The sequence below is a fragment of the Dreissena polymorpha genome, chromosome 4 (assembly GCF_020536995.1).
Source record: "Dreissena polymorpha isolate Duluth1 chromosome 4, UMN_Dpol_1.0, whole genome shotgun sequence".
Taxonomy (NCBI): domain Eukaryota; kingdom Metazoa; phylum Mollusca; class Bivalvia; order Myida; family Dreissenidae; genus Dreissena; species Dreissena polymorpha.
Genome location: NC_068358.1, coordinates 33,260,637 through 33,332,725, shown reverse-complemented (window position 1 = coordinate 33,332,725; position 72,089 = coordinate 33,260,637). Strand labels below are relative to the sequence as shown.

General features: G+C 36.5%; 2 protein-coding genes across 5 annotated transcripts; both read left to right on the top strand.

The window, feature by feature from the left end:
• The first annotated feature begins 27,292 nt into the window (after nucleotides 1-27,292).
• On the top strand, nucleotides 27,293-29,655 carry LOC127876726 (piggyBac transposable element-derived protein 4-like). The gene is made up of 2 exons (XM_052422154.1): nucleotides 27,293-28,179; nucleotides 28,477-29,655. The coding sequence occupies exons 1-2, from the start codon at nucleotides 27,559-27,561 to the stop codon at nucleotides 29,626-29,628; spliced, it is 1,773 nt and encodes a 590-aa protein (XP_052278114.1). The 5' UTR covers nucleotides 27,293-27,558; the 3' UTR covers nucleotides 29,629-29,655.
• Nucleotides 29,656-45,017: 15,362 nt separating this feature from the next.
• Nucleotides 45,018-71,571, top strand: LOC127876727 (uncharacterized). 4 transcript variants are annotated; one of them, XM_052422156.1, is made up of 12 exons: nucleotides 45,018-46,019; nucleotides 46,857-47,221; nucleotides 47,838-47,895; nucleotides 53,957-54,086; nucleotides 54,658-54,756; nucleotides 59,194-59,353; nucleotides 60,246-62,260; nucleotides 66,433-66,728; nucleotides 67,730-67,882; nucleotides 68,372-68,459; nucleotides 69,884-70,128; nucleotides 71,410-71,571. In XM_052422156.1, the coding sequence occupies exons 1-2, from the start codon at nucleotides 45,053-45,055 to the stop codon at nucleotides 47,210-47,212; spliced, it is 1,323 nt and encodes a 440-aa protein (XP_052278116.1). In that variant the 5' UTR covers nucleotides 45,018-45,052; the 3' UTR covers nucleotides 47,213-47,221; nucleotides 47,838-47,895; nucleotides 53,957-54,086; nucleotides 54,658-54,756; nucleotides 59,194-59,353; nucleotides 60,246-62,260; nucleotides 66,433-66,728; nucleotides 67,730-67,882; nucleotides 68,372-68,459; nucleotides 69,884-70,128; nucleotides 71,410-71,571. The 4 variants fall into 4 exon arrangements, with proteins under 4 accessions (XP_052278116.1, XP_052278118.1, XP_052278115.1 ...); XM_052422158.1 differs by lacking the exons at nucleotides 67,730-67,882; nucleotides 68,372-68,459; nucleotides 69,884-70,128; nucleotides 71,410-71,571 and having other exon boundaries at nucleotides 60,249-62,260; nucleotides 66,433-67,723; XM_052422155.1 differs by lacking the exons at nucleotides 67,730-67,882; nucleotides 68,372-68,459; nucleotides 69,884-70,128; nucleotides 71,410-71,571 and having other exon boundaries at nucleotides 66,433-67,723.
• Nucleotides 71,572-72,089: the final 518 nt, after the last annotated feature.

Below are 72,089 nucleotides of genomic sequence, written 5' to 3'. Positions count from 1 at the left end.
TTCCCGATATTCTCATGGTTTTCCATAGTGGCACTTTCATTCTTACTACTCGATACTGATTCCCGATATTCTCATGGTTTTCCAGTGTGGTTTGTTCATGCTTACTACTCAGTACTGATTCCCGAAATTCTCATGGTTTTCCAATGTGTCTCTTTCATGCTTACTACTCATTCTGCTTCCCAGCTTACATCTCAGTACTTATTCCCGACTCTTTTATGCTTGCTACTCAGTACTGATTCCCAAATGAAAAGTTATGCTGGTCCGAAAGTGCAAGTTTTTAAAATTGTACATGTTGAATATACATATATATTTATAATAAATAAAATGAACAAATATAATTGCTTAAAACATCAGCCAATAATACAGACACTAAATTAATCTGATAGATTATTAAAATATTATTAATATTATTTAATATATTATAACATTGATTGCAAAATGCATTAGAATTGGAATACCTGATTTCTGTGCGTGTCCCTTGTTTGTATTGTTATTGTTTTTTAGCTCGACTATTATATATGCAATATATATAGTGGAGCTATCCTACTCACCCCAGCGTAGGCTATAGTGTTTGCGTTGGCGTTTGCGTGCAAATGTTAAAGTTTGCGTACTTCCCCAAATATTTTCATTGTCCCTTGACATATTGCTTTCATATTTTGCATACTTATTTACCAACATGACCCCAACCTATAAACAAGAGCAGACCACTGTATCAAGCATTTTGACATAATTATTTCCCCTTTTATACTTAGAATATGCATATTATTGACAAATCTATGTTAAAGTTTGCGTACTACCCCGAATATTTCCTATGTCCCTTGACATATTCCTTTCATATTTTGCATACTTGTTTACCAACATGACCCCAACCTATAAACAAGAGCAGACAACTGTTTCAAGCTTTTTTACAGAATTATGGCCCCTTTTATACTTTGATAATTAAATATTTTGCTTAAATTAATTGCCATAACTTCTTTATTTATGATCAAATTTTAATAATACTTTGACAAAACAACACTTACCTGAATACCACAATGGATTCCACCCAAACAATACCCCACGCCCCAACCCAGAATCCCTGCCTCCCTCCCCCCACCTTCCCCCCGCCCATTTTTTTTTCCTTTTTTTATTTTTGAAAGATTTATAAATGACCACACCCCACATTATACCCCCTTCTCAACCCCCCTACCCCCCCCTGCCAAAAAATTTTTTTTTTTTCCTTTTTAAATTTTTGAAAGATCGTCTAATAAATGACCACACCCCACATTATACCCCCCTACCCCCCCCCCCCCCAAAAAAAATGTTTTTCCTTTTTTTATTTTTGAAAGATCTTCCATTATAAATTATTGAATATAAATAATTTCTCCATGATGGCTTACGTTAAACTGTCAAGCACTCGAATAGTCGAGTGCGCTGTCATCTGACAGGTCTTGTTTATAATTCTGATATGTATAATTTGTGCATAATGTTTTCTTAAAAAAAAGTTATACTCTACACAAATATCTCAGAAACTTGATCATGATCCCTATATGGTGAAACTGATCACAGTGTCCTGTTAGGGTGGACTTGTGCATATTCTCAGGTTTTTCCTTTACAATTTTTCTCAATGCAGATATCACTTATAGTTCTGGCTCATGGATTTGCACATATATTGCCTTTTTCTGGAACTCATTCTTAAAATAAACCCATATATTAACTTAGCGCATTATTGGGGAGCATTGATAAGTTGTACTTATATTCCAGTTTTTCTTATATGATAAGGACTGTAAGCAACACTTAATTAAGAGTATTGTAGAATCAATATAATGAATCTATTTTGTTAAATATTATCATTGTTGTGCTTTTACTTTCATTTTCCACATTTGCATTAAAATAAATACAGTGACCCCGCGTTTATCCGGATTTTGATAATCCAGAAATCTCGTGATGCAGACGAAAGTCAAGGGGAACGGATTTATTATGCAGTATTTTGCCCCGTTAAGTCCGGAATCTTGGGACTTCACGACACTGATCTGTGTATTTAGCTGTTATTATGTCTTGTTAATAGGGATGCTTCCCAACATGGGGGCGTAATGGCCCACCCACCGTATAAACAAAAGCGCAATCACCGAGGCTTGAAGTATTGTCGTTTTAGGCTTAATTGCTATTAGAGCTGCAACGATTCACCAACAGCTCGATTCGATTCGATTTCGATTTCAGACACTCCGATACCGATTTTTTCGATTCGATTCATCTTTAAACCTAGTTTTATCATATATTCACTCTTATGCCTCAAAATTAAAATTTCTGTTCAAATGTGAATTCAATAAAACACATTAAAAAGAAAAGCAAATTAGGAATTTTAATATAAAAACTTCTGACTAGAAGATTGTGTTAATTACACAATAATATAAAAAATAAATAAATAATCATAAGAACGTATCTGGAATCAGTTGAATGGTAGTACTATCACATAATACTTTTACCCAAAACCGCAATAAGCATGTCTGCCATTGTGACATGACAGCATCACCTGTTACCTGTAGGACAAATCACATTCTCTGATAAACTTAACAAAATTCCAACAGAAATAGAACTACTTTTCTGGCTCGCGACTTCAGAAGTTGCACTTGTGCGACCTCTTAGTCCTGCTAAATCAACGTTATGTTTTTGTTTGACATGTTGCATTAGATTAGTGGTTAAGCCGGACTTTGCGTACGCCACATCCGTGAAGTACAGTTTACACTTTGCTTTATCGGTAGGGCTACCAAACCCAAAATATTGCCACACTTAGGCGCATCTGATAATTTCAATTTGTCGGAAACAACTTGTTCAGCCATTTTGACGCTTTTTCCGAAAGTAGACCGTAACGCGCTTATTGATTGGATGACTAAAGTAATAAGCAACCAATCGCGCGGGTCCTAATTACAGGTAAACATAAAACCTTCACCTTCCCGTATCAACAGTCAGAATACAGCGTTCTTTACGTATTTATGTATATATGTATATATTTTAAAGAATCGAATCGAATTTGGTAGGTTTGGTATCGTAATCGAATCGAAGCATTTCGAATCGATTTTCGATGAATCGGATCGAATCGTTGCAGCTCTAATTGCTATCCCATCGTTTAAACAAAAGCGCGCTCACCAAGGCGTGAAATATAATTGTGTTTAGGCGCTAAAGCTAAAAGGCGTGACTAAACATGATTCGACTCAGACTTAAAACTTAGATTGATGTCGGCATTACACAATGCATCTTAAATGATACAATGATATTCTTAAAGGTCTTTAATGAGCTGAACACGCGACCAATTAAGACGCTGATTACAATCGGACCGTCATCGTGCGTGAAAAGTTGTGCTAGGATTATTTAAGCAATCCGTTTAAAACGCATCGAACATTACGCGTCGCTATTTTAATCATTTCGCAGTTTTATATTTTATTGTCAATTGCCTTCAACACCCTTGATGTGTGTACATGTACATGTTCTAAATGTCGGTTACACGTTTTTGTATATATTGTTTAACAAACATTATATTATACGCCAATTACCATTGGTAATGGGGGCTATATAGGAGTCACTTTGTCGGTCTGTCCGTCCGTCGGTCGGTCTGTCGGTCTGTCCTGAAATTTCATCCGATCTTCACCAAACTTGGTCAGAAGTTGTATCTAGATGATGTGAAGGTCAAGTTTGAATATGGGTCATGCCAGGTAAAAAACTAGGTCACGGGGTCACTTAGTGTGTTTTAAACTGAAAGTTTGTCCGGACCATAACTATGTTATTTATCGTTAAATTTTAAAATGCCTTGGTACTTGTAGCGTGTGAAAAAAGTATGTTGATATCTCAAAGGTCATCTCACACTTGGAGTTGAAAGGTCAAATGCTTGTCCAGGCCATAACTCTTATGTCATTCATTGTGAGATTTTAAAATCATTTGATAGATTTGTTCACCATCATTGGACGGTGTGTTGCGCAAAAGAAATACGTCGATATCTCCAAGGTCAAGGTCACACTTAAAGTTCAAAAGTCAAAAATGGCAATAAATGAGCTTGTCCGGGCCATAACTATGTTGTTCATTTTGAGAATTTAAAATCATTTGGCACATTTGTTCACCATCATTGTATGGTGTATCGAGCGACAGAATTACGTCGATATCTCCAAGGATAAGGTCACATTTTGAGTTCAAAGGTAAAAAATGGCCTTAAATAAGCTTGTCAGGGCCATTAAACTATGTTGTTCATAATGAGATTTTAAAATCTTTTGGCACATTTGCTCACCATCATTGGACGGTGTGTCGCGCAAAAGAATTATGTTGATATCTCCAAGGTCAAGGTCACACTTTGAGTTCAAAGGTAAAAAATGGCCATAAATGAGCTTGTTGGGTCCATAACTATGTTGTTTCTTGTGAGTTTTTAAAATCATTTGGCTCTTTTGCTCACCATCATTGGACGGTGTGTCTAGCGAAGGAATTACGTCGATATCTCCAAGGTGTAGGTCATACTTTGAGTTCAATGGTAACAAATGGCCAAAAATGAGCTTGTCTGCCATAACTATATAATGTCATTCATTGTGAGATTTTAAAATGCCTCTGTTCATTAATTTTGTTCACAGTCATTGGACTGTGTGTCATGTGAAAGAATTCAAGAGTTCAAAGGTCAAAATGGCTATAAATGATAATGGCATAATAAAATTCTTAAAAATCGCCATAAATTAGTTTCTCTTTTTTTTGTGAAGACAGCATGCCAAATAGTCTGTGTCAATGCGGCAAGTGGGGGAATACGTCAAGTCTGTGACAAAGCTCTAGTTTTCAACAAAACAAAATAATGTCTGCGTAACAAGAAAATATCATTTTTGATGCAAAATAAGTATGTAAATGTACATAAACATAAGGTTTATATCATAAGGTAAATATTTAACTCTTGAAACGGCACTGGTTCGATAATCCGGAAGATTTGTTTATTAGAATATTTCTACCAGAACGGTCCCGTGTCTGGATAAACGCGGGGTCACTGTACTACATTATTAAGTGTGTGATGTTTTCTCAGACTTAACAACACCATTTCGAAGTTTAAAGTACAGACGATGCAAATGCTATTGGAAGTTTTAATTGAACAATTTGTATGGTCATATTACATTCTTGTAATTTAATATTCGCCCTCTAAGTACTGCAGAAGGAAGTTTTTAATACCAAGTCATAGCCACACACTTCAATCACTGGCTGAGAATAGTGAGTGTTCCTCTTAACACGGAAGATTATAGACAGATGGTCTATTGATAGTGAAAAGTGTTTGTTGTTTTGAGATATAACTTTTCAGGGCTATATCTCAGATAATTATGCTACAAGATTTAAACATGAAACTTCATGGTTGTGAAGAAATTAATGGGAAGAAGTGCAATGCACAAGAACTATAACCCTGCACTATTTTAAGAGTCATTGCCCTTTGTTGTTGTTATGTCCCCGGATCGAATGATCGGGGTATATTGTTAATGGCCTGTCTGTCTGTCATTCTGTCACTCTGTCATTATGTCACTCTGTCATCCCAAAACTTTAATAATTTGGTCGTAACTTTTGCAATATTGAAGAAAGCAACTTGATATTGTTTGTCATACATATTTTCACATTAATCTGCTATAGCTTTATTTAATAATTCACTTTTAATTTTACTCAGAATAAAACTATTCACATTTACTTAAATGAGCCATGCTCTGTGAAAAGGGGTTTTATTGCGTGTGCGTAAAGTGTAACACAGATAAGCCTGTGCAGTCTGCACAGGCTAATCAAAGATGAAACTTGTCATGTTATGGTATGTTTCGTTTACAGAGAGTATCTTCTTTGCAAAAATCTAGTTTAGGCGGAAAGTGTCTTCCCTGATTAGCCTGTGGGGACTGCACAGGCTAATCTGGAATGACACTTTACGCACATGCATTAAACCCAATTTTCACATAGCGGGGCTCATTTAAATTAATAAACAACAATCTGAGTTAAATATATCAAGCGGTTAATTCCATTAAAAGCAATACTTGTTTCTGCAAATGCATACCTATCTCACAGAATTGTCCCAGCCACACATCCGTAAAAATACTAATCTTTGCCGTGGAACCAGTACACTCTCCTCTGTTCTGACATGTGCTATTGTAACATGGATCTTTAACTGAAAAACTTATATAGAAATAATCCCCTAAAATTTGGTGATCTGCAAACAAAAATGCCAATGAAAGAAACTGTTTATGCCCCGGATCGAATGATTGGGGATATATTGTTTTTGACCTGTCTGTCTGTCTGTCATTGTATGTGTCTGTCTATAATTTAGTATATGTCTGTCTGTCATTGTATGTGTGTGTCTATCCTAAAACTTTAATCTTGGCCATAACTTTTGCGATTTTGATGATGGCAACTTGATATTAGGCATGCACGTGTATCTCACGGAGCTGCACATTTTGTGTTGTGAAAGGTCAACGTCATCCTTTAAGGTCAAATGTCAAATATATGGCTTCAAAGCCGCGCAATAGGGGCATTGTGTTTCACAAACACAGCTCTTGTTAAGGCTATATCTCATATTAATAAGGCTATAAGATTTGAATATGAAACGTTATGGGTGTGTTGATATCAATGAGGAGAATTGCACTTATTACTACCTTTTAATTATTCCCCTACACTTATTTATTATACTGTATATCAAGGATTTGCACTGATCCATGAACAAAGTTTATCAAATCAACAACTGTGGTTGTTTTGGAAAGATTCCGAGTGAATGTGTCAGTGTTTTTTTTAATTCAAAATCGAGTCCTGTAATCTGACTTATTCAACATAGAAAAACGTATAATCAAAGGTTTCCAAAAAAAAAAGAATATTTTTTAGATTTAAATTAAATCAACATGCAGGTAAATATAATAATGGACACACTTGTATCCTCGATGTTGAAGCATTTTATAGCAAAACAACATCAACACTATTTTCCCAACTTTAGTCTAAATGCCGCTAATTTTCCCAATCCAAAGGAACCTGCCCATTCCCAAAATGGTGAAAAAGCACTGTGTGAATCAATCCCCACAAAATGCTATGCAAAGTAATTTATGTTGACTAAATGTATATTCAAGCCACATGCTTCATGGCTGTGCTGTGTTTCCTCCCCCACCTTCATGCCAAAAAGTACTTGTATATACCTGCATACAAATTTGTGAGCATCATATGTCAATATATGTGATATCTCGATCTAAGAGTGAATTTTCTCTTTTTCTTATTGAACTGGCTTAAACATTATGTTTGGTCCAAATTATAGCAGCATTTTAGTTGCTATAAAAGGTGCAGCATTGTCCTGCATATTGCTATATTATTCAAAGACATGCATTTAGCAGTTATAAGCATAGTAAATAATTTGCACAGCTCTGGTTCAATCAAATAACAAGAGCTACTGATAAAAGTTTTCACTATTCAGACGGTGACGCCCTACACCATTTGTATAAGCAGCTGAAATGTGGTCAGTTAAGGATAAAGATTTGTATATGGCGTTTGGAAACAGGGCATACTTTCAGACTGGTATATGGCATTTGGAAACAGGGCATAGTATCAGGCTGGTATATGGCGTTTGCAAAACAGGGCATAGTATCAGGCTGGTATATGGTGTTTGGAAACAGAGCATAGTATCGGGCTGGTATATGGCGTTTGGAAACAGGGCATAGTATCAGGCTGGTATATGGCGTTTGGAAACAGGGCATAGTATCAAGCTGGTATATGGTGTTTGGAAACAGGGCATAGTATCAGGCTGGTATATGGTGTTTGGAAACAGGGCATAGTATCAGGCTGGTATATGGTGTTTGGAAACAGGGCATAGTATCGGGCTGGTATATGGTGTTTGGAAACAGGGCATAGTATCAGGCTGGTATATGGTGTTTGGAAACAGGGCATAGTATCAGGCTGGTATATGGTGTTTGGAAACAGGGCATAGTATCAGGCTGGTATATGGTGTTTGGAAACAGGGCATAGTATCGGGCTGGTATATGGTGTTTGGAATCAGGGCATAGTATCAGGCTGGTATATGGCGTTTGGAAACAGGGCATAGTATCAGGCTGGTATATGGTGTTTGGAAACAGGGCATAGTATCAGGCTGGTATATGGTGTTTGGAAACAGGGCATAGTATCGGGCTGGTATATGGTGTTTGGAAACAGGGCATAGTATCAGGCTGGTATATGGTGTTTGGAAACAGGGCATAGTATCAGGCTGGTATATGGTGTTTGGAAACAGGGCATAGTATCAGGCTGGTATATGGTGTTTGGAAACAGGGCATAGTATCGGGCTGGTATATGGTGTTTGGAATCAGGGCATAGTATCAGGCTGGTATATGGCGTTTGGAAACAGGGCATAGTATCAGGCTGGTATATGGTGTTTGGAAACAGGGCATATTATCAGGCTGGTATATGGCGTTTGGAAACAGGGCATAGTATCAGGCTGGTATATGGTGTTTGGAAACAGGGCATAGTATCAGGCTGGTATATGGTGTTTGGAAACAGGGCATAGTATCAGGCTGGTATATGGTGTTAGGAAACAGGGCATAGTATCAGGCTGGTATATGGTGTTTGGAAACAGGGCATAGTATCAGGCTGGTATATGGCGTTTGGAAACAGGGCATAGTATCAGGCTGGTATATGGTGTTTGGAAACAGGGCATAGTATCAGGCTGGTATATGGTGTTTGGAAACAGGGCATAGTATCAGGCTACTCTGGCTAAAATATTATGAATGGGCGCGTGGACTGTTGGATAAGTGTTTGTTATATTTTATCAAGCATGAATGTATCTAAAAATATCTGTGTGACTTGCAAATAACAGGTCCCTATGTCCAAGACCAAAGTTCAAGGTCAAAGGTCAAATGCATTTAATCTACACATATCACTTTGTTTGCAGCAACAGTTTATGCAGCCTTAATACATGTATATTCTCAAATTAGTTTGCATGATTTACCAGTGTTGTTAGACAGAGCGACTTGCACATAAACCAATGCCCTTTGAAAGGTTGAAGTCAAGGTATTGTCTGGATTATAACCTTGTTATTGAAGCATGGATGCATTTAAAAATGACAGAAATAAGACTTATACAGAGTGGAAAACCAAAGAACAATGTCCATCAATAAAGTCAAGTTTTTTTTAATGAGAAGTCAATAAGTGTTCAAAATTATTAAAAGCAATATGCTTCTCTGCATATGAAGGTCACTAAAGCGTAGTATTGAAATAAATAGCAAAAACATTTAATACATCTCCCTTTACAAATGCAAGGGTTAAGATTTAATATGTTTATGTTTCCTGATAAAAATGAAGTTAAATAAATTAAAAATAAGACTAAACTACATATCTTTCCCAGAATTTTCAGAACACCAACCAACATTGTTATCTTAACAAACCCAGTCACTATCAAACATCAATGTATGGGAATCTGAAGGGCTCCCCCCAGAATAAAATAATTAATAGCCAGCCATCTTTGGATGGAGGGGCATAGAGCCCTATTTGGAGAGGTACATTTTGTTGATTTCGCTTGTGAAAAGCTCTGTACATAGCTGTTACAATGGTGGCTTTCATTTTTCTGCACGTGTTACAACCAAGTCGTTTGAACTGTATGAAGATAAGATTGGGTACCACTTCAAACCACTTCTATTATCGCTATAACTACATATCAAAACAAAAGCATATCAAACACACGGCAGTGAGTATATAGTAACCTAACATATCAAACACACAGCAATGTGCATATAGTAACCTAACATATCAAACGTACAGCAGTGTGTATATAGTAACCTAACTTATCAAACGCACGGCAGTGTTTATATAGTAACTTAACATATCAAATGCACGGCAGTGTGTATATAGTAACCTAACATATCAAACACACTGCAGTGTGTATATAGTAACCTAACATATGAAATGCGCGGCAGTGTGTATATAGTAATCTAACATATCAAACGCACGGCAGTGTGTATATAGTGACCTAACATATGAAACGCACGGCAGTGTGTATATAGTAATCTAACATATCAAACGCACTGCAGTGTGTATATAGTAACCTAACATATGAAACGCGCGGCAGTGTGTATAAAGTAATCTAACATATCAAACGCACGGCAGTGTGTATATAGTGACCTAACATATCAAACGCGCGGCAGTGTGTATATAGTAACCTTACATATCAAACGCGCGGCAGTGTGTATACACTGTAACTCCAATATAGCGCGGTCAATGGGGTCCAAGCCGCGAAACAGCGTTATAACGGATCCGCGTTATAGGTTTTGAGCTCATTTACTGCAGGGCGCTATAAACAAAACAGGTATAGAATAACCTATAATATAGGTCATGTATATATATTGCCATGCTGTGTTGACGCAAATACATGCATATAAACCGAATTGTATCGATAACAGTATACATACCGCTTTTCTTATGTGCACATTTATCCGATAATCCAATAAAATTGCAACATCACTTAAAAATAATAATCTTGAACATTAATGACGATATGTGTTTAAGAAATTCGTAAACACAACCGTACGCATATATGCCATTTTCAGAAGTGTTAAGAGTACAGTGCATTATGGGGCAGAGCTTTCATTGGACGAGCAACTTTAAATTTAGATTAAATGCAATACGATTCATGTACAAAAAATGTTTTATTGCGTCATACGCATGCAAAAAACGTGTTTCCCGGGGACTTTCTGATACCGCGCGAAAATGAAAATGAAAGTCTGTTAACAATTGCCGGTACACTGCGTTCGCATGTAAATAAATCGTCTGCATTATTTAATTTCTTATACACGAACTGAAAGAGATTAAATGACATAATACTAGAATGATGATAAAATGACAGAAAAATTTGTTTTATACAGTAGGCAGTATATTTCACAGCCGCTCATTTAATATAGTCAAACTGCAACCATATCAAAGAAAGAATGTTTCAATCGTTTTGAATTACTTGAATTGTATAACTATCCCACTTGCACTTAACTTATGGAAATTATCGCACTGAACCGCTCTGATGGGGTATACATGTAATAAACACTGACACGCGAGTTTTTCACACCTTTATTGACATTACACAACAGATTAACACCAATTAGCTGTCGGTGTTGTTTAACCTCGAGGCGATTATAATCGGTTCAACGGACGGTTGAATAAAGCAATCAACATAACTGTGATTGCCGCCATCTTTGAATTGTCTGAAAATACATGAAGTTGCATTATACGGATTTGAATCAGAAATAAAATGGAAGGTTGGAGAAAAAATGGGATCCAAGCACCCTCCGCGTTATATTGGATTCAGCGTTATAACGGAGCGCTTTATATTGGAGTTACAGTGTATAGTAACCTTATATATCAAACACACGGCAGTGTGTATATAGTAACCTAACATATCAAACACACAGCAGTGTGTATATAGTACCCTAACATATCAAACGCGCGGCAGTGTGTATATAGTTATCAAACATATCAAACGCGCGGCAGTGTGTATATAGTAACCTAACATATCAAACGCACGGCAGTGTGTATATAGTAATCTAACATATCAAACGCGCCGCAGTGTGTATATAGTAACCTAACATATCAAACGCGTGGCAGTGTGTATATAGTAACCTAACATATCAAACGCACGGCAGTGTGTATATAGTAACCTAACATATCAAACGCACGGAAGTGTGTGTATAGTAATCAAACATATCAAACGCACGGAAGTGTGTGTATAGTAATCAAACATATCAAACGCACGGAAGTGTGTATATAGTAATCAAACATATCAAACTCGCGGCAGTGTGTATATAGTAACCTAACATATCAAACACACGACAGTGTGTATACCTAAGTTTTGGTCAAAATCTGGTTTACACCAAAGTGAGATCTTAGGGTAACAACACACCGAAATGTTAATCAACATAGCCGTCTGTATGGCTAATTAATTAATGAGTTCAATATTTCCCTGCTATTTATGCCCCCCTTCGATGAACGGGGGTTATATTGTTTTGCACATGTTGGTCGGTCGGTTGGCCTGTCCGTCCGTCCACCAAATGATTTCCGGATGATAACTCAAGAACGCTTAGGCCTAGGATCATGAAACTTCATAGGTACATTGATCATCACTGGCAGATGACCCCTTTTGATTTTCAGGTGACTAGGTCAAACGTCAAACTCACAGTGACTTGAAACAGTAAAATGGTTTCCGGATGATAATTCAAGAATGCTTAGGCCTAGGATCATGAAACTTTATAGGTACATTGATCATGACTCAGGGTTTTTTTTTACTAAGAAAGTGACGCCAATATTCGGCATCTTCCCCTACCAGAATTTTTCCCCTAAAACTACCATTTCCCCTTCAAAAATATAATTTTCACCAAAATATAATATTTTACCCTCAAAGAAATGTTTTTTTTCTTTTGGGAAGTCGACACTTATCCAATTTGTACCATGTACAACGATCTCGCTCTCTCTCTTTCTCTCTCCCGACAAACGCTCAAATCTGGGAATCCCAGTGATTCTATATATAGCTCTTAAATTACGTCATGGAAACCGGGCAACTAATCGTATTAATCATGTGACTATTTTACTGGATTCCGGTCTTGCGCGAGAAGGGTGTTTCGTCAATTAATTACCGGAAACCAGTGGAATTTTCATCCGGTTATGTGAAAGCCAAGATATAAACGTTAAAACAGAAAAAAGTCTCACAATTGGCGTTCATACACAAACAAAATAATACGTTCGGACTCGGAAAATATTAATTGCGTTGACGCATTTTTTAAGAATGAATCATCAAAAACCATTTAAACCCAGCAGGATTCGGAGGTACGTGTAATCAACATCGATTAATACTGACGGATTATTTTGAAAGTGAAAGTAGACAATCGGCAGCTGCCGCACCTTTCCCTTCCAATACTGTAGCTGATCTAGATCGTCAACCCATTCATCATGAAATTGAAATCGCAATATTGACATCTTTCCCCGGCCCCAGTTGAAAACATTTCCCATTATTAGATCTACCCCTGCAACTTTATTTAGGACTTTGACTTTAATATCATACTTGTTCATGTGTATAAGAACAAAAAGGTCAGAGACATGCCTCTTTTTTAAAAAAAAACCTGAAGTCTGTAGACGAGTTATAGACATTAAAATGAACAGTTTTTATTTTTTCCCCAAATATGTCTCTTTTACGCTCGATTTTCCCCTTTTACCCAGCGTCCAGCGTCTTCCCCTTTTTCTAAAAAAAACCCTGTGACTGGCAGATGACCCCTTTTGATTTTCAGGTGACTAGGTCAAAGGTCAAGGTCACTGATCTGAAGCATTTAATTGTTTCTAAAGTATTCACACAATGGCTGCCACTACAACTGACAGCCCATTTGGGGGGCATGCTTGTTTTACAAACAGCCCTTGTTATTTTTTTAGATCTATTAATCAATTATCAAACTGTGTATTTTAGAATGTTTATATGATATTAATATTTAATTGTTTTGTAAATTAAATTTGTATCAGGATATTGTATTCCTTGCCTAATAAGAATTTGATAGTCTGACGGCATATTCATGTGTTGATGATTGCATATAATTTAAATTTATTTTTAATGGTTCAAATAAAGCAATTGTCATCATACTTGCTATACTTTCAACAAGTCTAAAAAGAGAGCAGACCTGTTTACTTCTACGGATTCGCCGTAGTTACTACGGATTATTTGGCTAAACTACGCACTACGGATTTGTACTAAAAAACTACGGACCCATCGATCAAAATGTTCAAATTTCAGTTTTTAATCGTACTTTCGCTTATTTTCGGTCTTAACGGGTAATTTATCAATCATAATCATTTTGGCCCTTGCGTAGTAAAAAACGTTGGAATTCAAGCCTCCCGGGGAACGAGTGCTGAAAGAGCTTGTCGAGTCGTCACCGAACGACAACTGACTTGCGTATTGGTTCGCAAATTTAGCCAAATATATACGATTTTACGTTGCTATCAAGTATACACATCTCTCTATTGCGGAGAATACCGACGATAGTCGATGTATTGGGATTGAGCACGCCTGTTTTTACACACGTCCAAGATGGCGGCAAGCAGACGAGAAATTGCGATTAACGGCGAAAGTAATAAATACCATTCAAATTAACAACGGATATCATATGGTCATTATGGAATAATGTAATGCGTGTGTCAATTAACGCAACATACTACGTTTGAGATTTAACAAAGCATAAACAAATATTTATCGGAAATCTGCACAGTGAATGTGCGTCACGGAAACGAGTGTTGGAAAATTGGAGTTTAGTCTACTCACAAAGTTAAAGCATTTATTATAATAAGATGAGTATCGTTCGAAAATGGAAAGAGACAAATATGATTTGATTTATATGTTAGTGGATCTGTGAATTATATATAATCAGATGCATATGCATTTTCTGCTTTATTATGTTTGTTACGCTGTACAGTTTAATGAAATAGCATTGAACTGAGGTCAAGTGCAAGATATTGAAAGGTAAACAAATAAAATATATTATTTTAACTCCATTTGATACATCATTAACACAACAAGAACACTAAAGGACGTTTGTCAATATTTGTTTATGTTTTCCCCTTATGGTATTTAATTTTTTTAAATACTGAATTAAATTAATAGCTACTCTTTAAGAGCTTATGATCAAATGGTGTATTTAAGAATCTATAGATTATTGCAAGTTTAATATGCATGTGGATGGATATTAACTATATATTGTCTTCATTTAAAGAAGACATTGAAACAGCACTTTATAATATAAAATTCTGTCAAACATGCACTTAAAAATACTTTTATTTTGTTACTTATAATCATATGTATAATGCTTAATGTCTCCCAATTTATTGGTTTATCGCGCTATTTTTTCCAATTTCATGGTTTATTTTCCCAATCCAAATGGCACAGGCTGTAACAAATCAAAGCAAAAAATATCACTTTACAGATTTTATTATTAGCAAGTAAATTCATCTAATGCTTTATGTACCGATAACTGATATGTGACCCAGTCATGGTGTTTTAATGCTCAAAATGATTGAAAAGTTAAAAACTACTGACAACAGCCCAAAACTACTGAGAGATGCCCTCCATACTACTGAGAAGCAATCGGTAGGGAAAACAGGTTTGAGAGAGATGTTGATGTTATTTGTACTAACTTTTTAAGCACACGGTAGGGTGGCATAAGCAGTTAATTGCCCGTCAGTCAGTATGTCTGTCTGTCAGTCTGTCCGAAAACTTTAACATTGCCGACAACTTTTGCAATATTGAAGATAGCAACTTGATATTTGGTATGTATGTGTATCTCATAGAGCTGCACATTTTGATTGGTGAAAGTCAAGGTCAAGGTCATCTTAAAGGCCAAATTAAATATTTTGCTATAAAGTGGTGCCGTAGGGGGCATTGTGTTTCTGACAAACACATCTTTTGTTATCTCTAAAACATTCAAAGACAGTGCTCAGACATCTCGACATTTGCTTGGGATCCCCATTTTTGCAGACAACATCCCTGAAAATCGTTGACCCCAGTCATGGGTACACCAACATTTCATATGAACTCTGCCCTAGGTCAAAAGTCAAGGTCATTGTACTAGACAAAATGAAAACACTTTCTCCACAGCAATTAGATTTTCTTATTATTGGGTAGAATAAACAAGCATGGTTTGAAAGAGTATAAAAAGCAAGAACCAGGCCCCTAGGTCAGAGGTTAAGGTCACTGTTCAAGGTCATATGTAAAATATATGAAACCAGTCCATAAAACGCTGTTTTTTAAAGAGACCTTCTCAAAGATGTGTGCATGTATTGAAATTTGTCATTAAACGCTTTATATTGATAAATGTAAACATTGGATCTAAAAAGCTCTAGTAAAAAAACTAGAAAAAAATTAAAGAAATAAAAAAGTAACGCTCAACTCCAGGGCTCGAATCACTGACCCCTGGAGTAAAAGTTTATCGCTTAGCCCTCTCTGCCATCCATGCTCATTCTATGGTTGTTATATTTTAAACTTTATATAAGCAATCCTTGTAGTTTCACAAAATATAACGACAGCAGCAGAACTCTGCAAATTATTCAATTGTTTTGCGTTGCAACGCTTGATAATGTTGACATTTTTGAATTGTCAAAAGATGCATATAATGGATATTTTAGAGCACGGTAAATGTTCAGTATTACTGTTTCCTCATACATATCATAACTACAACGAAAATTTGCAAAACTGAAACATTTTTGTTTAATTTTGTCTATTTACCGAAGGTGAAAATGTCCCTTTAAGTAAGTTTGGCTAGCATATGAGGCAGAATTTTACATTCTGTATAAGTAGTGACTATATTGTATTGTTTAACAAGTATTCTTTACAAAGACCCATGTCAAAGTCACAATTCAAGTACAAATGTCATAACATAGCCAATCTGGAACTAGTTTTAAATAAAATGTACCATTCTTATTAACCTGGCAGTAGTTTGTACTTTATGTTTCCAAACTATCTTCATTGTAGACTTCTATGCTTTAAGGCAGTTTAAATAAGCAGTTTATGCAATGCACTTCTTACAATTTCATTCCAGTAGGTTTAAAGTAAACTGACACTGTACATGTTCTCACGTGACAGTTTACATTGTGACGTAGTGAGGCTGGTCACTAGTCCCACAAAACTGTGCCGCAAAGAGCTTTTCAGATTAAACGTTTAACGATGTTTTACCAGTTCACATCCAATTTTCTAAAAGTTAAAAGTGTTAAATGTTGATCAAATGTAAATAATATATAATATATGTGTATGTATATTATGTTTCTATACTGATGCAGGCTTGTTTGTAATTATAGTGTCAGACAGTGACTTTGTTAAAACCAGTTAATTTATAAAATGGCAACAAGTTCTCAGTCTTCAGTTGAGCTGGGTTCGCATGAAGTGAAGGACTATATTTGTAATGCCTGTGAAGACAAGACTAATGTTGAGAAAAGTGCTGATTTCTATTGTAAACAGTGTGAACGGTTTTATTGTGGAAACTGTATTGATCCACATGGTAATGCCTTGGCTAAGCATACTACATTTGGAAGGGTCGAAATAGATAAATGGCCAGTTTCAAAAAAGGTGGTTGATTTTCTACAAACTTGTGATGTTCATAAGGACCATACAATTGACAAGTTCTGCAACTTGCACGAACAGCTGTGCTGCCCTAAGTGTGTATCTGATCAACACAGGTATGTAACTCTTCAGTTGTTTAGTTATTAGTACAATATGATTGCAAAATATATTATATAGAAAGTTAGGCTTTTAAATCCATATTCATCATGATGTAAACCCAAAAAAAGAGTCTTTTATGCCAAGTCCATGTTCATTTTCAAATCCACTAACTGGTCTAACATATTTGTATCAATATATTACAATTTAACACATATACAAATCATATAGTCTCGCTTTAAATAAAAAAATAATGCACTCAAATTAACTGCATGTGTTTTCATTGATTACCTAGATAAAGTGACTGGCGGGTTTACGTGCTCTATGGATTGTTATTAAAAGTAGGGCAGGTGATTTACCCAACACCCAGTATGCATATATTTCATAGCCTTCAAGAAAATTTCAACAAAACCAGGTCTTTTTCTGACAACCTCATTAATATGCTTTAGGTAAGAAGCACTTTCTGGGTATATAACTTTAAGGCAACCAGAAAAGACACAGTTTTCAATATTTATAAATAACAAAAATTGTCTTCTTATTTTAAGCTCGCCTGAGTTCATGGTTAAATTTTGTGATCTCCTTAGTCTGTCTTCATGCATAGTCTATTTTCATCATTTTCCTAGTTTACAATCTAGAGGCTACATTTATTTTCCAATCTTCATAACCTAGTCAGAACATTAAATTTTCTCCCAATAATTTCATGTCCAAGTTCGAAACTGGAATATGTGAGGTAAAAAACTAGGTTGATAGGTCGAACAAAAGAAAAAGCATGCTAACACTCAAGAAGTCATATTAACCGTCAAATGTTCATGAAACTTTGTCAGAACATTGTCTCCATTATATCATGGCCAAATCGAAACTGGTTTGTGTGAGGTCAAAAACACAGTAGAAATATCAAATTAAAATTAAAGATTGTTAACACTCTAAAAGTGATATTAACTGTTGAATCTTCATGAAATTTTGTCAGAACATTTGTTTCTTGATTTCTTACTTGATTTGAAAATGGTTCTGCTTGGTTGAAAGACATGTCCGCCTGGGGGTGAGGCTATTTCCCTTATATGGCTATAGTAAAACCTAGCAAACACTTTACGAATCACATGTTTATGCCCCCAAAGGAGGCATAAAGTGATCGGATTGTCTGCTGTCTGTCTGTCTGTCCGTCACACTTTTGCGTTAAGGTTTCAAAAAATCCTCACTACTACTACTATGCATGTCGCTTCAGATGTAACCTTCATATTTGGTATGCATGTGTATATGGACTTTTCATACGCACACAATTTGACCCATTTGACCTTGACCTTGAACTTAGGGTCCGCGTTTAGGTTTCAAAATCTGCGTTTAGGTTTCGAAAAATGCTCATAACTACTATCAAAGCGTTCATAGGGGGACATATGTCATCATATGGTTACAGCTCTTGTAATAAATAATTATTATCTGTGAAAGAACATACCGTAAATCAATGAATATAATACGCCCTCGTGCATAATACGCACTCCCGAGTTTGGTCAAAATTTATCGGTAAAAATTGAAAATCCGAGTAAAATACGCACTAAAAAAATCAGTTTCCGAAATTGGCTATTTCCGGAAAAAAAATGTCAATATATTTTTGTGTTGTGAAAATAGCAAATCAATTTGGTGTTGTCAACTATCTGTTTCACAGTAATACCCCGGTATATTGATCGGGATGTGTTATAATGCTGTTGTTATGACAGTTGCATAATAAATATCTCTGTCTGTTGTTTATATTACCATTGATTGTTACCGATAACACACGGGGCCCTTGCTGACATCCGGGTCAAGCAGTCATAATTACAAAAGAAAGAAGCAGAGACGCTGTTTTTTGTTTTCACATTTAATTCAGTTTGACAATATTCGGGACGATAATAATTATAATAATAATAAAGTAATAAGAAGACAAAATGGTTACTTCCGTGTTTATAGTTGTCTAGATGAATTACTTTTCCAAAGTGTTACAAACTCGATTTATTAATATAACTTTAAATACAATTAAACCGCTCTTGTTTTTCATGATCTCTTAAATTAAAATATGCTGCTGTCATTAAGGTTAGTTTGGGAGTAAAAAACAAATTAATTAAATATCACCTTTCAATTTAATTCGGCAATCGGCAGACAGGTGTAATAGACTCTATTAGCATCGTAAAACTAATTATTTAATTACCACTCTTTACTTTTGATATTTTAAATATGCGGTAGAAAGATAAATAGTGGTCAGCTAAGAAATATTTATTTAAGGGTATTGTCAGTTTTTTTTTCATTTGCTAATCTCTTTATACGATTTATTGTCCAGTCGCTATTTTGTAGGCAGGCGATGATTTTAACTGTGTATTCCAAGTATACAGCAGTGGCTACGCATGAATGACCCAATATTATTCGATAGCTCCTCCTGTTCTCACGTTTCATTCGACAACGTCATTTCATGTGTAAGCGAGCTCAATGTTGATTGGCCAGCTACCATGCGCACTTCAACAACAATAAGGTCAAGCGATGTCTCATAATCGGGTACAGACAGGGTTTTGTTTACTGTTCGAATTGCGAACACTTTCATTAAAACAAAGAGACAAATATAGAAAACCAGTCCAATATAAATGGCAGATGTTTTAAATGAAATTTTACTAGATTTTGGCATTTTCACAAATAAGATTTTTATTGAGCCAAATTCTCAATATTTTCACAAATTACTCAAATGGCAAACGGCAGCGCGAGCCCTGTTGCATCCCTTTGATGTAATGGTGTAGTTCAAAATGGCTGCCACAAAGCGAATAACAGCGATTAAGTTGAAAATTTGCACAGGAAAAATTTTGTTCTGCTCTAAACTCGTATATTATATGCACCCCCTATTTGAAGAAAAAATCGGCAGGTAAAAAAGTGCGTATTATATTCGTAGATTTACGGTATATTATTTTAGAGGATTTTTTTAGTACACTGTTCATATAACACTTGTTTTGTTAAATGGCATCTTTACGCATTAGTGTTACCTGTCATTTTCATTTCTACGAAAAAAAATTTACTTTATATATTTCTAGTTGAATTTGAATATTATATGCAAACTTTTTTACTTTAGACATTGGTCTGTGTGTATTGAAAATGTGCAGTCCACTATGTTCAATATTAAGTACACTTTTAATACTTTAAAAAATGTGCGTTACACATAATCATAAACATGTTTTGTATCTTGGATTTCATTACCATTAGGAAATTAACATTTTCAATGTGAAAATAGCTCATGAACATTGATTGGCTCTTGCTTTGCTGCCATTTAACTCTTTTTTTTTGCAAATAATGCAAATACAATTAAAGTACAGGTGTAGCGGTCCATTTTTTCCCCCGGCCAGTTTTTCCCCGGGGAAAAATTGGCCTAGGCCATTTTTTCCCCGGGGAAAGATCGGCCTAGGCCGTTTTTTCCCCCAGGGAAAAAATGGCCCAGGCCAATCTTTCCCCCCCTTGGCCAAATTTTCCCCCTACTTAAAGAATTAATTGCAACATGACTCTTGGCACTTTTTTCGCCCCTCGGCCAATCTTTCCCTCCTCCCTTCCTAAGAATTAATAGCAACATGACTCTTAATTTTTTTTTCTTCCCTTCGCCAATTTCCCCCTCCCCCTACTTAAAGAATTAATAGCAACATGACTCTTGGCCATTTTTCTCCCCTCGGCCAATTCCCCCCTCGCCCCCCAAAGTAATTGTCAAAAGATAAAATTAAGTGTAAAAGTGGTCTTTGGAACGAAACCAAATGGTAGGGGGGAAAAACTGGCCAAGGGGGAAAAATGGCCTAAAAGTGAATGAACAAGAGGGTCCTGTATCGCTCACCTGAAACTCCTTCTAGATTGCAAACAAACATTTTGTATGATTTGACTTAGTTGTAACCTAGCTTTTGCCTGCACATGACCAACTTCCAAACTCAGGTAATGATTTGATAGAGATGGACATTGTGACCCATTTTCATGAAGATCAGGAAGAAAATATGACATCTAGAGAGTTAACGAAAGTTTTTCTATAATTTGACCTAATGACCTAGTTTTTGACTACCTATCACCTACTTTCAAACTCAACCTATATTTCATTGAGATGAAGGTTCTGACCAATTTTCATGAAGATTGGTATGAAAAGTGACCTCTGGAGTGTTAACTAACCGTTTCTGTGATTTGGTCTGGTGACCTAGTTTTGGAACACACATGACCCACTTTCCCTAACTTAACCCAGATTTCATTGAGATGAACATTCTTACCAATTTTCAGGGGGGGGGGGGGGGGATTTGCAGAAAGGTGAAGAAAAAATGTAAAATAGAAGTAAAATAAAAGATAAGGGGGTTGAGGCAGTTTAAGCAACTCTCAATCAAATTCTGTTGTTAAAACTACTTTTACATGTTAAGGGGGAAAAACTTGCCATGGGGGGAAAAACTGTCCGAAAAGTGAAGAATAAATGTAAAAGATAAGTAAGATAAAAGATAAGGGGGTGGAGGCAGTTTTAGCAACTCTCGATCAAATACTGTTGTTAAAACAACTTGTACATGGTAGGGGGGAAAAACTGGCCAGGGGAGAAAAACTGGAAGAAAAGTGAAATATAAATGTAAAAGATAAGTAAAATAAAAGATAAGGGTGTGGAGGCAGTTTTAGCAACTCTCAATCAAACTCTGATATTAAAACTACTTTTACATGTTAGGGGGGAAAAACTGGCCAGGGGGGAAAAACTGGACGAAAGGTGTAGACGGAAAGATATATTAAATGAAAAATCAGGGGGGGGGAAGAATTGGACTAGGGGGGGAAGAATTGGCCTAGGCCACTTTTTCCCCGGGGAAAAAATGGACTAGTCCCTTTTTTCCCCGGGGAAAAAGTGGCCAGGGGGGAAAAAATGGCCTGTTACACCGGTATATTTTCAACAAATTTTTAAAAAGTTGAAATTTTTCTTAGGTTGTGTAGTATAAATTAAATTGCAAAATTATTAGTCATATATCCCAATTTAAAAAAAACATTGCCACTAGGCTTGCTACTGTATGGTATTTCAATATCACATATAAATAAACAATAGACCAATCTCTCAGATCCTCCTTTAAAACAATTTACAATGGCGTCTTTTCTTTTCCACAAATAGATCATGTGACAAGAACAAAAGCAAAGTAATCACAATAGGTAAAATAACAACACAACATATTGGGACATAGTAGACCATGAGGTTGCATGTCATAAGCTACTCATCACAGGCTAGATTGTTCATGCTGAGATTTTATTTAGAAATAGAGGACCCTCTTTTAAGGAGCAGGGTTATTTTGCTTTGCATCTGTCCTTTGGTCCATTTGTCAGTTGGTCTGTAGACAAATTGTTTCCACATGATATCTAGGGAATGCTTTGACTTACAACCATGCAACATATTTTATTTTTACATGGAAGAAGATTTAGAGGTAAATCCATGTTAAGGTCAAGAGGTCAAAGGTCACAGATGCTTATAACATGAAATTGCATGTATAAAGGTGTCGCAGTCAGTTTTAGTACCTGTAATACCAATCATAACCATATTTATGTCCCCCTTCAAAGAAGAGGGGGTACATTGCTTTGCACGTCTGTCGGTCCGTCCACCAGGTGGTTTCCGGATGATAACTCAAGAACACTTAGGCCTAGGATCATGAAACTTCAAAGGTACATAGATCATGACTCGCAGATGACCCCTATTGATTTTGAGGTCACTAGGTCAAAGGTCAAGGTCATGGTGACCCGAAATAGTTAAATGGTTTCCGGATGATAACACAAGAACGCATATGCCTAGGATCATGAAACTTCATAGGTAGATTGATCATGACTTGCAGATGACCCCTATTGATTTTAAGGTCACTAGGTCAAAGGTCTAGGTCATGGTGACCCGAAATAGTAAAATGGTTTCCGGATAATAACTCAATAACACATATGCCTACGATCATGAAACTTAATGGGTAGATTGATCATGACTCGCAGATGACCCCTATTGATTTTGAGGTCACTAGGTCAAAGGTCAAGGTCATGGTAACCCAAAATAGTTAAATAGTTTCGGGATGATAACTCAAGAACGCTTTTGCCTAGGATCATGACACTTCATATGTACATTGATCAAGACTCGCTGATGACCCCTATTGATATTCAGGTCACTAGGTCAAAGGTCAAGGTCACAGTGACAAAAACGTATTCACACAATGGCTGCCACTACAACGGACAGCCCATATGGGGGGCATGCATGTTTTACAAACAGCCCTTGTTTAAACAGATTTTCAATTTTGATAAAACACTGTACATATAGGACATTTGGACATTCTTCATATATATCACAGTACTGCCCTTATTAAATGCTTTCATTAATTTACTTTTAATCCACTTAAGACAGGTGGTTGTGAACAATATAATGACTTTCATTGATGGCTTATTATGCCCCCCTTCGAAGAAGAGGGGGTATATTGCTTTGCTCATGTCGGTAGGTCGGTCGGTATGTCCACCAGGTGGTTTCCGGATGATAACTCAAGAACGCTTGGGCCTAGGATCATGAAACTTCATAGGTACATTGATCATGACTCGCAGATGACCCCTATTGACTTTGAGGTCACTATGTCAAAGGTCAAGGTCACAAGTGAAGGTCACAGTTACTGGAAATAGGCAAAATGCAGGATTCTGCGTCTATTGAAATTACAACAAATCAACAACTGAATTTAAAGGGATCTTTTCACGCTTTGGTAAATTGACAAAATTGAAAAAAGTTGTTTCAGATTCGTAAGTTTTCGTTTTAGTTATGATATTTGTGAGGAAACAGTAATACTGAACATTAACCATGCTCTAATATAGCCATTATATGCATCTTTTGACGATTTTAAAACCTAAAAATTATAAAGCGTTGCAACGCGAAACGATTGAATAATTTGGAGAGTTCTGTTTTTGTCGTTAAATTTTGTGAAACTACGAAGATTGCTTATATAAGGTATAAAATACGTCAAAAATGTGTACTCGGCGGAATAGCTCAGTAGGCTAAAGCGTTTTTACTTCAGGACTCTGGCAGGACTCCAGGGGTCACTGGTTCGAAACCTGCTCCGGGCAATGTTCTTTTTCTTTTTTTAATTTTTTTCTTGATTTTTTACTGGAGCTTTTACGATCCAATGTTTACATTTATCAATATAAAGCATTTAATGAATAAGTTAAAAAAATGCCAAAATCTGTGAAAAGGCCCCTTTAAAATGTGACATTAACGTCCTTTCAGAAAAGTTTGCGAAAGTGAAAGTTGGTTTCTGAGATGTAAATTTTACTGAGGACACTTCATTCCGAATCGCAATATAAGCTGTCAGATCATTGATGCATGTAGACCTATATGTATGCATAGTTTGGCAATCTCAAAACATGTTATTTATAAACTACTTATTGCATTATGTGTTATGACCATTGGTATTACATTATTAAATTTAAGTATTTTCAAATGCCTACAGGGCCCTCAATCCATTTTAGGGGAAGCGGGTCGCTACCCTCATGTGTGGGAATTTTCACGGCGTTTCCCTTTTTTGGGAATTGTTTTACTTACTCTCTCATTATTACATTTGTACATGTTTGCACTATATTCATTTCTTTTTTTTTTATAATTAAGTATGTTTGACAAGATTAAATTGAAATAGAATTGAGATATAGTAATCTTTTTTTTTTAATCGGGGAATTCCCTCCCCCCCCTCCCCAAGGGGAAAAAAGTATACTTTCCATGTTTTCGGCCGCAGATTTTACAGATTGAGGGCGTATAATTGAATGTGTTATCCAAATTTTCAAAATCATTTCCAGATTAAATCATTCAAAGAAAGATAAGAAAATTTTAGCAAGTAAAAAAATTTTTCTCATGTATTTCATTAACAGTTGAAAATCATGCCAAAATTAGATTTCATGTACAACATCACATTATTCTTACTCTGGGAAAGCTTGGACTTTAATATTAAATTGCTGAATAACAACTTTGTACTGCAGAGGTCTCTACTATCTTTTATTATGCCCCCCTTCTAAGAAGAGGGGGTATATTGCTTTGCTCATGTCGGTCAGTCTGTCGGTCCGTCCACCAGGCGGTTGTCAGACGATAACTCAAGAACGCTTGGGCCTAGGATCATGAAACTTCACAGGTACATTGATCATGACTTGAAGATGACCCCTATTGATTTTGAGGTCACTAGGTCAAAGGTCAAGGTCACGGTGACCCGAAATAGTAAAATGGTTTTTGAATGATAACTCAAGAACGCATACGCCTAGGATCATGAAACTTCATGGGTAGATTGATCATGACTCGCAGATGACCCCTATTGATTTTGAGGTCACTAGGTCAAAGGTCATCTCTTGTAAATGTGAAAACAGCTCTTGAACAGCGATTTACTGTTGCCTTGCTACCATTGAACCATTTTCTTTGCAAATAATGAGAAGATATCTTCAACCATTTTTAGCTCATCTATTTTTTGAAGAAAAAAAATGAGCTATTGTCATCACCTTGGCGTTGGCGTCCGGTTAAGTTTTGCGTTTGGGTCCACTTTTCTCAGAAAGTATCAATGCTATGGCATTCAAACTTGGTACACTTGGTACACTTACTTACTATCATGGGGGGACTGGGCAGGCAAAGTTAGATAACTCTGGCGTGCATTTTGACAGAATTATGTGCCCTTTTTATACTTAGAAAATTGAAAATTTTGGTTAAGTTTGTGTTTAGGTCCATTTTATTCCTTAAGTATCAAAGCTATTGCTTTCATACTTGCAACACTTACTAACTATCATGAGTGGACTGTGCAGGCAAAGTTATGTAACTCTGACTGGCATTTTGACAGAATTATGTGCCCTTTTTATACTTAGAAAATTGAAAATTTGGTTAAGTTTTGTGTTTAGATCCACTTTATTCCTACAGTATCAAAGCTATTGCTTTTATGATTGCAACACTTATTAACTATCATAAGGGGACTGTGCAGGCAAAGTTATGTAACTCTGACTGGCATTTGGACGGAATTATGGGCCCTTTATACTTAGAAAATTGAAAATTTGGTTAAGTTTTGTGTTTAGATCCACTTTATTCCTACAGTATCAAAGCTATTGCTTTTATGATTGCAACACTTATTAACTATCATAAGGGGACTGTGCAGGCAAAGTTATGTAACTCTGACTGGCATTTGGACGGAATTATGGGCCCTTTATACTTAGAAAATTGAAAATTTGGTTAAGTTTTGTGTTTTTGTCCACTTTACCCCTAAAGTATCATAGATATTGCTGTCATACTTGGAACACTCGCAAACTATCATAAGGGTACAGTAAAGGGACAAGTTGCATAACTCTGGTTGTCATTTTTACGGAATTATGGCCCTTTTTTGACTTAGTAACTTTGAATATATGGTTAAAATTTGTGTTTCGATCCCATTTTCTTCTAAAGTATCAAGGCTATTGCTTTCAAACTTAAAATACTTTCATGCTATCATAAGGGAATTTTTTTTAATTTTTTTTTTGCATTTTTTTGCATTGTTGGAAGATAATGTAATAAATGTCCACACCCCACACTTTACACCCATCTTCACTCCACCCCTCCCTCCTTTGTGATTGAAATTGAGAGTCCCTTCACCTTTAAAAAGAAAATAGATGAGCGGTCTGCACCCGCAAGACGGTGCTCTTGTTTTTTTAAAGTTGTCATTTTTCTTATTTCGTTTAGTATAAAGTAAATTTCAAAATATTCATATATTCCCAATTTTTAAAAATCATTGGCTCTAGGCTTGCTAAAGTATGAAATTTCAATATCACATATAAATAAACAATAGGCCAATGTCTTGGATCCTTCTTTAAAACATGAAACAATGGCATCTTCTTTTCCACAAATAATCATGTGACAACAACAAAAGCAAAATAATCGCAATAGGTTAAATAATGACAAAAAATATTTGGCGATACATGCAGTAGACCAGGTGGCATGTTATAAGCCGCTCATCACAGGCTAGATTGTTCATACTGAGACTATTAAGAAATCAAGGACCTCTTCTAAGATGCGGAGTTATTTTGATTTGCATCTGTCCTTTAGTCTGTTTGTCGGTTGGTCAGTAGACCAATCGTTTCCACAGGATATCTAGAGAATGCTTTGACCTCCAGGCATGCAAAATGCTTTATGTTTACATCTAGGAAGATTAACCCTCAATCCGCGGGAACCGAGTTAACTCGGTTCCGTAGTAAGCGTCGTATTTGACGGGAACCGAGTTAACTCGTTTTCGATAGTGATGTATTGTTTCGTCAAAGTTTTCGGGGTTTCCGTCAACGTCATCAAGTATTTAACAGTTAACCAATGAAAATATGAATAAATGATGCAATGACCTAAAAATAGTAACGAAACTCCGGATATTGCGCAAGAAATTTGAAAACGAGATTGAACAAAGAAATTTGCAAACAAAGTTGTGAAAGATGGCGGATCTTGAAAATTTAGCTGATACGTACTTCGGGAATTCGGATTCCGAGGGCGAATTTGAAGGCTTTGAGGAAGCAGACTTGGTTGCTAATAATGAACGAAGGTGTCCTGAGTTCGAAGCTGACAATTTTGAGAACGATAGGGACTATCCGAGCGACCTACAAATGAATTGGTCTCGCGAAGTTAGGGAGCCACTCGTTCCGCCATTCACTGGTGACAGTGGTTTCAAAGTTGAAGTAGAGCAGGATGCGACTCCATTAGACTATTTCAATCTGTTTCTGAACAACACGGACATGAACAATATAGCATTTGAAACAAATCGCTATTATTCACAAGTACGAGCTCAGAAGGTCCCGTCCCGTTTTTCACGGATGAACTCTTGGGTAGACGCCACTGGCAATGAAATGGCAAAATTCTTGGGCATGACTATCTTAATGGGGCTTGTGGACAAACACTCAATAAGTTCATATTGGTCAACAGACAAGTATGAGAGCACTCCAATCTATGGGACTGAAATGACCAGGGATCGTTTTATGTCCCTCCTTTCGTTCCTTCACCTGGCTGACAATTCCACTGCCCCCACTAGACATGACGATGGGTTCGATCCTCTGTACAAGGTATGAAGTGAATAAAAACACTTGAAAATAACAAATGACACAAGCCTTTATAGCTAAACAAACAATATATATATTTTGAAATAAATAAATATGCATTACAACTTACAAGGAGACATTTTATTGGAACACATACAATCATTGAAAAGAACAAACATTGTCAACAAAAATTACCTGTGTCCGCTCGAGTCGTTATTGTTTTCAGACACAACATATCAATACAAAAATATGTTAACAACACAATTTATTCTACTTGAAGATAACCAATTATATGTTTGATAATTTTCTTGTGTTTTTCAGGTGAAACCCATATATGACGTGGTTTCGGCTCGGTTTCGCAACACCTACACTCCAGACGAGAACATCGCCATTGATGAGGGGATGGTCCCGTGGAGAGGACGTTTGAAGTTCAAACAGTACATACCCAACAAGCCAGACAAGTTTGGTATGAAAGTCTACATTGCTAGTGAAAGCAAGTCTGGCTATGTGTGTGACTTCAACGTCTACACTGGTGCAGACTTCGATCCTGACCCTAACGCAGAAGTAGGCGAAGTTCAGTTGGGCCATTCCTATGGCGTGGTGATGGGACTGCTACGAAGATCAAATCTTCTGAACAAAGGCTATTGCCTGTATGTTGACAACTATTACTCATCTCCAACCCTGTTCGACAGATTGTCTGCTGAGAACACGATAGCTGTTGGAACTGTACGACTAAATCGCCGTGAAGTGCCGGTTGCCCTGAAACATAAAACAAAACGAGGCGATGTTATATATAGGCAACGTGACAATCTCCTGGCTTTGAAATGGACTGATAAAAGGGAAGTTAGTATGCTGTCTACAAAGCATAAACACACAATGGTGGTAACTACAAAGACTGACCATTACAGTGGGGATCCAGTTGTAAAACCACTGTGTATTCTGGATTACAACAGACACATGGGTGGCGTGGATCGCTCCGATCAGCTCGGGAAGTATTACAGTTTTTCAAGGAAAACCAACAAATGGTGGCTGAAACTGTTCTTCCACATCATCAATCTAGTGGTTACAAACGCGTACATTTTGTATCTGAAAAATCGTGGCGATGGAAGACCACTGACGCACTACAAGTTTCGGCTTGAGCTTGCGAAGCAGTTGATGGCCAGCCATGAGATGGTGAAGGTTCCTCGTGGGCGTCCATCAATCCATCGGGATCAGGAGAAGCGCCTGACAGAACGTCATTTCCCTTGCCTCATTCCAGCCAAAGAAGGAGCAAAGGTGAAAAATCCCACCAGGAAGTGTGTGGTATGCAACGAAAGCAGTGGGAAGCGTCATACTCCAGGAGAGACCAGAAAACGTCGTGAAACCAGATACTGGTGCAAGGACTGCGAAAAACCTCTGTGTGTGGTACCTTGTTTTGAAAGGTATCATACTCTGGTCAACTACCAGTTGAATGAAATTGACATTGAAGATTGAAACAATATGTAATCATTCACACTGTTCTGAAAGACAAAGCAGAATTGAAATGGTGTTCTGCATATTTTATTTTATTCTATACACCTGTAATCAGCTTACCTGTAGATTACACCTGAGTTTTTCTTGAATCAAAACTTGTTTTTTCATTGTACTGTAATCAATAAATAGTTTTCAATATCTATATCATTTTTATTACATTTAAGTCAGCTTAAATTTATCTGTTTACTAAAGTTATAGGGTAAAAAAACTGTGTTACAATAGGAAAATTGGTGTCAACATACCTTGTTATTATTTGTTTTATTTTAGTTATCAAATGCACATTTTCATGAAAAATAATTGTAATAATCATTATATAATGTTTTTGCTTTCTGAAAAGATTTGTAAAATGTTAAAATTATTAGCAAAGAATAAAATTATTAAAAATATCCTTTTTTTTCTCAATTGTCACACCTTCAGCACACCTGCACAGGTGAGACAGGTAAAATTTCACAATGTCATTATCATCAAAGTGTTGGCCATTCATTGCTGATTAAAGATCATATAGGTTTTATGGACTTATTTCTTCAAAATATGTTAGAAATTGGTGGCCAAGTAACATACCTATCAATATTGGAATCAGTCTAAATTTATTCAGTACCAGCAGAGATTCTTATCAGTTGTATATATAGCGCAGTGAGGGTTAAGAGGTCAATCTGTTTTGAGGTCAATAGGTAAAAGGTCACAGAAGCTTATAACATGAAATTATAAATGTTTAGAAGTCAGTTTTAGAACCTGTAATACCCATTATAACAATCTTTGAAGTAGATTATTAATTATAATATAACACTGTAAGACATTGGACATTGTACAGATATATTACAGTAATGCCATCAGTAAATGCATTTAATAATTAAATTTCAATACACTTAAAGCATGTGTTTGCAAAAATCAGTTCAAGTCAGTTTATTGAACAATATATTGATTTTCATCGCTGGCTTATTTAAGAATTGAATAGCATTTTTCTGCATTTCATCTGTGTATGAACTGTCGGGAAAATTACGCCTAATTTGCATAAACTTTGATGGCGTTTATTATTAATAAGGCGTATTTTCCTGACAGTTCATACCCCGATAAAATGCAGAAAAATGCTATTCAATTCTTATAATTACAACAATTCTATCGTGGCAAGGGCCATACAAGTCCTTTTTAACCTAGCGTATGAATCTATTTTCAGTTTCGGTTTCATCTCCATCAACCGTGAATATCGTTGAAGTTCGTGCAAAAAATATAACGTCATTCGTTATTGACCAATAAAAAGCAACATCATTAAGGCCAGAGTTTTTTTTATAAAATGATTTTCAGATTTTTTTCCAAAAAGTGTCCAGTAGGAGGACGGGGAAAAAAAAAAGAAAAAAAAAGATGGTGACCAAAAATGCACTATGCTAAAAATGTTATGGTATGAAGTTCTTTTAGATTTCATGACCAAAATAATAAATGTCAATGAAATTTATTATGTTCTAAACATTCTCATACAAATATTTAGCAATAAACACATTTATTAACAGACCTGCATTTCATACGAATATAATTATAGTTGCATAATTTTCTTTAAATCGAAACAGTTTCTGTTACAAATGAAAATGCACAAACACGCAAATATGTCTTTTGCAAGCAATTCCTTTTAAGACAAAATGAACATCTGTATTAAAAAAAACTCTGGCAAAGTCAATCTTCAAATTAAAAAATCTTAATCTGTTTTCCAATCCCCTATGTCACTGCCTAGGCACTTTAATATTCCTCTATTAAAACAACATCTTTTATATGTAATTCAAAAATGAAACACGCCAAGTGTTGCTTGAGTATTAAAAGAAAATACAAACCAAAATCTATTAGTTACAAAATTAACAAGATTAAGCTTGTAATGGTTATTTAAAATTGTAAAACACAAAGCTGTACAAGTTTCCCACTACAATCTTATAGCAAAGAGGAATTATGTAGAGATAGAATAACACATTTTTTTTACAATATATGCAGTATGAAACTAAATTAAAATGAATACACACAGCATAGCATGGAATTATTATTATCATCATCTTACAATGTTATTACCAAACAATGGTTAACATAGTCATGATCATTACACAAGTACAAATCAATTTTAATAGGCCAATGGGGGAAATTTTGCACACATATGCAAAGAAACAATATATTGAAAACGCATTATAGAGTACACAGTATATGTCTCTGTAACGAGCTCTTAATCTGCAGTAAATATCAGGGGTGTGATTTTTCCGCGGATCCGCGGATTTCCGCGGATCGGTTTGTCCTGTATGTCACTTCTAAGATTTGCGTAAATTCGTTTTAAAAAATGTGGGGGAGAGGGGCTACCACCGATTCCGCGAACGTATTTCATAAGCGACCCGAAATATCCGCGGCCCGCGAAATCTCTCCGCATTTTACACTGGTAGATTCTACCTAAGCATTTTTAAAACGAGCCATATAATTGGCTGTCGTTTCCCAATCTTCCAATTAAAATCGTGTTCTTAAAATGCGCTCTGTGGTTTGTTTGCAAATGGCGCCATTGTGAAGAGAAAATTAAGATTATTGAAATAACAAATAGCAATCGAATAAACGACTGACATCACCTAGTCTGATAGGAATAATGAAATGTGTTTGTCAAAAAAAAAGACTACGTTTTAGATACAAGCAACACATATTTTGTTAAGAAATGTGCCCACTGAATTTGTGTCACGGAAACCAGTGTTTGCAAATTGGAGTGTAGTCTACTCGCGAAGTAAAACAATTTAGAGAGTATTGTTCTAACATGGAAATAGACAAACATGATTTGATTTTTATATGTCTGTGGGTCTGTGTATAGTCAGATTCATATGCATATTCTGCTTTATTATGTTTGTCACGCTGTTCAGTTAACTGAAATAGCTTTGAACTGAGTGAAGATGTGAAATGCAAGATATTGAAAGGTAAACAAATTAAATATATTAATTTAACTCAGTTAATTCATCATTAACACCAGAAGAACACTCAAATGTCAGTGATTTTTTTTTATTTTTTTTCTTACAGCCTGTGCCTTTTGGATTGGGAAAATTAGCGCGATAAACCATGAAATTGGGAAAAATAGCGCAATAAACCATGAAATTGGGAAACATTTTAAATATGATTAGAAGAACAGAATTAAAATTATTAAAGTATGTTTGACAGCATTTTTACACTACGCGTCCCGCGATTTTTGCCTAAATCACCGACACGCAGTGGTCATTATTTATTTTGGGTGAAAAATCAACGCGATCTTGCGCGTTTCATCACGCTAGGTCGAGCATGATCACCGTGTATGCTATAAATATCATCTCCGCGGTGATTCACCGCGATTCACAGCGCTCATGCAGGGCTAGCGCTGGCCCAAAAAATGTTTGAGCCACCCAGATCTAGGGCATGCCCCCCCCCCTGGAAATTTTTTGGATCCTAGATTGTCTGTGGTGCGTTTTGTATATTATAGATTTTTCATATTTCTTTTCACGACAACAAGCACATGTCACATATCATAATATACATCACATCACAATTTTCATAGTAATAGAGATATTTTCATACAGCACATTTTTAACAACATGATGAATGGCATGTAAAATAAAAGCATATATTTCATTCACAAAATACATTTCAAACAAATCCTGCTATATAAAGAGAACAAAGTCATGAAGTGTATCATTATTATTTCATTATTATTCTGCAATGTTTTTTACCAGCCCACAGTTTGTAGATCACTTTCAAGTCAACATCTTTGCAGTCTTTTCCTTCAATTGAGATTTTCATGAGATGTTCCAAATTTTTTACAGTCAAACAATTTCTTAGATCAGTTTTGATTACATTCTGCCTACTGAACCCTCGTTCACAATCAACTGTAGACACTGGGGATACTAACAACCTTGTGGCAGCTTCTGCTGATGCTGGATAGGAATGGACATTTTTAATTGCCAAATTTGCAGCAGAGTGAATGTCAGTCACTGACTTGTTTCCAGAATTATGGCTGGCTCTTGTAAAATTGGCAAAGCAAAGCAGTTCGGACTGTGAGCCTTCAATTCCTACAGTACCTAAGTAGTCAGAGACAGGGTCAATGTCTGAGTGTATTTGTGGGACTGGGACCACCGAGTCTTTTTTCAGGATATTGCAACCTACAGTGAACGTGTTGGAATTCTGCACCTTAATGCATAGGTCACAGTACATTGATTTTGATTCATTCTCAAAGCGAAGCCAATTATAATCAACTTTCCATGACTCTTTGAATGCTCTAGTTTTTTGTGTTTTAATTTTTTTGTTTGTTTGTTCAGACTCATTTTCGGTCAAAGGACGCTTTAAGGTTAAAGAAGTTATGTTAGCGACTGTACGGACAAAGTGGTTACTTCCATTTATATAGTAGACGACATGAATTAGTCTTCCTATGCGTTACAAATTCGTAACTTTAATAAAACTTTAATTGCAATTAAACCGCGCGTGTTTTTCACGTTTTCCTTTGATTAAAATACACCACTGTTAGTTAGCATAGTGTGTGAGTAAAACGATCAAATTAATTAATTATCACCTTTTCATTTCAATCGAAAATCGGCAGAAAGTTGTAACATCAACAACATAGAACTAATTATTTAATTATCACGCTTTAATTTAGATCGATAGTCAGCTTGGAAATAGTTAATTTATTGTCACGCTTATTTTCATTTTTAGCTCATCTATTTTTTGAAAAAAAATTATGAGCTATTGTCATCACCTTGGCGTCGGCGTTGGCGTTGGCGTTGGCGTTGGCGTCGGCGTCGGCGTCCGGTTAAGTTTTGCGTTTAGGTCCACTTTTCTCAGAAAGTATCAATGGTATTGCATTCAAACTTGGTACACTTACTTACTATCATGAGGGGACTGGGCAGGCAAAGTTAGATAACTCTGGCGTGCATTTTGACAGAATTATGTGCCCTTTTTATACTTAAAAAATTGAAAATTTTGGTTAAGTTTTGCGTTTAGTTCCACTTTTCTCAGTAAGTATCAATGCTATTGCATTCAAACTTGGTACACTTACTTACTATCATGAGGGGACTGGGCAGGCAAAGTTAGATAACTCTGGCATGCATTTTGACAGAATTATGTGCCCTTTTTATACTTAGAAAATTGACAATTTTGGTTAAGTTTTGTGTTTAGGTCCATTTTATTCCTTAAGCATCAAAGCTATTGCTTTCATACTTGCAACACTTACTAACTATCATAAGGGGACTGTGCAGGCAAAGTAATGTAACTCTGACTGGCATTTTGACAGAATTATGTGCCCTTTTTATACTTAGAAAATTGAAAATTTGATTAAGTTTTGTGTTTAGGTCCACTTTATTCCTACAGTATTAAAGCTATTGCTTTCATACTTGCAAGATTTATGAACTATCATAAGGGGACCGTGCAGGCAAAGTTATGTAACTCTGACTGGCATTTGGAAGGAATTATGGGCCCTTTATACTTAGAAAATTGAAAATTTGGTTAAGATTTATGTTTTGGTCCACTTTACCCCTAAAGTATCATAGATATTGCTTTCATACTTGGAACACTCACAAACTATCATAAGGGTACAGTAAAAGGACAAGTTTTATAACTCTGGTTGTCATTGTTACGGAATTATGGCCCTTTTTTGACTTAGTAACTTTTAATATATGGTTAAATTTTGTGTTTCGATCCACTTTACTTCTTAAGTATCAAGGCTATTGCTTTCAAACTTCAAATACTTACATGCTATCATGAGGTTACTGTACCTGGCAACTTGAATTTTACTTTGACCTTTGAATGACCTTGACTCTCAAGGTCAAATTATTAAATTTTGCTAAAATTGCCATAACTTCTTTATTTATGATTAGATTTGATTGATACTTTGATGAAACTACTCTTACCTGACATACCACAATAGACTCCACCCAAACCATCCCCCGTGCCCTCCCCCCCTCCCCCCCCTCCCCCCCCCTTCCCCCTCCCCCCCCCCCTAATTTTTTTTTTTTTTTTTTTTTTTTTTTAAGATCATCTCACAAATGACCACCACACCCTCACACTATACCCCCCCACCCACCCCCCCACCCCACCCCCCCCCCACCCCACCCCCCCCCACCCCACCCCCCCCCAATTTTTTTTTTTTTTTTTATTTTTTTTTTAAGATCATCTCACAAATGACCACCACCCCTCACACTATACCCCCCCCCCCCCCCCCCCCCCACCCCCACCCCCCCCCCAATTTTTTTTTTTTTTTTTTTTTTTTTTTTAAGATCATTTACAAATGACCACCACACCCTCAACTAACCCCACCCCCCCCCCCCCCCCCACCCCCCCCCATTTTTTTTTTTTTTTTTTTTTTTTTTAGATCATCTCACAAATGACCACCACAACCCTCACACTATACCCCCCCCCCCCCCCCACCCCCCCCCCCATCCCCCACCCCCCCCCCACCCCCCCCCCCCCCTTTTTTTTTTTTTTTTTTTTTTTTTAAGATCATCTCACAAATTACCACCACCACCCCCACACTATAACCCCCCCCCCCCCTCCCATTTATTTTTTTTAAAACTGTTATGTTTGAAATACCGTCCAACCATCGCACCCAAACCCCCCCCCCTCCCATCGCCCCCCCAATCCCCCCCCCCCCCCCCCCATCCCCCCCCCCCCCCCCCCCCCCCCCCCCCCCCCCCCCCCCCCCCCCCCCCCCCCCCCGATTTTATTTTTTTTTTTTTTTTGCTTTTTTGGAAGATAATGTAATAAATGTCCACAACCCCACACTATACACCCCTCTTCACTTCACTCCTCCCTCCTTTGTGATTGAAAATGATAGTCCCTTCACATTTAAAAAGAAAATAGATGAGCGGTCTGCACCCGCAAGGCGGTGCTCTTGTTAATCTTATAATACGACATTTGCGAACGGCCGCTATTTTGTTTGCAGACGACAATATAAACTGTGTATTCAAAGCTCCACCCATTTTTACGTTTCATTCAACAACGTCATTTAATGTGTAAGCGAGCTCAGTTTTGATTGGCCAGCTACCATGTGCACTTCAATAACAATAAGGTCAAGCGATGGTTCGATACAGGTGCAGACCGGTTTTCGTTCACTGTTCAAATTGCGAATACTTTCATTGAAACAAAAAGAAAAATATAGAAAACCAGTTTCGGGTTAAAATGGCGGCTGTTTTCAATGAAATTTTACGAGATTTTAGCATTTTCGCAAATCGTTTTTTTCTTGAGCCAAATTCTCAATATTTTCGCAAATGGCTCAAGTGGCGAACGACAGCGCGAGCCCTGTCATGGTCAACGCGGTGAAGAACGATTTTCCTACGTTACATGTGCGTGTCTAATCTTCACAGAGATTATAGCAATATGGGATTATTAGCATTGTTGGCAGATATAAGAGAGTAGCCTTTTTAAAATGTCAACATGTATTTCACACCCATGTCCCTTACAGGTTATTTTTGTCTTTTTAAATGCTGCGTATAAAACAAAACAGTGTTCGCACCTATGGGTATGATACCGCAACTGGAGGAGTGATAATTGCGTTTTTGATTATGCAATTAACAGTTTGAAGCCATGGAGAACTCATTACTGATTATAATGTAATCATCGTATTTTCCCCGAGTCTCTCGATTCCCCGATGAATACGTTTCAACTGTCTCAATCACATACATGCAACTTCTTCCGTCTTTATCCATTGCTCGATAATCCCACATATGCCCGATTTCCATTTTAAAAGCGAATTCTGGTTAATATTGACGATAAGAGTCCTAAAGAATGTCATACACGCTGTATTGTAACCGTTACGCTGTTTCAGTTCCTTCATTATTAAACAATTATTATATTGTATACTGACTACACACTTAAATGTCATGTACAGTTCATAATCTTCTTCAACGACCAATAAACATCTTAATTTATATTTAGATTTTATGCAACATGTACACATCATTTTCTGGGAATCGAGAAAGTGAGTTTATTTTGTGAAAATAAACCAATATCTGTTTATTGAATTTGTCAAACTTTTTTATATATATATATATTAGCAATTCTTATGAAAATAAATATCGTTATTTTAAATGTTTTAAGCAATTTAAGTCTTTTTCTGAGAGCATATATGGGAATTAACTGTGTGAGCTACTTCAAAATGTTAACAGCCATACAATCATTGTTTTGACAGACGACGCGTGCTTATCTTAAGTTTGTTTCTGGTAATACACCGGATATTGGATGTTTGGGGCTTGATTGGATAATAAAACAAAGACGCAGTCGGCGGTTTTCAGTAGAACATTTGTACAAACGGTTAACCAACTTAATCAACAGTGCACATGCTTATCTAACATTTAGGGATCATCAACACGGGCCCAAGCAACTTGCATGGACCATAATACACAGTCCGATAGTAACATTTAGTAGCACATGTGGTCAGAAACTAACAAGTTCGAGTAATAAAGCACAGAGATTATGATCTGAAAAATTGCATGCGGTCCGAAATGAAACAAAATGCCACCAAATCAAACGATTCACCGCCTAATTTTAAGTGTAACAAACTATGTTTGAAACATTTAAAATAACGATAATTCCGAACGCTCACAGCTTCCATTTTCAAAAGTATATGCTGTTCAACATTGCTCGAGAAATTGTTAAGACAAACGTTTACTAATGTTTCATTAAATTAATTTTACACGCTACTATTTTATTAAATAGATCTAGCAGCCCAAAGCATGGCGATTGGAGACGCGTACATTAACTGAAGCAATGTGTAAATTTAAATTTAGATGCACATTTAAGTCATTTTCTGAAAATCGGGACGAAGTGAAAGTATTTATTTTACAAATAAACCAACATTTGATTTTATTCAAATGGTCGACATTATTTATATTTGTGTCGTCTGTGTACTTTAGCAACTCTTAAGCAAATAGATATCTTTTATTTCGACGTTTAAAGCAAGTCTCATTTCCGATATTAAACTATGTAAATTTCTTCGGTATGGTTAATGACCTACACAATCATTGACAGATGACATCCGATGGTAATTGTATGAAGTATGCAGAGAAGCTGACTAAATGTTAAAACAATCGCGTAAAAGTAAAAATATCAGGTTATTATCTGTACCTGTTTCTTTCGGAGTGAATACTCGTTGTGGCTGCAGAGAAACTTCCAGAACAAAAAAATCTGTAGCTGCGAACTTTGTTGGTTTTGTGTGAGCCGTACTGTACAATTGTCATTTCAACAAATAAAGATATTGTTTGGAAATCAGGATTCGACATTCAACAAGTACGGTGTTTACTTTCATATTTGAATACATTTTCGCGATCCAATGTGATCTAAGTCTAGTAGTCACCGCGATTTGCGGTGTTTCGCAATGATTCTACAGCTGATCTTTATTGCCAGATGGTCGCAGTGAAATCACGGCGGAATCACCGTGAATCAACCACAGAGTGGATTCACAGCGATTTGCGGCGAATCACTGCGACTTGCCACGTTGGCCCAAACGCGGTGGTCGGTGATTTAGGCAAAAATCGCGAGGCGCGTAGTGTATATTATAAAGTGCTAATTTAATGTGTTCTTACAATGAAGACAATTAATGTTAAGTTAATATCCTTCCACATTCATATTGAACTTGCAATAATCTATATAGATTCTTAAATATACCATTTAATTATAACCTCTTTAACAGTAAGAATTTAATTCAGTATTCTTTTAAATTAAATATCATATGGTGAAAACATTAACAAATATTTATAAAAAAAACGCTTTAGTGGTCTTGCTATGTCAATGATGTATTAAATAGAGTTAAAATAATGTATTTCATTTCTTTACCTTTCAACATCTTCATGATCTTGCACTTCAATGCTATTTCAGTAAACTGTAAAGCGTGACAAACATAATAAAGCAGAATATGCATATGAATCTGATTTTACACAGATCCACTAACATATAAATCATATCATGTTTGTCTCTTTCCATTTTCGAACGATAGTCTACTCATCTTAAATGCATTAACTTTGTGAGTAACGGTAGACTAACTCCAATTTCCCAACACTGATTTCCGTGATGCACATTCACTGTGAAGATTTGTAATAAATATTTGATGTTTTTATCTCAAACGTTGTATTTTGCGTTAATTGACACACGCATTAAATTATTCCGTAATAACCATAATGATATCCGTTGTTAATTTGAATGTTATTTATCATTTTCGCCGCTCATTGTAAATTTCTCGTCTGCTTGCCGCCATCTTTGGCTTGTGTAAAAACAGGCGTTTACAATCGGGATACATTGACTATCGTCGGTATCCTCCGCAATATAGAGAGAGATGTGGATAGCAACGTAAAATCGTATTCGGCTAAATTCGCAAAAAATACGTAAGTCAGTTGTTGTTCGGCGACGACTCGGCAACTCGATCGGCACTCGTTCGAAATTATTGCTAAATAACATTGTAATCTTATTTGCTTTATTGGGAAAATTTTGTCTTTTTTTGGGAAATTTTAATCAAATTTTTAGGAAAAAACGTCATCTTTTGCAATTGGGAAGCAGCCGAATATCGGCTGTAATTTCTGGCAAAAAAAATCCCTAAATGTGGTTGTTTATATTTAGTCTATTAACTGTCATTCAATACATTAAAAACTGCTGCTATTTCTTACAATAAATACTTGCTTCACTGTTTACTTTGCATCCTCAGTATGATTAATGTGAAGTTTAACAGGTTTTTATAAAGAAATATTGTTATGAATACAAAAAGTTGTTTATTTTAATGTCTGTTTTTATGTTTGTCATTGTGTTATGCGCGCCATTCGCGTAGTCAAAATCAGTAAACAGAATTTTCCTCCCCTCTGACTTTGCCTCAATCACACCCCTGAATATTTACATTATAACTGAACAAGAATATCTGGATTTATTAAATGGGGGAGCGTTCTCATTATCTCCTCCATAGACACCAAGTACTGGTTCTTCCCAAGAAACGGACTCGATAATGTCCATATCTGCCTATAATGCTTGAAAGGTTGATTGACAGTATAAATAGATAGATAGTTCACTCGTGATGGGAAGTGTACGGCAAATCTACACTTCATGGTTATGACACATGAGTTCAATTTAATACATTGTACCTTGAAAAAAGTGGCTACAGTATGTCCTTCAATGTTACATTTTGATGAAGAACAGATCTTTTAACCCATTCAGCCCTAGTGTCGTATATATGCGTCCAAATAATCTACAGTGGAGTTCCTAGCGTCGTATATATGCGTCCAATAATCTACAGTGTGAATTCCTAGCATCGTAAATATACGACAACTTAGATGTAGCTCTGAATGCCTAATGACTTAAAAATACGTCTGTTCAAATTGGCATTTAAAGAAACAGCTATTTATTTGCAGTAAGTTTTTCAACCTAAGAAAATTCTTGTAACAAATACTTTCTTAATTTGGAAAATGATTTTGTTTTATCATTTCTGGTCAAAACCCTGTGCAAAAAAAGATAAAAATAAATAAATTAAGTCATGGTAACTCATGTTGTTTTTGTATAGTTATTTGTATTCTATTTTTGTATTTTATTTTATTCTACATTTTAATTAAGTTTTAATATAAGCATATTAAGATGTTCTCTTTTTTTTCATAAAATTACTTGCAATTGAAACATAACTGTGCTTATTGATGTTTGTTTTTATTATTAGCAATGTCTTATTATTGTTGATATGTCATTTAATTATTAATTTTGTTTTATTTTAAAATAATTTTAAAAGATTGTTTTTATTCATTATAACAGTTTCTATTTGTAAAAAGTGTATACATAGATAATAATGGTATTGGATAAATTATTTGGATATAATTCAATGTTTTTTTATTTGATAAGTTATGCAAGATTTCGAAATTTTCATATATTACTGCATTCATTTCTAAATTGGAAATATAATAATAAAACATCTGTCACATAAACCGTCAACAAAGTAACAATACTTAAAAACACTATATATCATTTCACACCACTAAAAGTAACAATAATCAGATAATCTGTCAGGCATTCAGAGCTGATGAGGGTCCTGATTAGCTAGGGGTAGATAAGGCTAGTAGTGATAGGGGCTGCCTAGAGATAAGGCTGTAGTATGGAATGAGTTAAAAGTCACTATTAAAGTCAAATATACCACCTTGCCAAGACTATCAAAACAGATTTGTATTTTATCAATTATAAAGCAATAAACCCTTTGCATGCTTGGAAATTTGTAGTCTGCTTAAATGGCGTCTGCTGAATTGCTACAATTTAATAGCATTTTCTTCGATTTTTAACCAGGTTTTCCGAAGGAAAAAACTGGTTATTAGATTGGCGAATGCGGGCGGGCTGGCTGGCTGGCGGGCTGGCTGGCGGGCTGGCGGAATAAGCTTGTCCGGGCCATAACTATGTCGTTCATTGTCAGATTTTAAAATCATTTGGCACATTTGTTCACCATCATTGGACAGTGTGTCACGCCAAATAATTACGTCGATATCTCCAAGGTCAAGGTCACACTTTGAGTTCAAAGGTCAAAAATGGCCATAAATGAGCTTGTCCGAGCCATAACTATGTCGTTCATCGTCAGATTTTAAAATCATTTGGCACATTTGTTCACCATCATTGGACGGTGTGTCGCGCGAAATAATTACGTCGATATCTCCAAGGTCAAGGTCACACTTTGAGTTCAAAGGTCAAAAATGGCCATAAATGAGCTTGTCCTGGCCATAACTATGTCATTCATTGTGAGATTTTAAAATCATTTGGCACATTTGTTCACCATCATGGGACGGTGTGTCCCACGAAAGAATCACGTCAATATCTCCAATGTCAAGGTCGCCACGACTAAAAATAGATTTAAAAAAAAAAAAAAATTACAAAGGGGGTTATTTTTTTTTGGTCATTTCAAAAGTTCAGTTTGAGTTTTCTCCCTTTATCAGATTTTTTTTTCACAATGAAAACCTGGTTTTGTGACAATTTTGTCCCTTGTTTTTCAAAGAATACTATCAGAATAGCAAACAGTTTGGATCCTGATGAGACGCCACGTTCTGTGGCATCTCATCTGGATCCAATTTGTTTGCAAAGGCCTTCAAAATTCGTTTCTCACACTGAAAGGGTTAATATAAAAAATAAATAAAATCATTACTTTTGGTCAGCCTGCTAATTGCAATGACAGGTTTGCCAAATAATGAATATATTGCATATATTAAAGACGGTATATACGATTTTTTATATGTGTTTAATTGTAATATATTGATAAAATATGTTACAATAACACAAAATAGGCAAGAAAAAATATACATTAAAGCCGAATTTCATAAAATGTAGCAAAGACAAATTAGCGCCATGAGCCGATAGTGACGTACATATTTTCCTACAATAACCGAAGCATTCGTCTTTGTATTAGGATCGGAGATAGTGTTCGTGTGTTGTATGAATAGATATCGTTGCAGGAATTCAAATAAACCGTTAAACTAAGTTTATATGCACATCGCACATGTATGGTATACATGGTGGCGAATTCGGCTGTACAGCCGTTTTCAATTTCAGATATCTGGCTTATTTCGCATTTTTCGACACATGTTCTTCATCACTTTTATTTTAATTTATATTGAAATATATATATAATAATTTTTTTACACATTTTATATAAATTCATAAATATTTGACAAAATCGTATATACCCGCTTAAAATTGTAAAATTTCTTAAATACTCTACATATGGTTTACCTGGCAGATGGAAGGTAGCAGTAATTCCTCCTCATCGCCATTAGGACATCAAATGCATTTTCTTTTATAATACTACGATCCTGTGGGGTTTGGTACTTTAAAATAGCATGTATGCATTTTAAGTCGCTCTCGACCAAAACATTCACTGGCATAGTTGGGTCACACTTAACCTTATCTGTGTCAATCATTGACTTAGACGCTTCAAGTGAAGCGAGTTCGTCGTGTTCGTTAACAACATGTTTGCGCACAACATCGCCAATTGTTTGGCCACTTGTGGCTTTGATAAATTGTTTTGTTGTTGTAGCATCCTGGTAAATAAGAAGTCCAAACCAGTATAAAGTCATCGTGGTCTCGCCACCATTTTGCATGTTTTCAGTAAAAATGATCGATGTTACAAAAGCGCTTATGATACATTTAAATGCGATATCGGTAAACGCTTTAAATAAATCACTTCTCTAAAACCCGACACGCGTTTTGTGTCTAAAACCTGGCTTTTGGCACCCGAAAAAAAAATCCGAGATTGAAATTATATAATTTTTTTTTTTTTTTGGTTTCGTCAGAAAATCATTTTATTAAAAAACTCTGGCCTAAGTTTCGCGCAAAACATTACGTCAATTCGGCAACTTGTTTATGATCAAAAAGTAGCGCTATGAGATTCATGTTTTAATTTGAATACGATGTGGGTTCATCGGAAAATGAAAAAACGGTCACATGAACAAATCCAATCATAATGCAGCATTCATATGAATGTAACAGGAGTTGTAATTATTTAAAAATATTGGGAATAGACTTTAATAATAAGTCATGCCTGTTTTTTGTGGGGTGGGGGAGCATTAATGATCTTTTCTCGCTTGTTCAACGTTAACAATACTAGCTGTAAAAACAATATAAGCAACTAGAAATTTGTTCTTAGTACATGGATACCTCTACAATCCAATTTGTTTCACTACTACCTTAATGTTTAACAATTATTAACAAAAATATGGAGTTGTATGAGTTTACCTGATGATAAATATGTTCCTGAATGTAATCAATCTATCCTATCAAAAATCCTTTTTGAGTTACGCTTCTCACAATTAACAAAATAAAATATTTTGCCTATAGGGCCATTACTCTCCTTATGTTAAACAAAATTTAACAAAAATATCAAGGTGCTGTATTTCACATGGTGTTAAATATTTTTTATAAAATTTCATCTCACTATCAGCTGTACTCTTTGAGTTTCTCACAACACAATTAAAAAATTTAATTTCTTTGCTAAAAAGGGGTCATAACTCTGGGCATGTTGAAAAGAAACATATCAAAATATGCAGGTGGGCAAAATATATCAACACAATGGTAATAATTTATGGAAAGTTTCAGTCGACACATATTTTAAAATGTAAGTTTTGTATAAATTATGTTGAAAAAAAACAGAACCAAAATATAGAGGTGGGCAAACTCACATGCCTGTTTACTGTTCTCGTAAACTTTTTAGGAATAGGTGTTATATAAGTTATATGTAACAAAAAAGTCACGAAGATGGAAGAACTAAGGGAAAAGGGCAAATCTATATACCTCCAGCCTTAGAAAAACGCTTTCATTTATTTTCCTTGTTTGTTTTTATTTTACAATGTATACTTGTTTGAAGCATTACATAATATCACTGACTATTCCTTGGTATGTACATGTATTAATTGTTTATTTCAGCAAGTGCAGTAAAATGACCCCGATTTCGGAGCTGACCAACACGCAGCCCACAGACCTACAGGGACTGTCAGTGGAGCTGGAAACTGTCATGGGGGGAATCAAAAGCCTACAGATAAATCAGGAGGCCAGTGTTCAGTCATTGCAGAGAACATACAAGGAACATGGGGCAGTCATGATAGAACAATTGCATGGCAATTTAAGTACTAATATAGATAAGTGTTTTAATAGTTCTGTGGGTACATCGGGCAATAATTTAAAAGAAGAAATGTGTTGGAGTGTTCTTTCCATTTTGAATGAATTTGATAATATTACTGTGAAGGAACTAAATGATATAAAAGAGGAAGTTATAAGCATAAAAGGGTCAGTTACAAGTTCTATTCATAAATGCACCACTCTTCACAATGACTTGTCACAATTCCATGAACTTGTTCAGAAAATTGGAGATAATAAGGAGCTCTGTCTTATAGCCAGCATAAAATGTAAGCATATAATACAGCAGGCATTGACTCTGCTAGGAAAGTCAGGCAAGGCGTTTAACGTCCAGCGGAAGTCTGTGCACAATGTGAGAATACCAAGTGATTCATATGAATGTAGTATTGCAGGCATATGTGTTCTGACTGATGGGCAGGTGCTGGTCGCAGACTCGAAGAATAAGAGGATCAAGCTGCTGAACCAGCAGTACCAGGTGGTGAATCACTGGGATGTGACTGCTGGGCCATGGGACATATGTTTGATCACATCCAGTGAGGTTGCAGTGGCTGTGAATGACCATGATAGCAAGATACATGAGGTCCAGTTTATCACTGTCAACCAGGGAAAGCTTGTCTCTGGCAGGAAGTTTCAGTTACAACATGAATGTAGAGGTATTGTCCATCACCAAGGAGACCTTTTTGTCACCTCTGGTAAAGAATTGTACAAATACTCACTGAGTGGCAAACTGATCTGCAGTCTCTACCAAGATAGATCAGCTGATTGGAAAGGTAAGAATCATGGTGAATCCATCCTGATAACATGTGTATTATGTACAGGGATTTGTCTAGCCATTGTGGACAAAGGAGTCTAGTCAAATTGTGTTATTTTAAATCCATACAATGACAAATTTGGGAATTTTTATTGACTAAATGAACCGAGTTGGGATTTATTTTTTTAATCAACAAATATTGACCCATTAGGCCTTTATCTTGTTATTTTGAAAAAATAATAATATAAATTATAGTTACATACTTTGTGAGATGATAATAAAATAAAATTCAGATGTAATAGCAGAAAACCTGCTGATGTATTATAAAAAAATTGTTCTATAATTCATATGTGCCCTTTGAATGCTACAGTACATTGTAGCCAAAACAAGATTCACTATTATTGATTTATAAACATGAGTAATGAAGTATTTTGACTGTCACTACATGGCATGTCTATAAATAGAAACTGTGTTCCTGGGAAAGAGACACTTTCTGACCTGGTCTTAATTTTGTGGTTGTTAAATGATTGTACATGTACAATATGTTTACCTGTTGATAGAACTGTGCAATTGTTTCAGTTTGTGTAATTGTTTTCATCTGTGTAATTGTTTTACTTCAATTCATATCTTACTCAACAGTCGCATTTCAACATGTCAAACGTTAACTAAATAGCTCTGCTACTGAAGTTTATTGTCATGTTTTACTATTGAATCATTGGAATTTATGCATATATTTTAGATGTGTAAAGGCCTATTTATAACAGCATATGCGTAATACAATATCACTGCAGTATGTTTAATAAGATTATTTAACATTAACAGTAATTCAATATCTTGATGTTACTCTGTTTTGCAGTATACAAGTGTGCTGTGAGTCCCACAGGAGACAGGCTGTACATCATCACCAGCTACTTGAAGAACAAGCTTCTCACCCTGGCCAGGGATGGCACACTCCTGGCTACATACACAGACCCAGCACTACGTGACCCAACTGGTCTACATGTGACCCCTGCAGGCCAGGTGCTGGTCTGTGGATACCGGTCCCACACTGTACTACAGGTGGGCTGGGAGGGAGAGAGTAAGCTGGCTAATCTTGCTACTGAGGAGGATGGACTGTGGTACCCATGGTCAGTCTGCTACAGCAGCACCACATCATCCATCATTGTGGGACAGTGGGAGGACAACAACATCCTGGTGTTCAGAGTGGAATAGTGTGTACATGTATGTATTAGTTGTTGTAATTTGTGATTATTATTTCAATGACAATTTGTTGTTTAGCATACGAACATAGTAGTGTGTGATGTTACAATACAACATTAAGTGTGTAGTTAAAGATACAAATAATTTATGTGCACATATTGTTATCTGATTACACAATGTGAGGGTTTTTGTTTTGAACATAAGATCTAATGCATATTATGTTATGTTGTCATAACCTTTGTGTCATTATGGTCCTAAAATTTAGATCTTGTAAACTTTGCATGAAAAAACAAAGCATTTCAACTGAAAATTTAATATTTCTACATATATGCACATGCACATAGCAACTGAGGCTATTTTTAGACTTTCATTTCTATAAACACCATGCCATGTAAGAAATGTATATTGATGAATACTTTTTTAATAAAATATGAAATTGTTTAAGTAATCTTTGGAGGAGTATATATTGATATTTTACGCAACGTTTACAGAAAGGTTACACTTGATGTGAGATTTATTAATTTGCCATATTTTATGATGTTGAACATGTCTTATTGATTGTTATTACATTTATATCAGTGTGTGTGAGTCCTAAATATACATACAAGAAATACATCAAGCTCTTCTACTGCTCCAGTTGCTGCTGGGTCGGGTCAACGATGCTGAGGATGTGGGGGGCAAGCATGACGCAGAAGGTAAAAGAGACGCTTTGTCAGGCCTTTTCTTGGCCACTTTGGGAAAAAATGCAATTTTGGGATTTTGAATTTGTTTTGTGCTAAAAGTCCATTGATTTGGGAAAAACACATTTAATATAAGTTTTAATTATACTTCAAATTATAGGAATAAAATCCTATTATAATAGTTATAAACTTTGTTAGATCTAATTGAAACATAATTTAGATATAATTTTCATAAGAAACAGCATATAACACGCTTTGGGTATGGGTCTGTTAAACAGACCCATGAATACTCAAGGAAAAGTACTGCCTGTGTATTTCCTGTTTATTAAGATGAGGTGGCAAAGAATGGTATGAATTTACATAAGGTAAAATATCCTTTTAAATTGTTTGTTTATTGTAAAATCATATATATTAGTCCGCATGTTATTTCGTGGTTAAAAAAAGACTTTCATGGACGTGGTAGTTAATGCATGACTTTCTCAGTTTGGAAACAATAAATATGGAATTTGTGTAAGTTATTTTCCAGTGTGTTTGTATTTAATTTGTGGATCGTTTAACCCTTAAAATCGATAAAAAATAATGTCCCGCGAATAATAGTGTTTTTGCAGTGTATAAATAAGTGAAGTGTACGAGAATGATATGATATGATTTCACAGAAGGTAAAATGGCGTCTATTCTTGTGTATATCGTGTTTTCAGTACAACTTATTTTACTTGATGATCAATAACTCAAACCCTTCTCCAGCTCGATGCTTTCCAACTTACCGATACAGACACCTCAGAAACACAACACCGCAATAATTTCTGTCATCTCCATGCAGGCCTTGAGTTTTTGTAAAGCTGTAAGATATTTAATTAAGCCTATTTGATTGGAATCTATTCCATCTAATGCGGTATAGAGTCTTATTGCGAGGAGGTGTTAAGTTTTCATTGAGTATACAGTGTTGTTTTTTTAGTCAAAACAGGCCCCGTCACAAAGGAGCATGATTTACATAAAACCACCATTTTTTCACAGGATATTATGCGTTCTTGTTAGTTTCATGGAATAAATGCGTTTTGTTTCATGGAGTTAACGAGTATTGAAAAGTGTAAAGAAAAATAATTAAATTGGAAAATTTGTATGGGAAAATAATTAAAAGAAGCAAATTCGTTGAATTGATAGCACACGCCAATATGCTTCTGGACACAAAAGTATTATATTTGACACTCAAAACAACAATGTTTCAAGATACAAAGGGCCAAAACTCTGTTATGAACAGATGGTGTACACTGCCATTTGGCGTGCATCATCCTCTTATCCATATATATTCTCATTTCATGTTTCAATAAAATCGGCCAAAGCACTTCAAAAATATGGCTCCGGACACACAAAAAGCATTTTTCAAGATACAAAGGGCCATAACTCTATTATTAACTGATGGTGTACAATGCCATTTGGCGTGGATCATCCTCTTATCCATATGCATACTCATACCAAGTTTCAATGAAATCCGCCAAAGCACTTACAAGATATGGCTCCGGACAGACGGGCGGACGGACGGAAAGACGGACGGACGGAAGGACTGACAGACAACGCCAAAACAGTATCCCTCCGCCTATGGCAGGGGATAATAAAAAGTAGAATCTCGTATTGAGCAACTCTAAACTCACAAATTCGCACTGAAAGAAGCCCAAACACGTTTTAATAATATTATATTTCTTCTTCGATAAAGCATATAAGAAGTTTACAGTATATTTACTGTATTCTGTTATATAAGTTAATATTATTTGCTCTTGAAAGCCCTTTATAAATTTAAGCACCGACAATTGAAGCCATATGTCTTATCAGGCATTATTATAATAATTTTCATTGTTCAACATTTCTACGTAAAGGATCAATCTGAAGTTTGGCATGCACATTGAGGATAGATGAAAAATGATAAGGAAGTGCATATTTTTTGCGTTTTAAACAGGTCAGGTTGTTTTATAGGTTACATTATACTAAATAATCGTTTCATGTAGGGCTGTACTGACTAAAAAAATCATATTTTACTCGAAGCCATGTTTTACACTTTAGACTGGTGTTCTGGCTTTATCTCTTGGATATATTGGAAGGGAAAGAAAAGGTGCTCAGTATTTAATCCCTGACATATGATAAAGTTAGAGACTAAAGTACAAGTTTGACCTGAAAACAGTTATATTGCACTAGAAAATGGCCGCAAAATTTAAGGCGCAAAAGAAGTAGAGTTTGATTTGAGTAAAGTTAATGTTTGGTTTTAACATGACATATCTTTTTTATTGCTTAAATTGATTCAACTTAGAATGAACTTTCAGTAAAAGTTTGGTTATGGTGGTCTCTATGTTCAAAATGTTGCATTTATTTTCTCTTTAAGTTGACGCTTTTAAATTGAATTATATAGGGAAATCATTTAGTATATTGTGGCCTTTAATTAATTTAGCTTACACTAACAAGGGAGAGAACTGTCAATATGTACCAGCAGTGAGTTGTTGCCATTAAATTGTTTCATATTTTACTAATTTGTAATATATCTTACAACTTTTATGACATGATGGTTTACTTTGGAACTGTTGTCTAGTGTGAATTTAAACATAGTTTAACACCAAAGACCTGTAAAGGCATGGTAAAAATGGTGTGTGTGTTTTTGTAACTTTGGGAATACATTAATATGAAGTTGTTGCCTCCCATTTATTATTATCCCCCGCCATAGGTGGATAGATATTGTTTTGGCGTTGTCTGGCCGTCTGTCTTTCCGTCCGTCCATTCGTTCGGAGCCATATCTTGGAAGTGCTTTAGCGGATTGCATTGAAACTTGGTATGAGTATATATATTGATAAGAGAATGATGCACGCCAAACGGCGTTGTACACCATCTGTTTATAACAGAGTTATGGCACTTTGTATCTTGAAAAAATGCTTTTTTGAGTGATAAATATAACACTTTTGTGTCCAGAAGCATATTGGCAGGGGATATCAATTCAACGAATTTGCTTGTTGAAACTTGTATCAACAGTAAATCCTCTGTGAATGAATTGTAAAAGTTAACCGTTTATGATTATGAGAACAATAAACCATTTATTACTTTTAACAAGATGATTTTCCATTCTTTTTTGTTGTTATGCAGGAAAAAACTGGCTTAAGACATGAGCCACGCTGTGGAAAAATAGAGCTTAATGCATGTGCTTAGATTGTAGTCCCAGATTAGCCTGTGCAGTCCGCACAGGCTACTTAGGGACAACAATTACCTCTTTAAATGTATGTTTGGTTGAAAATAAGTATCTTCTTTTGTGAACATCCAGTATCGTCAGAAAGTGTCCTCCATGATTTGCTTATGTGGATTTCACATGCTAATCTGGGACGAAAGCTTCTAATATTGATGAGCGGCAATTTGGCTTATAAAATTACACTGAAAGTTAAGTAAGAATAATTATTATGAATTTACAGGTTATTAAAGCATTAGCCAACACTGTTTTAATACGAAATGGTTTAAATGGGCCTTTTCACAGATTTTGGCATTTTTTTAACTTATTCATTAAATGCTTTATATTGATAAATGTAAGCATTGGATCGTTAAAGCTCCAGTAAAAAATCAAGAAAAAAATTTTAAAAAAGGAAAAGAAAATTGCCCGGAGCAGGTTTCGAACCAGTGACCCCTGGAGTCCTGCCAGAGTCCTGAAGTAAAAACGCATTAGCCTACTGAGCTATTCCGCCGAGTACACATTCTTGACGTATTTTATACCATATATAAGCAATCTTCGTAGTTGCACAAAATTTAACGACAAAAACAGAACTCTCCAAATTATTCAATCGTTTCGCGTTGCAACGCTTTATAATTTTTAGCCGGATTTTTTTTCGAAAAAATCTCGGCTTATAGATTGATGTTGTCGGGCGGGCGGGGGGGCGGGCGGGGGGGGCGGGCGGCGTGCTCGAAAATGTTAAAGTTCTTATTTCATGGTATAACTTTGGTATGCTTGGACCTAGAGTCTTCAAACTTGACATGAAGGTTGGCCAGGATTAACAGATGACCACTGGTCATTTCAAGGTCATTCATTTGAAGGTCAAGGTCACTGTGACCTTCAATATAAAAAATGTTAAAGTTGTTATAACTTTGGTATGCTTGGACCTAGAGTCTTGAAACTTGACATGAAGGTTGGCCATAACTAGTTAGTAACCACTGGTCATTTCAAGGTCATTCATTTGAAGGTCAAGGTCACTGTGACCTTGAATGTAAAAATGTTAAAGTTCTTATTTCATGGTATAACTTTGGTATGCTTGGACCTAGAGTCTTCAAACTTGACATGAAGGTTGGCCAGGATTAACAGATGACCACTGGTCATTTCAAGGTCATTCATTTGAAGGTGAAGGTCACTGTGACCTTCAATATAAAAATGTTAAAGTTGTTATAACTTTGGTATGCTTGGACCTAGAGTCTTGAAACTTGACATGAAGGTTGGCCAGAACTAGTAAGTAACCACTGGACATTTCAAGGTCATTCATTTGAAGGTCAAGGTCACTGTGACCTTGAATGTAAAAATGTTAAAGTTGTTATAACTTTGGTATGCTTGGACCTAGAGTCTTGAAACTTGACATGAAGGTTGGCCAGAACTAGTAAGTAACCACTGGACATTTCAAGGTCATTCATTTGAAGGTCAAGGTCACTGTGACCTTGAATGTAAAAATGTTAAAGTTCTTATTTCATGTTATAACTTTGGTATGCTTGTACCTAGAGTCTTCAAACTTGAAATAAAGATTGGCCAGTACTAGAAGATGACCACTGGTCATTTCAATGTCATTCATTTGAAGGTCAAGGTCACTGTGACCTTAAATGTTAAAATGTTAAAATTGTTATAACTTTGGTATGCTTGGACATAGAGTCTTCAAACTTGACATGAAGGTTTGCAAGCACACTTAGATGACCACTGGTCATTTCAAGGTCATTCATTCTAAGGTCAAGGTCACTGTGACCTTGAATGTAAAAATGTTAAAGTTCTTATAACTTTGGTAGGTAAAAATGTTAAAGTTCTTATTCCATGTTATAACTTTGGTATGCTTGTACCTAGAGTCTTCAAACTTGACATAAAGGTTGGCCAGTACTAGAAGATCACCACTGCTCATTTCAATGTCATTCATTTGAAGGTCAAGGTCACTGTGACCTTCAATGTTAAAATGTTAAAATTGTTATAACTTTGGTATGCTTGGACCTAGAATCTCAAACTTGACGTAAAGGTTTGCAAGCACACTTAGATGACCACTGGTCATTTCAAGGTCATTCATTTGAAGGTCGAGGTCACTGTGACCTTGGATGTAAATATGTTAAAGTTGTTAATACTTTGGTATGCTTAGACCTAGAGTCTTCAAACTTTATATGAAGGTTGGCCAGAACTAGTAGATGACCACTGGTCATTTTAAGGTCAAGGTCACCGTGACCTTGAATGTAAAAATGTTAAAAAATAAAAAAATTGAGATCAAACTTCCTAATTGTCAATTCAAGTTCATATTTGTGACCTTAAATGTTATTGTTGTTCATGTATATGCATGCATTCAAAACATAACACAAGGTTTGCTCATGCCTTGAAAAGTACTTACATTTCATTTTGACCTTTGAACAATATTTCAGTAATTTAAGTATTGCATTGACAAAAACACGAAAGGTACTTTCCTGTCATTTAAATAAAAAATCCGGCTTCAATGCGGTCATCTCCGACCGCGGAACTCTTGTTAGGTTTTAAAATCGTCAAAAGATGCATATAATGGCTATATTAGAGCATGGTTAATGTTCAGTATTACTGTTTCCTCACAAATATCATAACTAAAACGAAAACTTACGAATCTGAAACAACTTTTTTCAATTTTGTCAATTTACCAAAGCGTGAAAAGTTCCCTTTAATTGCATTAATTTTCATTAATTGCTATTTAGGACAAGGCACCAATGAAATGCCAAATTAGAAATTCAGATAATTATGTTTTGCTGTTGAAAACCTTCACATCCAATCAAGAGGCATATATGTAGTGTATTATGCATTGTATTATAAAAATGTGTTACAAGTTCATATCCCCCAATCTAGTGTTGTTGTTTTCAGGAGAGCACCAGCATTAATATCGAGTTGGCCAAGCAACAGCACCAGTCTGGCCTGCAGGAGCCCCAATACAGAACCATCCTTTCCCTCCCCTGATCCCTAGCTCCTCCCACTGGACCTCCGGCCTCAAAGGGTCAGCATCGTTACACGAGTCTGTGCAATAAATCCTCAGCACATCAAGTTTTCACGCGCTGTTATGAACAACCGAAATATCCGTGTCGAGATTTCCCCAAGCAAGCCCGAGTAGTTTTGTTTAGCTCTAGTGCCAGAGTGGGATGAGTGTTACAGAAGCGAGACGTTATAGCAGTACTTATGGTAACGCTAACAGTTAACGCTAACAGTTAGTTCTCGCTGTGGACATCACGAAGAATCTCACGAGGAATTAAACGTTGAATAATTTGTTTAATTCTTTATAAGACAGCTATATATTCAGCAAGGAACGAGAGAAAAAAAGGAACAATTGAAATGATTCATTCAGAAGTATATCTGATGTAGATAGTTAGGACAGTAGTAGCGTTACAGACTGTCCTCAGCGCACAATATATTCATGTGGTGCACCACAGACGCAAATTCACCCCATTATTGAAAACAAGTTGCTAAAAGTAAACACGTCCGGTTTTGCACTCTGAGCCCAAAGGGCATTGCATTGAATTGAGACTAAAGAAGGCTAAAAAACATGACACCAGTTTTGTTGTATGCTCCAGTACACCCTTCGACTCTCAGCCCGAAGTTAATCAGAACTCAAACTCGGCCCTTAACAATATCCGCGAGGCCAGCATATCAGCTCAGCTTCTGAGCTTCAGGTGAGACCTTACAGTGTTAGTAACTTTGTCAAAGATTGGGCTTAAATTCAGCCCCATTCCTCAAAAGTCTAATTTTTTATGCCCCCTTTCGAAGAAGAGGGGGTATATTGCTTTGCACATGTCGGTCTGTTGGTCGGTCTGTCGGTCGGTCCATCCACCAGGTGGTTTGTGGATGATAACTCAAGAACGCTTGGGCCTAGGATCATAAAACTTCATAGGTACATTGATCATGACTCGCAGATGACCCCTATTGATTTTGAGGTCACTAGGTGAAAGGTCAAGGTCACCGTGACCCGAAATAGTTAAATGGTTTCCGGATGATAACTCAAGAACGCTTAGGCCTAGGATCTCGAAACTTGATAGGTTGATTGATCATGACTCGCAGATGACCCCTATTGATTTTCAGGTCACTAGGTCAAAGGTCAAGGTCACAGTGACCCGAAATAGATAAATGGTTTCCGGATGATAACTCAAGAACGCTTATGCCTAGGATCATGAAACTTGATAGGTAGATTGATCATGACTCGCAGTTGAACCCTATTGATTTTGAGGTCACTATATCAAAGGTCAAGGTCACAGTGACCCGAAATAGTTAAATGGTTTCCGGATAATAACTCAAGAACGCTTATGCCTAGGATCATGAAACTTGATAGGTACATTGATCATGACTTGCAGATGACCCCTATTGATTTTCAGGTCACTAAGTCAAAGGTCAAGGTCATGGTGACCTGAAATAGTAAAATGCTTTCCAGATGATAACTCAAGAACGCTTATGCTTAGGATCATGAAACTTCATAGGTACATTAATCATTACTCACAGATGACCCCTATCGATTTTGAGGTCACTAGGTCAAAGGTCAAGGTCACCGTGACCCGAAATAGTAAAATGGTGTCCAGATGATAACTGAAGAACGCTTATTCCTAGGATCATGAAACTTGATAGGTAGATTGATCATGACTCGCAGATGACCCCTATGGATTTTAAGGTCACTAGGTCAAAGGTCAAGATCATGGTGACCTGAACTAGTAAAATGGTTTCCGGATGATAAATCAAGAACGCTTATGCCTAGGATCATGAAACTTCATAGGTACACTATTCATGACTGGCAGATGACCCCTATTGATTTTCAGGTCACTAGGTCAAAGGTCAAGGGCACAGTGACAAAAAACATATTCACACAATGGCTGTCACTCCAACGGATAGCCCATATGGGGGGCATGCATGTTTTACACACAGCCCTTGTTTTATAAATATTTACTGGTTAAAATTTACAATGCATTATTTGCCAAAAAAAGTGTTTGATAGGTTGCAACAATGAGTTACTTGCCTTATTAAGCTGTATAAGTTGAAACTTAGTACAATCAAAATACAAATCAAAAATTATAAATTGTTAAGTATTTGTGTTCACGTATAACTGATTATGATTTTTATTTAAATTAGAAACCGGATGTTTGCAAAGACAATATCACTATACTGCTTTTATATCCTTATGCACACACTTTCAACGCCAGTGACTAAACTTTACATCTAAGGTCTGTGTTACAAAAACAATTGCATAAAATGTAGACATTAACTAGTATCGATTCAATATCACGTACATATAAAAAATTTAACCAGAATTGGCTATTATTACTAGTATAATGGCCCCTGGTAGCAAGACAGAATATCATATACTTAATTCACCATAGACTTTCATCTGTTTTTGCATTTCTGTCTAATCCATAGGCAAAACGTGTGTGATCAAGTACTCATATACTTACAGTATTGTGTCTTATGACTTGTTGTATTGTCTATTGCAAGTTGATTAGTCTCGCGTAATAAGATGTGCACATTTAAATATGTACAGTCTCATATTTTAAGTTGTTCAGTGTCATGTTAAAAGTTGTATTGTTTTACAGTTAAAGTTGCCGAGTATCAAATTAAAAATTATGTAGTCTTTCATTATAAGTTGTTACCGGTAGGCTTATTTGGGCAGACACTTAGTGCACAATTTATAAAGCCCTGTTTTCTGGGAATGAGGCTCAAAGTAGATCCCCCCACAGTCTGTTACAGAGTTGTACAAGATGATACCAGGTGAGCCTTGTTATGGGAAAAGGGTGCTTAATGCATGTTATGTACCATCCACAGATTAGCCTGTGCAGTGTGCACTCAGAATCATCAGGGATAATGCTTTCCATTTTTGAGGAAATTTTCGCTTTAAAGAAATTATTTCTAAACAAAAATCATGTCTTGGTGGAAAGTGTTATCTCAAGTTAGCCTGTGTGGACTTCACAGGCTAATGTGGTACTATACATATTCATTAAGCCCAGTTGTCCGGAATATGGCTCAAGTTTAGTCTGCCTCCAGTCTGTTGGTATTTGTAAATTCTGATTAGATCAAATATGGTATAAAAACCACTATGATTAAAAACTGGTAATTGAGACATCAGTGTACATATCAATGCAAATTTAACATACATATTAAGCAAGTCTAATAGTAGCTCACAATATCCCAATTTAACATAGTTTGCCATTTTTAAAAGTTGGCTACTCATTTTTTCACAAAATTAAAAATTTTGAGCCGTATTTTGTTCACAGAATATCATATCAAACACAGTTAATGTTTAAAATAACTTGGACAAAATATTGTTTTGTTATTGGTAACTGAAAATATAGATTTATGGGCGTCATCAAAGTACAGGCAAACTAGTATTGTAATATGATAGTTATTAAGGGCAAATGGCCTGTAACATAATTTTTACTCCATTGTGTATGTGAAAAAAAGCCTTTTCTTTCCATCTTTATAAAGTACACGTAATAGGCACTTACATGCAAGTGGACTAATAAAATGACAATCTCCACGCAGAGTTGTCGTTCTTTGCTCTCACATACTACTCTGCGAAAGGCTCAGCACGCCATTTTGTCTATAAAATAGCTAAAACCGAACAAACGCATTCAATGTATATTTGATTGGATATTTAAGATCGCATGCATTAAATTAAGAAATATGACTTTAAAATGTTCGATAAATCGTGCAAATACTTGCGAGTTTTAATGCAACTCTTTGGAACTATTTTATTGCCCATTTACGCAGATGGAATCATTGCACGCACTTTACATATGTAAATAATTGAACATATGTTTTATTGAGTGACGTTAGGAATTGCTTCGACGTGTGTATGTATGTTGGTTTCTTAACATCAAAAAACCATATCAATTTTATAAGAATGAATTAAGACTGATATAAGTTATCATGGTATGAGATGGTTTTCTTAAATTGCATTGAATGCAATGTAACCGTCGGGCAAAATATTGTTTAGTATACTGTAACCTTAATGATAAACGCTTGGTATGATCATGACATGAATGAGACGCTTTCATAACAATAGTCCGTTCTGAGCCCAACACAGAGGTGAATGTAATGTAACCGTCGTGCAAGAGATTGATAAAATGAGCACTGAAACTGAACATTTTCAACACAAACGCATGTCAAAGAATATAATTATGCCCCCCTTCGAAGAAGAGGGGGTATATTGCTTTGCACATGTCGGTCGGGTCGGTCCGTCCACCATGTGGTTTCCGGATGATAACTCAAGAACGCTTGGGCCTAGGATCATGAAACTTCATAGGTAGATTGATCATGACTTGCAGATGACCACTATTGATTTTTAGGTCACTAGGTCAAAGGTCAAGGTCACGGTGACCCGAAATATTAAAATGGTTTCCGGATGATAACTCAAGAACGCATATGCCTAGGATCATGAAACTTCATAGGTAGATTGATATGACTCGCAGATGACCCCTATTGATTTTGAGGTCACTAGGTCAAAGGTCTAGGTCATGGTGACCTGAAATAGTAAAATGGTTTCCGGATGATAACTCAAGAACGCATACGTCTAGGATCATGAAACTTAATCGTTAGATAGATCATGACTTGCAGATGACCCCTTTTCATTTTGAGGTCACTAGGTCAAGGTCACGGTGACCCGAAATAGTAAAATGGTTTCCGGATGATAACTCAAGAACACATACGCCTAGGATCATGAAACTTCATAGGTAGATTGATCATGACTCGCAGATGACCCCTATTGATTTTGAGGTCATTAGGTCAAAGGTCACGGTGACCCGAAATAGTAAAATGATTTTCGGATGATAACTCAAGAACGCTTTTGCCTAGGATCATGACACTTCATAGGTAGATTGATTGTGACTCGCAGATGACCCCTATTGTTTTTCATGTCACCAGGTCAAAGGTCAAGGTCACAGTGACAAATCGTATTCACACAATGGCTGCCACTACAACGGACAGCCCATATGGGGGGCATGCATGTTTTACAAACAGCCCTTGTCCTCATTGGTGTGGTACAAATACTTTTTTCAATTTGGCAAAAAAATTGCTGGTGTATTACTAATTTACTAGTTTCAAAAGACTTCATATTGGTTTTCTCATGTTACAAGCAACTGCTAAGCACAGAAGACAAAGGAGTAGTGAAAGGCTCAGCCAAATCAAAGTCCAGCAATGTGAGGGTGACACAGCCTTTCCATGTCCTGGTATTGCAACATGAAGGACATTTTAGCTGAAACTAACAAGGGAGAGAACTGTAGATCTGCACCAGCAGTGAGTTGTTGCCCTTAAGTTGTTTAATGTTTTATTTATTTTTATTATGTCTTACAACTTACATGTTGATTGACTTTAAAACTGTTTTCTAGTGTGAATTTAAACAGATTTTAACCATTAAAGATCTGTAAAGGCATGGTAAAATAATATGTTTGTGTTTTTTTTTGCAATGTTGGTGAGACATTAATATTATTATTAAATATTAATATTGTTGCCTCCCATTTATTGAAACATATATTAACAATAAAACATATCTAATGGCATTTTGAAAGTAATGTGATTAATAGAATAAGTACAATTAAAAAATATTAAATTTTTAACCAGATGGTTTTCCTGCTTTTTGTTATGCAGCAAAAAAATGGCTAATAGATAAAAAAGCTGTGATGTGGAAAAATGGGGCCTTATGCATGTGCTTAAATTGTTGTCACAGATTAGCCTGTGCAGTCCACACAGGCTAATCATGGACAACACTTTCCTCTTAAAGGTATTTTTCATTAAACAAATAATCCTCTTTATGAAAATCCAGTCTAGTCAGAAATTACCCGCCCTTATTAGCTTGTGTGAATTTCACATGCTAAAATGGGACGACACTTTCTAACATTAGTGATCCGCATATTGGCTTATGAAAATACATCTCTGAAAATGGAGTAAAGATAATAGATATAAATTTACAGATAAGTATAGCATTAGCCAATACTTTTCTTGTTGTAATACAAAATGACTTAACTGTATTTATGTTCATGCTATTAAGGACAAGGAACCAATAAAATGCCAGATTAGAAATTCATATTGTTGAAAACCTTCACAACCTGTCAAGAGGCATAGTTTGTTATAGATTATAATATAATTTGTTACAAGTTCCTATCACCCACTGTGTTATTTTTGTTTTCAGCAGAGCACCAGCATTGATATCAAGTTGGCCCAGCAACCGCACGAGCCCTACCTGCAGGAGCCCCAGTCCAGAACGACCCTTCCCCTCCCCTGACTTCTAACTCATCCCCCTTGACCTCCTGACTCAAAAAGTCAGCATGATTGAATAACTCTGTTCTGCAGGAAATTCTGAGCATGATTCTATTCTGAACAAACGCAATGCCCATGTCACGTTTTCCAAACATAAGCCTGGGTAGTTTTGTTAAGCTAGAGTTCCCTGTGGGCCTGAGAGGGACAAGTGTTACAGACACGAAAAGTAATAGCAGTAGTTATGGTAACGCCAACAGTCAGTTGTTGCTGTTGGACATCACAACAAATATCATGAAAAATAAAACGTTCAATAACTTGTTCCAATCTTTATGGGACAAACAGAAATTGAACGGGAGAAAATCAAGGAACAATAAAAGCGTAAGCTTTCCTAGTGGGATACTTCTGCTGTTAATAGTTTGGACGACTGTAGGGTTACGGACTGCCCCAGATTGTCCTCTCAGCGGCCAAAATATCATAATAGAACGGACTTTTGGCAATGTTACTGACAAACAAAGGGAGTAATGACTTGGTTGTGAATACCCAGAGCACTAGACATCCATGCTGACAAAGAAAGGCAGTAATGACTTGGTTGTGAACACCTCCAGCACGATACATCCATGCTGACAAAGAAAGGCAGTAATGACTTGGTTGTGAACACCCAGAGCACAATACATCCATGCTGATACAGAAAGGCAGTAATGACTTGGTTGTGAACACCCAGAGCACAATACATCCGTGCTGATACAGAAAGGCAGTAATGACTAAGCTGTGAACATCCAGAGCACGATACATCCATGCTAACACAGAAAGGCAGTAATGACTATGCTGTGAACACCCAGAACATAATACATCCAGGCTGACACAGAAAGGCAGTAATGACTTGGTTGTGAACACCCAGAGCACAATACATCCATGCTGATACAGAAAGGCAGTAATGACTAAGCTGTGAACACCTAGAGCACGATACATCCATGCTAACACAGAAAGGCAGTAATGACTATGCTGTGAACACCCAGAACATATTACATCCAGACTGACACAGAAAGGCAGTAATGACTTGGTTGTGAACACCCAGAGGAAGATATATCCATGCTGACACAGAAAGGAAGTAAAGACTATGCTGTGAACATCCAGAGCAAGATATATCCATGCTGAAACAGAAAGGCAGTAATGACTATGCTGTGAACACCCAGAGCATAATACATACATGCTGACACACAAAGGCAGTAATGACTTGGTTGTGAATACCCAGAGCACAATACATCCATGCTGACACAGAAAGGCAGTAATGACTTGGCTGTGAACACAGAACACGTTACACCCATGCTGACACAGACAGGCGGTAATGACTTGGCTGTGAACACAGAACACGATACACCCATGCTGACACAGAAAGGCAGTAATGACTTGCTGTGAACTCAGAGCACAATACATCCATGCTTACACATAGAGGCAGTAATGACTTGGCTGTGAACACAGAGCTTAATACATCCATGCTGACACAGAAAGGCAGTAAAGACTTGGTTGTAAACACCCAGAGCACAATACATCCATGATGACACAGAAAGGCAGTAAAGACTTGGTTGTTTAAACACCCACAGCACATTACATCCATGATGACACAGAAAGGCAGTAAAGACTTTGTTGTATACACTGAGAGATCCATACATCCATGGGGTGTGCCACAGACTCAAATTACGCCCACTATTGTGAACAAGGTGCTTAAAGTGAACATGTCTGGTTTCTGTTTTCTGTTTTGTTATGAGCACTTAGCACTCCGAGCCAAAAAGGCCTCACATTGAATTGAGAAGGCTTTGAAAATGACAGCAGTTTTCTTGTGTGGTCCAGTACGCCCTTCGACTCGCAACCTGAAGAAAGCAGAACTCAAACTCGCCTCTTAGCAATATCAACAAGGCCAGCATGTCATCTCAGCTCCTTGAGCTTCAGGTGAGACCTTACTGTGTTTATTATTTTTTTGAGATTGGGGCCGAAATTCAGCCCCATTCTTATCTCAAAAAGTCTATATCCATAATTACTGGCTTAAGTTCTCAATTCATGGTTTCCCAGTAGAAAAAAAATGTTTTGATAGGTTGCAACATTGAGTTAATCAGAACTCAAATTCAGCCTTTGGCAATATCACCGAGGCCAGCATATCAGCTCAGCTTCTTGAGCTTCAGGTGAGATCATACAGTGTTATTCATTTTGTCGAAATTGTGGCCAAAATTGAGTCCCATTCCTAATCTTAAACAGTTTATTTTTTCCATAATTACTGGCTAAAGTTCTCAATTCAAGGTTTGACCCCAAACAATGTTTTAATAGGTTACAAATTGAGTTTGTTTCCTTATGCAGCTGTATAAGTTGAACCTTAGCACAATTTATCTTGATAACACTTATTCTCATTTTTAACCAGGTTTTTAACCAGGTTTTCCGAAGGAAAAAACTGGTTATTAGATTGGCGAATGCGGGCGGGCTGGCTGGCTGGCTGGCGGGCGGGCGGAACAAGCTTGTCCGGGCCATAACTTTGTTGTTCATTGTGAGATTTTAAAATCATTTGGCACATTTGTTAACCATCATTAGACGGTGTGTCGCGCGAAAAAATAACGTCAATATCTCCAAGGTCAAGGTCACACTTTGAGTTCAAAGGTAAAAAATAGCCATAAATGAGCTTGTCTGGGCTATAACTATGTCATTCATTATGAGATTTTAAAATCATTTGGCACATTTGTTCACCATCATGGGACGGTGTGTCGCACGAAAGAATCACGTCAATATCTCCAATGTCAAGGTCGCCACGACTAAAAATAGATTTATTTTAAAACAAACTTACAAAGGGGGTTAATTTTGTTTGTTCATTTCAAAAGTTCAGTTTGAGTTGTCTCCCTTTATCAGATTTTTTTTCACAATGAAAACCTGGTTTTGTGACAATTTTGTCCCTTGTTTAAATTATGTTTAGCAAAAACTACAACCATTTTCCCAATTAAATTCAAAACACTATGATTTTTTAGCTCATCCATTTTTTGAAAAAAAATTATGAGCTATTGTCATCACCTTGGCGTCGGCGTTGGCGTCGGCGTTCGGTTAAGTTTTGCGTTTAGGTCCACTTTTCTCAGAAAGTATCAATGCTATTGCATTCAAACTTGGTACACTTACTTACTATCATGAGGGGACTAGGCAGGCAAAATTAGATAACTCTGGCGTGCATTTTGGACAGAATTATGTGCCCTTTTTATACTTAAAAAATTGAAAATTTTGGTTAAGTTTTGTGTTTAGGTCAATTTTATTCCTTAAGTATCAAAGCTATTGCTTTTATACTTGCAACACTTACTAACTATCATAAGGGAACTGTGCAGGCAAAGTTATGTAACTCTGACTGGCATTTTGACAGAATTATGTGCCCTTTAACTCTGACTGGCATTTGGACGGAATTATGGGCCCTTTATACTTAGAAAATTAAAAATTTGTTAATGTTTTTTTTGTGGTCCACTTTACCCCTAAAGTATCATAGATATTGCTTTCATACTTGGAACACTCGCAAACTATCATAAGGGTACAGTAAAAGGACAAGTTGCATAACTCTGGTTGTCATTTTTTATGGAATTATGGCCCTTTTTTGACTTAGTAACTTTGAATATATGGTTAAATTTTGTGTTTCGATCCACTTTACTTCTAAAGTATCAATGCTATTGCTTTCAAACTTCAAATACTTTCATGCTATCTTAAGTAACTGTACCTGGCAAGTTAAATTTTACCTTGACCTTTGAATGACCTTGACTCTCAAGGTCAAATTATTAGATTTTGCTAAAATTGCCATAACTTCTTTATTTATGATTAGATTTGATTGATACTTTGCCAAAACTACTCTTGGCTGACAATTACCACTATAGCCTCCATCCAAACCATCCCCCGTGCCCTCCCCCCCCCCCCCCCCCCCCCCCCCCCGAATCCTCCCCCCCTAATTTTTTTTTTAAGATCATCTCACAAATGACCACCACATCCTTACACATTACACCCCCCCCACCCACCCCACCCCCCCCCAATTTTTTTTTTGAAACAGTTAAAAAACACAAATATTTATTTTATTATTTTATTTTTGAAATACGTACAACCATCGCACCAAAGATTCCCCTTCCACCCACCCACCCCCCCCCCCCCACCCCCGATTTTTTTTTTCATTTTTTTTCCCATTTTTGGAAGATAATGTAATAAATGTCCACACTCCCACACCATACACCTCTCTTCACTCCACCCCTCCCTCCTTTGTGATTGAAATTGAGAGTCCCTTCACCTTTAAAAAGAAAATAGATGAGCGGTCTGCACCCGCAATGCGGTGCTCTTGTCACGAATAGTCCCAATCCAAAAAAGGTAAAAATAGAGCTAAGCCCCTAGTGATAGCACATTTTAAAGTTTTTTTTCAGAATAACTGGCTTAATTATACCCCCACAAACGAAGTTTAGGGGGTATATAGGAGTGAACTTGTCTGTCTGTCAGTTGGTCTGTCGGTCTGACTGTATTAAGTGTCCGCTCTCTAATTCAAGTAGTTTTCATCCGATCTTCACCAAACTTGGTCAGAAGTTGTATCTTCATGATGTCTAGGCCAAGTTCAAACATGGGCCTTTCCGGGTCAAAAAACTAGGTCATGAGGTCACTTGGTGCGTTTTAAAACAATCAGCATGTTGTCCGCTCTCTAATTCAAGTAGTTTTCATCCGATCTTCACCAAACTTGGTCAGAAGTTGTATCTAGATGATTTTGAGGTCAAGTTCAAACATGGGCATTGCCGGGTCAAAAACTAGGTCACGGGGTCACTTTGTACGTTTTACACATTGAGCATGTCCGCTCTCTATTTCAAGTAGTTTAAATCCGATCTTCACCACACTTGGTCAGAAGTTGTAACTAGATGATGTGTAGGTCAAGTTCGAACATGGGCCATGCCGGGTCAAAAACTAGGTCACGTGGTCATTTAGTGTGTTTTTAACCTCACCATGTTGGCCGCTCTCTAATTCAAGTAGTTATTATCCAATCTTTATCAAACTTGGTCAGAAGTTGTATCTAGATGATGTCTAGGTCAAGTTTGAATATAGGTCATGCCGGGTCAAAAACTAGGTCACAGGGTATCTTAGTGCGTTTTTAAACCTCACCATGTTGTCCGCTCTCTAATTCAAGTAGTTTTTCATCCAATCCTCACCAAACTTGGTCACAAGTTTTATCTGAATGATCTTAAGGACAAGTTTCAACATGGGCCATGCCGAGCATAAAACTAGGTCACTGGGTCACTTTGTGCTTTTTTTTAACATTCAGTATGGTGTCCTTTCTCTTATTCAAGTAGTTTTCATCCGATCTTCACCAAACTTGGTCAGAAGTTTTATCTAGATAATCTGAAAGCCAAGTTCGAACATGGGCCATGCTAGATCAAAAACTAGGTCAAGGGGTCACTTACTGCGTTTTTAAAAATTGAGCATGGTGTTTGCTGTTTTTGTGAAGACGGCATGCAAAATATTATGTGTCAATGCGGCATGTGGGGGTATTCATCACGTCTTTGACAAAGCTCTAGTTTGCTTATTTCACTAAGTTAAATTACTATTTTAAACTCACATCTATTGTTTCTTATTAAATGCCATACAGTTGTATTGTCTCATATTTAAAGTTGTTAAGTCTCAGGTATAAGTCATAAACTGTCACATTTAAAGGTGTGCAGACTCACACTTAAATATGTAGATTGTAACATTAAAAGTTGTGTTGTCTCACATTTTAAGTTGCTGAGTATATATATCACATTTAAAATTATGTATTCTCACATTTAAAGTTTTATAGTCACACAATTAAAGGTGTACAGTCTCACATTCTAAATTGCTCAAGTAATGCCTGTTTTTGATTTACAAAAAATAAATATAACACCTTGCTACAAAACCAAAAATTCCAATTTCAAGTTGGTGCGCGTAAAACATTGATACTACGTTATTCTGAGTTCTAATTGGTGAACAATTAATTGCAATATTCTAAATATCAATTTTAGGCACAATGTTGGCATTTTAAAAACAGGTCTGTAAAGTAAGGTGTTGCAAGGCTTATTCATGTGTCACTAAACAATCTGGTTTTAGTTTACTTTCCATTTCCTTTTCAGTGAACTTTACTAGCAAACATGACAAACGTCATTGAAGTGAAAGTCGATAACAGCCCCCTTCTTGCACACATACTACAACTCGCTTAAGAAATTCAGCATGAAGACGTCTTGCGTCAGAATACCAAGCCTCCTATCAATATCTCCTCTCATGTTGGCTACATCAACACTTCCAACAGCAGAGCCTTGGTGAATTGACTTCCGTCTCAGCATCGATGTCGCTTAGCAACAATTGGATGATGGGCGTCGACAAATTAGGCCGGACAAGTCGCTCGAACTGAAACGATCTGATCCAACAGGTAGAGCAGGCATTGCGTGACACGTCTGTTAATGTGACTGACCTCGATATGTTGTTCTCAAATAATGTGAACCTTAGGCCTGGAGAGCAGTATGCGATTGACGCCATTCAACAACAGTTGTTGTCGGCAATTCTCGGGTTTGGGGGTGGCGACTTCGGCGTCGGGACTCGCTACATCTCTGTCTATGGCCCAGTCGCAGCAGCAGCAACAAGAAAAATAAGTAGTATCTTAGCGGTGTTCTGGGATATGGGGCTTCATGTATGTGCTTAAATTGTCATCCCAGATTAGCCTGTGCAGACTGCACATACATAAAGTCCTATTAAATTGTCATCCCAGATTAGCCTGTGCAGACTGCACATACATTAAGTCCTATTAAAGTGTCATCCCAGATTAGCCTGTGCAGACTGCACATAAATAAAGTCCTATTAAAGTGTCATCCCAGATTAGCCTGTGCAGACTACACATACATTAAGTCCTATTATAGTGTCATCCCAGATTAGCCTGTGCAGACTGCACATACATTAAGACCTATTAAAGTGTCATCCCAGATTAGCCTGTGCAGACTGCACATACATAAAGTCCTATTAAAGTGTCATCCCAGATAAGCCTGTGCATACTGCACATACTTTAAGCCCTATTTTCCCAGAATGAGGCTCATATAGCTCACTTAAAATCAGTATTTTTTCTGCCTGATTGAAGAAATCTCCTAGCATCAAATGGTTTAGTATGTGTTTTTAAAATTAATCCACTTGATAAATAAATAGCAAATAGCAATTGATCTCATATCAGGTTTAATGATAGAAGGTGAAGGCATAGTTTTGTCTACGTTTTTGGCCGAAATTCAGCCCTTGAACCAAGCTTTTATCCTTTCATACAAAATCTGCTGTAATAGACTTGTTAAATTTTATTTAATTTTAGCAAATCAATTATTTTAATGACTTCAGCACATTATACAATTATTACCTTCAATATTTATTTAAGTTCCTGAATTTTGTTTTAAGAGGAGGTTCCTACAGGATCCCATGCTGTCATAGATCGGTACCCCAGCTGAACAACAGGCTGTCTGGTAAGCTGGGTCCGGATAGGTGCAGCCAGTCTAAAGCTGGGGCTCCAAACTGTCCTGCCAAGTGGGCTGATATTACCTCTTCTACAAGGTACATTGGTCCTGTAATTTACCTTGTATAATGTGCAGTGTGTTACTACTCAAAATTTTATTTCAATAGTGTGTGCGTGTTATACATTGGTAATACTCTATCCTTGCTGCTAACTTAAACTTAATTCATTACGTAATTGTAAATATTCATAATCGTTTGCCTTTTTGTATTGCCTTGAAAGGGTGCAGGGGGGGATGTCGGATAGAATTGTAGAATTCTCTCCGTCCTTCAATTCTTCCTTATGTCCGTCCAACTCTTTTGGAGTTACACGTAACTTAATGCAGATTGGTTAGATATGGATGAAAAATGATTGTATCAAGTGAACAGTATATAGTAGGCTGTGTGTGTGTGAAGTGTTAATTGTATACCTCATTTGCATCAAGAGCCTTCAAACATAATGTATTTCTTATATTATTTAATCAAACAACATTGATTGACCTCCAATATAACTGATGCTATTTCAGAATGCATTAATTATTTGGTTTACAGGGACATATGTCAGTGATGCGCAAAGAGCTGGTTTTCTATTCACAGAGAAAATCCTAACAACTCCAACTCATTCACTACATCTCAATAGGTAAGTCCCCTAACCATTGCAAAACGTACACTGTGGCACCTGATCACTGGGATATAAGTCGTCTGTTTACATTCTGCACAGTATGCAACCACAGCAGATTTGCTTATTTCCCTCACAGGTACCCAATAGAACAAGAATGGGATTAATTGTTTGAGTTGAGTGCACAGTTCTGTGGTGTGAGCAGAATCCTATCTTGGGACCTTTCGTTTCCTAGACCAACATCCCACCACTTGACTAAGGTCCCACATTAATACAGTATTACGCAAAAACATGATATCTGATCAATTTTCATGTATTTTTAAGTATTGTCAATGTAAAGTGATGAAATATTAGGATATCATCTTTTTAACACTCCGGATTAAGAGAAAGTCCCTTTCCCCCATTGCTATGCACCTGGTGAACATATTTGTTTCTCTATAACCACCTGTGAAATAAGTTTAAGAATATACTGAAATTAACTCAACACATATTCTCTGTTGATTTAAAATGATTGCATTGCATGTCTATATTATTTTTCAGAAGCTTTCTATCTCTGAAACATTGTTGCCACAAATTGGTTCAGTTCAAATCTGTTGGCTAAGCAATATGGAAGCTTATGGTGACAAAGACAAAAATTCAGGAGTTTACAACTGCGTTTACTGCATGGTCAATGCAGCATTCTAATTATGTCCATGGACCTTGATTAACCAACTACATATACGAATTAAAGCATTTTTCATGTAATTTTCATGACTGTGTTACTATTCCATTCACTAGTTGCAATTTGACATGATTGTTTTGCGCCAACTTTAGCACTGGTTTGCTTGCATTTGTCTTGCCAAAATGCATCAATGTTTGCAGAAAGTATTACATGGGGCTATTCAACAAAAACAAACCAAGAACAATAAACGCATAAACTGTTTTTGATTTTATAGAAAAACTTTTAGACGGCTGCAAGTGGACTGTTGGTGTCAACTATAATGCCTGCTGTCTTAAGAAACAAAGTTTAGCTTGGATCATCATGACAGTTATTGCTAATGTTTGTGGTCATAATATCCCGAACCAGTTTATAGTAACCAGCCAGCATGCCTGTAGACTTCCAAATATGACTCTTTAACTAAGAAACAATTGACCAAATTAAACTTTTTCTGCTATTGCACTCACGATCAATGTAACCCAGTCTTTTAAACAGTTGTTGTCTTTCTTGTTTTGAGTGAACAACTGGGTAAACCGTCTGAAATATTGTCCTGTCTGTGGGGCTAAATGCCAGCAGAATGTATGCAAAAAGGCGTAATTTTTCAACATTTCATACACTAAACTGCGTAGTGCTTGTGTATTGTTTAAGTCCTGTGTCTTAATTTTAATGAAAGACCTTTTAGTGATGATTAGAATGATTTCCGGCAGATGCAACTTGAGTTCCACTGTGTTTATATTCGATTTTACAGGACATCTTATCAATGAACATGACGCCCTTTCCGGAATGAACAGTGGCACTGTGATTAATGTGACCCTTCAGAGGAAAAGGGATTCCAGGACCAATATCACCCCAGTATCAATCAGGGCTCCAACAATAGTGGTTCCCCCAGCCCAAGCCTTGTGAGCACTTGGGAAGGGGTCAAGATGCACATGGGGTCTTAACTCTGTTGTCCGGGGGCTTCTCCCGCAGCAGTGGAACAACCTGGCATCCCAGGTTTAGCTGTAGATTCCCGTATCTAGCACGATGCAGGGTTTAATACAATTATTTTGACAACAGACGCCTACTGCTGCTCTTTCATTACTATTTGTATAGTGGACTGAGTTATCTCAAACAATTTAGGGGCCTTGCATAAATGTTAAATAAATAATAAATATATCATTATACCTTGGTCACGAAAGTTCAAAAGGGGAACAATAAGTCGCTGTCAGTTGCTTCGTCTGTTGGTCTGCATAAAAGTTTGTGTTATAAGTTGGTGGAACAAACATTGTCCACACCTCTTAAGCAATTGAATATTACCTTCAATTGTGTCATCAACTTGAAGAACACAGATAACATGCTTATATTCCCAACTTTTGAACACAAACAAGAATCATTAACCAAGTCAATCATATAATAAGATAGTGCTTATAGCATTTTCAAAATTATCGAGGACAAATTGTACAAATTTTGTATTATTTAGCCTTTATGAAAGTTGATTATAATCCATTTAAGGACAAATATTATTTTAAGTAATGTTAAATTTAACGCCCTTCATCAGGGGGCTATTTCGCTTGCTTTAACATTTTGAATAAATTCTTTTTTTATTGTGTTATCATATATAGTGATAATGCCAATTAATTTTAAACTCGTCATTTCATCAAACTGTGAACAAGTCCCTAAAACAACTCTGAAAAGTCATATTTCGTGGAGTTCAATTGATTTTTTATCTCTATCTTCCTTTCACAGCAGGGGATCTCACACTATAACAACGGTCACCTATAATTGTCTGGTGGCGTTCAGCTTCACTATAACAACGGTCACGTATAATTGTCTGGTGGCGTTCAGCTTCACTATAACAACGGTCACGTATAATTGTCTGGTGGCGTTCAGCTTCACTTTAACAATGGTCACGTATAACTGTCTGGTGGCGTTCAACTTCACTATAACAACGGTCACGTATAACTGTCTGGTGGCGTTCAGCTCACACTATAACAACGGTCACCTATAATTGTCTGGTGGCGTTCAGCTCACACTATAACAACTGTCACCTATAATTGTCTGGTGGCGTTCAGCTTCACTATAACAACGGTCACGTATAATTGTCTGGTGGTGTTCAGCTCACACTATAACAACGGTCACCTATAATTGTCTGGTGGCGTTCAGCTCACACTATAACAACTGTCACCTATAATTGTCTGGTGGCGTTCAGCTTCACTATAACAACGGTCACCTATAATTGTCTGGTGGCGTTCAGCTTCACTATAACAACGGTCACCTATAATTGTTCACCTTCAGACATTGCCAAATCAGAGCTACTCGTTCAGGGAGCCCACAGTATCCAAGCAACAAAGCCATGTTCAGCGAGCCCACAGTATCCAAGCAACAAAGCCATCCGCACAGCAATGACAATAGCATGAACAGCGCGCGGGTCAGCCATCTCAAATGTTTGGACAATCTACTCACAGCAGTTATTGAAATTTTTGCTCAGTATGGAAAACAACTATATATGCTGTGTTCTGCAAAACTGGGCTTATGCTTGAGCGTAAACTGTTGTCCCAAGACTTTCTTTTAACGAAAACTACCATTCAAAGGAAAGTGTCCTCCCTAATTACCCTGGTTAGACTGCACAATTAAGGCCAACACTTTAAGCACATGCTTTAAGCTCACTTTCCCAAAACAAGCCTTATATTTATATCCCACGTGCATGTTGCAAATTTCCTCACGATCATTCCTAGTGATATCAAAGTTTGCATATTACATTTGTATTATCATACGTTTGTATGGATCATGTTAGGTAAGTTTTGTTTACATATGTTTCCATATGAGCGGCGTTTGGAACACCAGGCTTCATGTATGTGCACTCCACACAGGCTAATTAGGAAAAGAAACAATTTCTGTTCATGTATGGGCACTCCACACAGACTTATCAGGAAGACAATTTCTGCTTCAATACAATTATGTGCACTCCACACAGC

Excerpts from the sequence above, each read along its gene's own strand:
- LOC127876727 (XM_052422156.1), top strand. The coding sequence starts at position 45,053 with ATGACCCCGATTTCGGAGCTGACCAACACGCAGCCCACAGACCTACAG. Across the intron at positions 46,020-46,856 it reads TAGATCAGCTGATTGGAAAG|TATACAAGTGTGCTGTGAGT; the intron begins GTAAGAATCATG and ends TCTGTTTTGCAG.
- LOC127876726 (XM_052422154.1), top strand. The coding sequence starts at position 27,559 with ATGGCGGATCTTGAAAATTTAGCTGATACGTACTTCGGGAATTCGGAT. Across the intron at positions 28,180-28,476 it reads GGTTCGATCCTCTGTACAAG|GTGAAACCCATATATGACGT; the intron begins GTATGAAGTGAA and ends TGTGTTTTTCAG.